Source organism: Haliotis rubra, unplaced genomic scaffold (assembly GCF_003918875.1).
Source record: "Haliotis rubra isolate DU_JTF1 unplaced genomic scaffold, ASM391887v1 Scf35, whole genome shotgun sequence".
NCBI classification, from domain to species: Eukaryota; Metazoa; Mollusca; class Gastropoda; order Lepetellida; family Haliotidae; genus Haliotis; species Haliotis rubra.
The window spans coordinates 1,323,050-1,395,138 of NW_025767024.1; the positions used below are offsets into that span (position 1 = coordinate 1,323,050).

Sequence of the window (72,089 nt, forward strand, 5' to 3'; positions counted from 1 at the left end):
GTCTGGTGGACACAACTGTGAGGGTAAACAAGGTTTTACGGTAAACAATAATAATATACTGAATCAGATTAAACGGGTAAAAATTTGAATTTCTTCTAGCAACTCCCGATTGTTTACCTGTATTTGGTAAGATTTAAACACCCGATTTTTCTTGTTCAAAGTTTATCCGTTGTTCGTTCTAATTCATAGATTAGAATTAGGAACTGCTCTCGGATGAAGTTTTATTTTTAAGACATCTGAACCAAAAGGTTGAAAACCCAACTTAAAAGTGTTCGTCGCCGTGTTACCCTCCTCAATGCAGACCAGATGGAACTCACTCCAGGATGCGAACATGCAGGTTTATTCAGGAGGTGAGCTATCGAAGTCAATTAGATCGTTCCGGCGTTATTGACTGAAACCAATCCGTCTTTAAGAGCGAGGATAAACATGTAGCAATAAACACAATAAACACGAAAATGCCATGTCGCTGTAATCTCAGTTACCTGTCATTCAGACTAGCAGTAAGCCCCAACGTAAGTGACTGTGTGTGTTGAACCTTTGCTCTTTATCAACCTGAATGTAGAGTCTGACCTTGATCGCAAGATTGCATTGTGAACACACATGTTCATGTCAACAATGTTTTACTGTGAAACAGTGAAACGGGTAAAAATTTAGTTACTACAAACAACTTAATATAGTTTATCTGTATTTTGTAAGATTTCAAAAAAAAATTTTTCTTATTCAAAATTTGTCCGCTGTTCGTTCTAATTCATAGATTAGCATTAGGAACTGCTCTCGGATAAAGAGGAAATTTTAATATCTGAACACGTAAGTTAAAAACCCATTTTAAAGATATTCGTCTCAGTGTTACCCTCCTCAATTAAGACCAGATGGAACACACTCAACGATGTGAGTGCGGGCAGGCATATTAAGGGGGTGAGCTATCGAAGTCAATTAGATCGTTCCGGCGTTATTGACTGAAACCAATCCGTCCTTAAGAGCGAGGATAAACATGTAGCAATAAATTATTCAAAATTTGTCCGCTGTTCGTTCTAATTCATAGATTAGCATTAGGAACTGCTCTCGGATAAAGAGGAAATTTTAATATCTGAACACGTAAGTTAAAAACCGATTTTAAAGATATTCGTCTCAGTGTTACCCTCCTCAATTAAGACCAGATGGAACACACTCAACGATGTGAGTGCGGGCAGGCATATTAAGGGGGTGAGCTATCGAAGTCAATTAGATCGTTCCGGCGTTATTGACTGAAACCAATCCGTCCTTAAGAGAGAGGATAAACATGTAGCAATAAACCCAGTAAACACGTTAAACCCAATAAACACGAAACTGCTGTGTAAATGTAATCTCAGATACCTGTCATCCAGGTGAAATTAAAACCCCAACATCAGGTGACTGCGTGTGTTGAGCGTTTATTCTTTATCAATACATATAGACCTTGATCACGTTTTGAAATGTCTAAAGCGAAATACAACGGCACGGTTCATACGATTGTGTGCACTTAAGACCTGTTCGGTGAACGTATTAAGACATCAACCCTGATGTCACGTGTTCCTTGCAATCCAGGGTCGTCATGTTTGGGAGCACCTTCCTATCAGATTCAATGCTATAGGAGTAACTTACAAACACGCTTTAATGCGTACGTCACAAATAATGCCCCGGTAATGTAAGGGTCACCAAACGTGTCACATAAAGTCTGTGCTTGTAAAAAGACATCCCCTTGCAGGATTCTGTCTGAAGAGACTTGACATCCAACGTCATGGCCTCAGACTTCACCGACAGCGGGTGGAACAGTCACGTGACATTCGCGACCATGTCGTCCCTAGCACGACGTCAGTAAAGTTTAGTTACGTGTGGACAATTGCCCTTAACTAACACCGAAAACGTGGCATGCGCTCACAATGTTGAGGAGATACTCCAAACACGGGCTGAATTCTCGTCCATAGTGTTGACGATACTGTACGAAGTACTTCAGTTCTAATAGCAAAATAACGCACCCTTTGAAGGAGTTGACAAATCGCCATATGGCCACTGAAGTGCGTGTTTAAAGGCGGTTCGATTCCTATTACGGCGTGTGTGTGCTCTCTAAACCTGAAACCCACCCTGCTGATACTGCCGTTCAACATTCAACTTGGCTGTACTTTCGCTGCCTTGCTGGCGGGTTTTCCTTCTCTCAAATTCCTTTCTCTTTTTATCGATCCGTGGCGTACAAATATCAGTACAGTATTCAGGCGTTAATCAGACTTTTTGTGTAATTGGTTTAATATTAACGCTGTTTGTCATCAACATTCTATTTTTTTTATCAGCATTGACTGTAATCTGTAGTTAATGCATTCTGTCGTCGACCACCCCGGTGAAGTCGTTGATGATGTGATCAGGCTTCTGTCTGTGGATGATGCTATGCATGTGTGTTCAGATAGTACTCAAGAATCTTCTAACCATTTCAACACCCCGAAACGCCTAAAAACGTTCCACAATATTATATAAATATGAATGTATATCCTGTGATCTAGTCTTCTTATGCGCGGGGCGGCCAAGTGGTTAAAGCGTTGGCTCGTCTCGCATAAGACCCGGGTTCGTTTCCACATAGGTACAATGTGTGAAGCCCATGCCTGGTGTCCCCAGCCGTGATTTTGCTGGAACATTGCTAAAAGCGGCGTAAAACAATACTCACTCACTCTTATGCGTGTAGTCAGCACGAAGTCTGGTCTTACTCAAGAATCTTCTTAGAATGTTCTTGTTTTTGCATCTCTTGGGCAACCCAAATCTGAAGAATGTGGGATGGCGGTTCCAGTTGACTCTGGTTATGATCCTTCTGGTGCCAGCACCCTGCTTGATGATACACCTGGAATTTTAAACCCAGACGTGTTACAGTTTTAATAAAATGACGGGTAAAGAAAGGGTACGAAATCACCATTAGGCTGGAAATAGTCTCTCAAACAGCAAACTTGAGGTCAAAACGCAGCACCATTCCAAACGCAGCACCATCGAATAACCATTCGTTTCATTTTAGCCATTATAGTAGTTTATTTACTGGTTTACAGGTACACAACATGCATACATGCATACCATATGGAACCATTCGTGGTGGAACATGCATACGTGGTGGAGAGTGGTCTTGTGCATAGAGCCCAGGTCACAGCTGAATTTAAGCAGCTTTGGTCACGGATAGTCCTTGGATGGGTGACCATTTCTTGTAGCTTAATTGACCTCTGAGAGTTTTAGGATACACGTGATACAGGCAAGTGCGTTTGTTCAAAACTGCCTCCGTTCACCCTGCAGAAAATGGGTACCAGGTAGAATAAGAATTATGACTATTAATCTTCTAGCGCCCCACAGGCAGCTTGGTTCATCCGGGGTAATAATGTCCATTAGGCTGTATGCGTTCAGTGCTGTATAAATAATTTGATAATGTCTGTTTTTTTATTTCATATCTGCTATTGATATTTTAAGGAATTGCGTGTCTCATAGGCCAACCGACCGGACGTTGTAATGTACCTGTATTTATCTTGTTTTTAACTGTTCACTTGTAAATTTTCACATAAATAAAATAATTTTCTTCTTCTCCTTCTTCGTCTTCTCCGTCTATATAACTGGCCTTGTTAAGGAACTTTAGGGTCACCGGTATTGGTTTCAGAACACCGTATGCTATGTAAGAAATATATCTATTTATGTGTTCATTGTGTGTGGTCTTCTTCACATTCCATATAACTCGCCTTGTTAAGGAACTTTAGGGTCACTGGTATTGGTTTCAGAACACCGTATGCTATGTAAGAAATATATATATCAGTTCATTGTGTGTAGGTTATTGATGATGAGGATGATGATAATGATGATGATGATGATGATGATGATTGTGAGATTTAATGTTTAATGCGTATTCCGCACACGATGTACGAGCCTGAACTAAACCCGGTTTTATAGTACCAGCCCACTGAGACACATGCATCATCCACCAGTTTAACACAGATACCCCGCTCAGACACTCTACTGACACAAGCCGACCAGACCGTGTTTTATCCTCTTAATTCCCAGCGCTGTGTAGAGTAACAGTAAATACCGCCTATTTAATGTCTCTTGGAGTGACACCGCCGGGTGTGACACCACCCTCGGCTCCCCGGGTGGACGCTCGTTTCACATCATGGAGGAGTTAGGAAGGTGAATGGATGCAATATGCAATCAGATCGATTTCGTGTTATATCAAACTCCGACGTGATTGATCGGATTTGATATGTTCGATCATCCAGACTTGATCGATACCTGTTCCCGTAATATAGGTTCGGTTCGTAAATTATATTACGGTTACAATCTCTAACATCGCATTTGCTCTCTCTCTCTCTCTCTCTCTCTCTCTCTCTCTCTCTCTCTCTCTCTCTCTCTCTCTCTCTCTCTCTCTCTCTCTCTCTCTCTCTGCTCTCTCTCTGTCTCTCACTGTCTCTCATGGCATATATAAAACTATTTAACATGCTAAAGTGTGTATTTAAGTGATCGGTATTCTTATATTACTGTATGTATTGGCACACCTCATCACCAACATATATTGTTGTTTCACGTGAAATGCGATATTGATGATGCAGTCAGTATTTACTCAAATCTGTTACATAGGCTTTCTACAGTAGGTGTAACACTTTCAATGACACTTTCTCAGAGTTATGTTTTCCCTTACTTATGTTGCGATCTATGATGGTTCGAACGATGTTTTTCACATTCCCTGTAGCCAGTTATACAATTAAAATTATCAAAACAACATAAAAAAGGTAAATCATTTAAACATTTAGATAAACAGGGAAACTTGTTCTCATCAAAGAGAAAACAAAACCTAAGAAAAGGAATTTGTTATACACTGACGATGTATAAACGATCAATATCATCACTTTAATCATTTCATACCTTCACTGTTTTAAGACACAATATAGACATAGCTGGCTTCAAACATATTTCCGAGAATTTTAATTTGCCATATTTGCACTTATTCATAAAATCCCATGACTCATTCGCATTAAAGTCAGCACAACCAAAGCTGGTACATCAGAGTGTCCATCCCTCATTTTAGACAAATGGTCAGTGTGACTGGTCACTCGACACGATGATTCAACCGAAAACGCCAAACAAAAGAGTTTAGCACCGTCTGTCAGAGAAGCTTCACCTTTACCCGCGTTCCATATTAGGTCAAATTACCATGGATCGATATGAATTTATACGCCGACCGACTTATCTGTATTCAGTGAGGAAGAAAATCGTTCAGGTTGTCAAGGACAATATGGAAATCTAGACTGTATTTAATGTGAAATTATCCGCCATTTTCTTGTAACCTCAGACCCCGATTCGATGGCCAGATTCGGGCGCCATCTTTGAAACGGATATCACGTGACCTATAACCTCCAATCAGCAATTCACGTATTGACCCCTTCAGACTTCATTGTGAACGTTCGGGATTCGTTAATACGTTTATGATTGATTTTCAAGGTAATTATTGTACTGAATGCCAATTTTTCTCGTCATTCTCTATTTCAAATATCATTTTTCCAGGATGTGATTATCAGAATATCGAAAGTGATTAAAGATTTATGAAATTAACCAGACTATGAAATTCAATATTTATTATACAAAAGCGCGTCTGCGTTCGATACACGCGTCCTGGTTATTCTGTAGTTAGCACAACTTGGCCAAACGAGCACTTACATCAACAATGATGGAAGACTTGGCTAATTCAGGTTGACAAATTTTAAAGTGGAAACGAAAGAAATGTCATTTTTAATCTTTAATCTCATCCAATACCCGGTTTAGCCAAATGTGAGTCACAAGGAAAACACTCCTCTCTCCGTATCCATCCTCGTTCGAAATGAAAATCATCACAATTTCGTTAACCGTTGTGAGAATATACACATGGGACCTTGCTAATCAATGGCTTTCCTTAGTAATACTGATAGGGAACATGTAATTAAAATTGAAATAAACATTCCTGAAATAATATGCTCACATTCATATTCATATAACGGATTACATTTCATAGGCGTCTTTAATTTTTTAATGATATAGGATTATTTTAACTATTGGTATGAACCCTCCGAAAATGTTCACCCCTCTGCATGCTGCTTCATTACATGAATGATTTTAAAACTAAAGCTTTTAAATCGGGGAGTAATAACTTTGTAAACTGGCGTGGAAAACAAAGTATGATATATACCAAATCAAAAATTATCATTCGATGGTTATATTTTACACGTGGTTGTTATGTTTGGACCTCAATTTTGAAGGGTTCGATAATAATTTACAGCCAAATTGGTTTATAACGATAGTATAATTTTTGGTCAAAGATATTTTTAAGTGTATTCGTTCCTTTTATTCGTTCCTTCTTTCATTCACATTACGATTAATCCCAGAAAGGTCAAAATAATATGTTACAAACTAATTTTGTTGATACTGCGATAAAACTATTTTGATCATTGTTTATCAATCTAACGAAATATTATTGAATGAGGTTAATGACAAAGGTTTATCGAAATGGCAGAAATTCTGTGTTTGAACCATTTTTGTCCGGGTATAGCAATAGGTGTTATATACTGCTCAAAAGAGATTAAGGTCCACCGATTCATGATGTGACAGGTTAACAATAGTTATAATAAAGAATCGGATGATCCTTAACATATTTTGAGTAGTATGGTCTTCAGTCTAGGATTACACGTCTAGGTACATAAATACTTCAATTCTGTATATAACAATAAGCTCTCTCTACATGATGGAGTGTTGGGTAACAATGTGGTTAAAGCGTTCATTTATTACGTCACAAATAAATATTGGTAAAATACATCTATTCCATTTCAGTGTCTAAACGCGAAGCAACACTTCCACACTCAACAGAGGGGATATTTATATTCATTTTATTTTTACGTCGAAAGGGGGCTCGAAAGCCGACTAATTCACAGCAATACCATGTGCAGAGTTGCCTGCCTTATATGTCCCAGAATCCTATTAGTGTTGGTTCGAAATACGGTTTGATAATGATTTCGGGTCTGTTAGTACCATAGGTACAATGGGTTTCCTTTCAGTGCATCACACCCTGGACTTGTACCTCGCTTCCATCTCCAACACAAACATGACACGCACTGTAACTGAAATACTGTTCGTTGGTGTTGAACCCAACTCACTCACTCACTCTCAGAAGCGGCAGACATGAATATGAAACATTCCTTCTCATTTGCATGTATTCTAAGAATACATGTTGATTCTTCTAACTCCTGGACGTAAAGAGTTCCAGTGTTTTATTTTTCAAGAGAAATGGAATCTCTGCTGATGGACCGCCCAGCAGTTAAAACAGTTAAACAATTTCCGTTCCGCTTTGAGAAGCATACAGTATAAAAAACACAGACACATATATTTTTAACATTGGTTTATTATATTGCAAATTTTAATGTTTGACCAGACATATCATATAAATTATTTTGACAGATATGACAGTATAAATAAATAATATCTCAAATAGTTTGAGCATACAATACTCTTCATAAAATGTTTCAAAGGCTGACCAGTTCGCCTATCACAAAGTAAACAAACACTAACATGCACAGAACTAAAACAGAATCATTGCGCGGTTATATCGGTGAAAATCTATATCCTGACATAGCTTTACGGCTTCGACTCCGGGAGATCCATTTCGCCTTGACGGGCGTTTCCCATGTTGGTTTGTCATAGCAACGAAAATATCTATGTGACTTATGAATATTTGAAGCAAAAGCGAAAAAATTGAAAATATTTTTATTTTTCACATTTATGATTTTTTTGGTTTATTTGTCGTTTTATCAATAAAAGAGAAATAGTTCTACTCCAATTTTGTTAAGAACAGTTAGGATTACATTGCTAATTCGATCTGGTGTATCTTTATCGATTACAATATGATCATTTAAAAAAAGAAAAAGAGTAACATATGATAAGTGAAATCTATGTTGTAATTTACACCAGAACATACCATTGGTACTGGAAATAGCTCGACAGGTATCTTCTAAAACGTCTATTCATTTTCATATTATTAAAAATTAGGAATTGCACAATTATTGTAACTCATTTGAATGTGTCATTTTCCAGTATGAGAATCACAGTTATGTGATCAGTCGGTTTCACACTCTGGTTTCATACTATTTGAGTTCAGAACCCTGTAGAAAGTGAAACCAAATACTGAAATCAGTAAACAATTTTTGAGCTTATTCGACATTAACGCAAATAAAACAAAATAAATAACAACTATCCACTAAATCAATTTTGTTTTCTATTTCAAATTGATCCCTAAATGTGAAATGCATTGATGTAGATTTCACGACTCCATATTATAGATCTATTACAAAATCTCATAACCCCAGGTGCAAATTTCACAAGAAAAAGCACAGGCCTGGCTCCTCTGTGTCTCCACTAGCACCTGCACGCTATGGAAACAGCCAATCAAATTCGCGGATCCTTTCGTCCTCTTTGTTTTTGCGAAATCAAGATCGAACATGTCTGTTAATTCATACCGGGTTCCGACAGCTATTTAATGACTTTTGGCCACTGTGCTCGGAGCAGGTTTAGTATAAACTCGGAAATGTACACTCAAACATGAAAATTAGAAAGGTTTTTGTTTTTTAAAGATAATATGATAACATAAAAATTTCAATTAACATTATTTTTTGATGCAGTGGGGAACATTATATCCTTTACTCTATTAGCGTTATTTTGATAGCAATCATTTTCTGTCAGGTCTTATATACCCACCCTGAGGACCTCGTTCGAGCACTAATTTTTTAATGACACTGGCTAGTGCGTGGTTTAATTATGCAACGAATGGAACGCTAAAATAGAAACTGTGATGTTCTGGACCCCGATACCTTCCTGGTGGTATTAATTTCAAAACAGTCTTCTAACTTCTTAAGAAATAAATATTAATTCTCAATAAGAGTTAACCGATCCATTAAGGAGACGATATACATTGATGACGAAGTATGTTTTCACATAACTCTGATATAGGTATGTTACTATCAGCCTAACCGAAAATACACAAACCAAAACATTTGTTAGCGATGAATTAAGATTGAAATATTGCAATTATTTAATTATAACTATATCTAAGGGAACAAAGGGTCGAGAGGATATTAGATTTAAGACTGTTTTGAAATCAACATGAACCTACATGATATATACACGATGATGAAGACATTGAACAGTGCACTATACACAAACCTACAGCACCATAATCGAAATTGACATGATCACCATTGAAATAAACACATGCAGCTTTATACACAGGCGTGGAATGTAATATGCAGTGGACATTGTAACAAGAATTACATCTGTACAAAAATCAAGAAATTCATTCAGTCTGGAAGCAACGTTGCCATGCACAACCAGACACTACATTGTTAGCCGGTGTTCAATCAGGCTTAGGATTTCCAGTCTGAAAAAACGACACCCCTTCGGTTCTCTCTATTTCATTCTCGGATTCAGACATTAAATAATTCTATGAACTAAACTGAAGGCGAGACCACATATGCATACTAGGAATCTACATTTAAAAATCTGTATTTAAAAAAGTATATATTTTAAGAGCTTAGGCAGAACAATCAAGACTTGTGGTGGAGTAGGTAACTCTTAGGTTTTTTTTGGTCATAGCCACACTGCTCAGCTAATGCTAGAATATATAAGTCGGGTTTTGAAGACCTTAGGGTCTTTTCTGCTAGCTCTTTTAGGAGTTGTTATTACACCGTAACATAGTTCTAAATTATTGATTTCGTTATCGTTTACCGATCCCCACCTTCCAATTCAGTAACAATAAAATATATAGCTGAAAACAGCAGGGTGATGAGGAATTCACACTAGGTTACATCTGAAGGAAAACCTCGCAACAGTTAACTTTAAAAGACATCTTTAAACTAAAAATGTACGACTGAGAAAACACAAACAACCTCCGTGTCTCTATTTCAACTTGATGGCTACATTTTGTTATTTGAGAACGTCCACTATCATTGTCCAGTTCGATTGTGTGCAGATGTGCATGGCAACATTGTTTGACATATTTTCACTAACTCTTTCAAAATCAACAATTAATCATCTAATGGTCTACATACGTCTTTGAAACAAGTACAGAAAGTTGTCATGAAGTTGTTCTCTCTATAAACAGGAGCATAAACACATCGGTGGTCATTTTGTTTATGTCACGTGACAGATATTTGTGGCCTTTTGTCACTCGGGTTGACTGACCGTTCATGAAACTCGAACTCAAAATGATAAGGCAATTCGTTCGCTCACATACACCACACTTGACTTTTAATGAGTGAGAGAGTGAGGGTCTGATGCCGCTTTCAACAGTACTCCAGTTATATCACGGCCTGCCAGCTTAGTGTGAGTGAGTTTAGTTTTATGCCGCTTTTAGCAATTCTCCAGCAATATCACGGCGGGGGACACCAGAAATGAGTTTCACACATTGTACCCATGTGAGGAATCAAACCCGGGTCTTCATCGTGACGAGCAAACATTTTAACCACTAGGCTACCACACCGCCCCTAGCTTGGAGTGAAAGTCAAGCTAGAAGTCTCAGACGCTTGCGACTTTGGAACAGGGATTCGAACCCAAGACAGGTTTCTGACGTACCCAAGGGAAGCAACTCTGCGGTGCCTTAGAGGATTGGGTCATCAGTGTCCCCTGACTATACATGATTTTGAAAAAAAAGAGATGTCAAAATATAACTTAACTTCTCAGTGGATGTTTTTTAATCCTCAGGTCTTGTGAAATTAAAGATGAGCTAGAATTCTAATCAATGTGCCCCTATCGACAATTACAAGAGTGGATAAGGATATCTAGAAGGTAATGTCATGACCTCATATTTCATTTGTTATTGAATTGTCATGGTTACGCCTTTTTTTGTCCATTTCGTGTACTGTATTGCCCATACGGGCATATTTCTGGCAAGGAAGCTGCAAGTTCTAGTAAAAGGAAATTGAAGCGAAAGAAAAAGTCCTTTGAAAACAATGTTGTAGACTTCAAAGGATGGTGTCGACACAGTTGAAGAGTTATGCCCCTTGACACCACATCCGGTTATCTCGACGCCATATTGTGTCCATGTCGTCACTTCCGGTTTCACTGACGTATTTCAGCATTTGCATTTCTCCACTCATCACGGGCATTCCATTTCGACACAAACGAAATGAAATCAAAAGATGAAAGATATAACAGCTAGACACACAATATTTAACGCGCCTCATGGCACAAACTTAACGTTGGGACTGAAAGCCCTTCAAGTCCAAGTTGGCACGAATTTTCATTGCCTTTCTCGAATTGTATCTCCCTCATTCGTTTCTTTTGCTTCATTCGCCGGTTTTGAAACCAGATTTTCACTTGTGTTTCATTGAGCCCTAAAGCTGCTGCTATCTCAATTCTTCTTGCGCGGGTGAGGTATTTATTAAAATGAAACTCTTTCTCCAGCTCCGTTAACTGTTTATTTGTAAAATTGGTACGGCCCGATGCTCCTCCTTGCTGTTGCTGCTGTTGAGATGGTGCCGTGTATCCATACTCTCCAGGTTTGCCAGCTGAAAAACGAAAAGAACGAGAAAAAAATCAATTCTTTTGATGAATGATACGTCAGTCTGTCTGACTGAGAGATACATCACTGGTGACGGGGGAAAGCGATCTGAAAGCGACAACACTCCATGCAAACTGTGACACTTCTATGATGAGTTATTAATTGAATAATGGCACACTAAATGAGCGCTAATTTCCTAATTACTCATTCATCAATTTGGACTTCCTACAGAAGAGAGCTAAGGCGATATTTATATCACTTTAACGCCTGGTCTTGTGAAACCGACACCACGTCTATGACCAAGGTGCTATGATATATTTCAAAATGTACATCTTATTGTCATTATCGCCTTGTAAATTTCCGCCTCGTCACAGACAGCGGTGGTGGATCCAAAGGAAACAGGTTGTTAATTACGAAATTGAAATGAGAGAATTTGCAATAGACAAGATTCCTTCACGGCTGTCAATTACTTCTTAGTTTTCTGTTAATGAAGGCACACATAACCCGCCGAGAAACTGTTACGAATGTGACATCTCTTTGTTATACTGTAATGGATGGGTTCGCAAGTCAGTTTCAATGATGCCTTGTCAATATCTGTCACGCGTAGATTTCTCCTTACTAAGCTCTAACGCATGCGCCTTTGTCGATGTCAGATATAAACATGTTCATGTCAACGTCGACCCAACATAATATGTCCACACCCATTTATTCCCGAGGTATTTCCAATAAACAAAACAAATCCAATACACAATTACTTCCGGGACGATATGAATCTGTTAAGACCAAACATCCGTACTGCTCGGTGAAAACGTATCAATAATCACAATGTGTAAATGAAAACAGCTTCTACAAGTTTCAAACCACACAATGAGTATTATATGGGTTTCATATTCACTAAACCGGAAATGAAAACTGATTGATTTAGAAATATTTTTCCTGAAGTTAGATCAACATAACTGTTGATTGAATTACACAGGCTATCGTAAAAATCATATTGAGATGAACAAAATAGTTATATTATGACATCTTTTGTCCGTATACACTGCAAAGACTAGCCTCAAAGTGTATTAACTCAATTCAATGATGTTAACATAGCAATGTAAATCCCAGAACGGAATGTAGGCCTCAGCAAAACATTCTAGCCTTCTCCCGTGCTATATCAGGATATCGTTGGTAATGCAAATATTACCCAGTTCTCTAGTTCTTTGAACGTAAGTGTTTGACAACACCACGCCATTACATGGACCATACTGTAAGCACTAAATTGAACTAAAGTGTGAACTAAGAGCTAATACGACATGCAAACACAGCTGTACCTATATTGTCCTACAGCGTCTCCTAATGACGATGCCCGCGTATAACATTTCAAGCTTGATACACAAATATCGTTCAATACACATGTACGCATTCACTAAGCGTACATATGAATATTAAGTCAAAAACATCTTCATATGCACAAAATAGCATTTTTATGAGAATTAAACTAGGAGTCCTCTTTACATTAAGATTTCAGGGTTTTATTATATTAAAAATATATTTGTATTGTACATGCTTCCAGTACTGAATTACACCTCAGTATTAAATTTTCTTTTTAAATAAAATTTAGTAATTTATGTTGGCGTGGAACTGGAATGGTTTTCTTTGTACTAAAAATTTATCCTGCGAAGGCGCTTATTTGTCATTCTTAACGTCTAGATCAGGCAATTTTATTTCATTGACGCTGCCCTGTTTGTAAACATTATGCTTCGCGTGGCTATTACGATGTCACGATAAAACACCCGTTTTGCATTTTTATACGGTTTGATTGAAACGCGTGCCAAATTGTACGCGTTAATTTGAGAGTAAATCTGATAGTAAAATCTGTTTAAAGCGGCATGCCTAATCTATTGCAATATCTGATATGGTATAAAAGAGAAAAACGATGGCTTGCATAACAATATTCAAATATATAATATGAATTCAAAAATAAAAAAACATACAGAAACGTCTGGAAAACCGGACCCAATTGATATATGTTTAATATGAAATAATGCGAACATATATAATAATATTTAGGTTATATTTGATATTGCTAATATGAGATCAATAAAACCTTGTCACTGATTTCCAGATGTAAGATAATATTAAACACTATTGTCGTGTGTGGATTCCTAAAATAACAATTAATGTAATATACAATCCCAAATAGTAATAGATCGGTAATATGTCATAGAATTACATAGCTTCTGCTCTTACTGAGTTTAACAAAATGCAGGGGTGGCATTCAAAATGAAATTAATCATCTATATAGATTAATGTTACACGATATTTCCAAATAAACAGGCAAGCTAACTGTTAATTTAATAACAATGCAGCCGTAGCATGATGGATTGGCCAGCTTAATAAACAAACCCAGGTTCAGAGGAAATTGTATCCTTAAAAGCACGGTATTTCGTTGACAATAGCCTAATATTCCTACATATTAATGTTATTTGAGTTTCACTTAAGGCAATATCCATAAAAATATCTAACACTGCAATATCTGTTCTCAGGTTGTTTTCCGTTGGTATGAATATAAATACAATCTGAATGTAAGTATTTTCTAACAAGGAATGATGATAAGTGATGTTTTTAAATATAATACAAAGTTAAAATCAGAATTGAGGAAATGTATGAAGATTATCTAAGGTAAAAATAACGCAAGCGTTTCGTCCGTATATAATTCATACACGATTGATTTAATAGCTTTTGGATTTACCATGTGTAATATATTCCGCAGTACGTAATATATTTATTAATATTCACTATATTCAATTCACAATGGACTAAACACAGACCTTTTCAGTGTCCTCAAACCACGACTATCAGTGAATTCTTTCACAAATAGAATTCGAGGCACATTTCTGAAATCAATCGCTTGAATTAAAAAAACCTTTTCGCCATGAGATCAAATGTTTTTAACCTTATAAACCCCGCAGATTTTCATTTCCAAAAATGAAACATTTATCCCGACTTTCTAATGCAGTTTCCCGTGCTTCATTCGGATGACATTAGAATTCTAACGAGTGCAAATGAACATTTTGTACACCGAGTTAAGCTGTCAAGCTACGAAAGGGAAGGGCTATCATTTAATTGATCAATTCACTTTAAACCAGTATCATTCATCATGTGCGCGAGTTAAATCGCGAGTTGTAGATGTTAATTCACCACAAGCACGGTAAACACATGCAGTTAGCCAACGTGGAACATTTGTCTTCCGACGCCGATTGCAACTGTTCCAAGACCAACCGTTGTTACTATCAAAACATATCAATTACACGATCGGCGTAAAAGCGATGGCCGATCTATAATTGTATCTTTGCAATGGACAATTAGGTTTTGGCGGGGACAATGCCAAAAGCCATTGAGACCCATGCCGCGTAATAGAAATGTACAAGGTTTGATTTCAATCGCGCGCGAACAGGTGCCGCTCGTGCTGAAACTGACATGACTTTGTCATGCACGTGCAGAATGACCAAATGGGATAAAACTGCATTTACCTCCAAGAAAATAATGAAATGAAATGACAAGGCGACGAAAAAACCTTAAAGGCTAACGAAGCAAGGAATTTTGCTCTTCTGCCTCTCACAGTACGATACCCTCGTCAGAATGTAATTATAGAAAAGGATTAATCTACTGGCAATGTTATCAGCGGAAAACACTCGTGCTTTTCACATGCCATCAATCCAATGCTATTGAGTCAAAGTGAATTTTTAAACTCCGTTACGTTTTGGTCAGGCCAGACGTAAAATTAACCACATGGGTTTTATAAGGACTACTAGAACTGCCACAGAATACCCCAACCATGCTACCAGCGTCACCAACGACATGACTACAAAGCCATTAGAATATGAATATAATTTCACTTTCAAATTAATCAAAATTTAAATTCACACGATCGATCGTATTAAAATATGATTAAAGATAAATATTCAAGAGCGAGTGTAACGTTCGTACAACCGTTATGTTAATCGTCAACACCTGGTGACAAGTTTAAATCTAAAGATTTAACAGTTATCTTAATTTCCATCGTATTAATAATTATATGTCCAGGCGGGTTTAACAAATTAAAACATCGTGTAAACAAAAGTATGCAGAAGATTTGGATCACTATTTAAACTGCCATTAATGTATCCAGAAAAAAAGAAAACTTTATGTGTTTTTTTCATATTTGAAATCACAAGTATTGGTGAAATAGTTACGATCGATAGAAACATCAAGCGTGCTTTGGAATATGTATAATCTATCATCGATCGGGTGATCAATCAATAATGATCATAAGCTTAATTAGCGATGTTGCATGAAATTATTTTTTGATGAATTGATGCAATTAACTCAAATATTTGGGCTACAAATTAATTCATCATCGTTGATAGATGTAGTGGTCAGTTGCATTTGGCAGATGGCATGTCAGTGTGAAATTGTCGACATAACTAGCATGTCATAAATTGTAGGGTAGAAATATTTGACATATCTATCTCATACCGATTTCATTAATGTTGGGTGAAATGATAGTGTTCGACTGATTACAGTGAATAATTCGTGAAGAGCACGAAATAATTTAGATATTTGACGTTTTAAAGTTTCTGACAGATACGTAACATCCTTCCTCTAAATAGTCACAATCGATGAGTATATTCTAGTTCACATTCACATATGCAATAATAACCCTCTATGAACTGTATCAGAATCTCAATCTCAAATTGTGTACTTTTAAAACTATTTCTACTTGTTAGCATACAAAGCATATACAATGCACTTCATGTTATAAACAGGTTACTTTATAACTGATTTTAATCACGAACTATTCATACATTTTATATTCCTTGCAGTTGACGTATATTTTCATAAATGGAACTTGCGTAATGTACCAAACCCTAAATTAAACTCAATATCTTATGTCTTTTATAGTAATACATACTTCAAATACGTCGTGCCTTAAACATTAGCCTTACTCAAAGGCTGCACTGAATGCTAGGCCCATGGATGCATGGTAAGATTATCCTTTAAAGAGCCAAGTCTAGAAAAGTACTGCAGTCTGAGGACGCCAGTTTGTTATAGGGACAACTTAGTTCATATTAATATGTTGGCGAAATTATCATTTAAACTAATGATTATTGCCTTAGAGACGTATCCAGGCCTACTAAACATATACAGGATATACTATTCTCATAATACCATAATACAAAAAGTCAACGAATAAAATTCTGCTTTATCTAGATGTAGTCAATGTTCTACATGCATTGATAGTGTGAACTCCTTTAGCAGTGCAACGCATACCTTCTAAAAATATAAATTATAAAACATGATTTGTATGTATTTGAATTTCTGATTGAGGGTATTAATTTCATATTAAATCTCTGGGGAAGTTTTACGTCCTTAAGAGATGTCTACGGTTTCTCTCGTATATTCTTAGGTATCATTAAAAGACGCTTAACTTAGATGCATACACAGTGCTGGAGGATCAGCCCCTAGTATAGTATAGCCATAACTATTATTCTGAACTTGAGTACAATGGTACCAACAATGTTTTTTGACATAAATTCTCGGGCAAAAGACAGTATGCTTTTCGAACTTTGATTTGATGGACACATTGCAGATGTGGTTAAAACGTTATTAGGAAGAACACAGTCACCAACACACATGAAACCGCGTGTCTAAAATACAAGTAACTCCCATATTAAATACAACATATCTAATACATCACCGTCGAATAACTTTCGAATAACCATCCAATAATCTTATCTAATACATCACCGTTGAATAACCATCGAATAACCATCGAATAAGCATATCAAATACATCACCGTCGATTAACCATCGAATAAGCCTATCAAATACATCACCGAATAAGCATATAAGCATGTCAATACATCACCGTTCTAAGGATAGTCAACCTTGTTTGATCGAATAAGTCGCACTCATTGCAATAAAGTTGCAATCACCTTGAATACAATTTCAAGTTCTATGGATAGAATCAAATGCTTTGAAACTATGTTTGATAACGGTCAAATATGGGTTTAGTATCTTTGTTCCGACATTTTATAAGAGGAATTCGTCACGTTAAATTGGCAGTAGTCGTTACGGCAGCATGGTGGCACAATTTGTTTTGTTTATTGGGTTAAAAAATATTCGTATGAGCATTAAGACGTGTTTCGTCGGCGACAGATGTTAAGCAGATGCTTTCGTTTAAAATTGTTTAAAAGCTAAGGTAGAATGTTGTTACAAGAAAGAAATCCACAGTTGGACATTTGACCTTCCTTTGCATGTGTTTGATACATAGTCCACCGATGGGAAGTTTACACTCATATTTTCTCGAACACCTAGTGTCAACACTGTTTGATAGTGGTTCATAAGCACGTGTTTATGGTGGAGTCGGATTGGTACAATGGATTCTGCTTTTAGCAGAGAAGGGTATATGGGAAGGGTATTCGCGCTTTGATTGCATTAAAATCGTTTCTTTTTTTATGGAATTTAAAAGTATTTGCACAATGGAAAATGCTTTTGGATACCAGATCAACCACGTTTAAGGTAAAAAAATAGCAAAGAAAGGAAACACCACAATATACGAACACATTTGCCAAAGGCTATGAATTCGACAGTATTAAATGCTTAGCATTCACTTGGTTTGCATGCAGTACGTACACTGAATACAGTGAAAGTATAAATAAAAACCAGACCGAAAAATGCCCTCATTCTGTAAAATAATATGATCTACAGTATAAATCCTCATGTCAGAAGCTAAATCTTTTCCCGTCACATTTGACAGTAGTCGTCATGAATGTAACATGTTGAGTCATCGTGTTCAGGTCACGTGACGATCGATGTCGTAAAATATGTTCGATTAACGACATGGGCGTCGTAAGACTCACTTCCGGTCGTACAGTTCCGGAGGGTGTGAAGTGGCACTTGTTGACACTGGCGCGTCTTACGGTTTTATGTACCCTTTATTATACATGCCACGGGGTTCTAAATGTGCGATCATGCGAATTTGGAAATTATTTATGACCTTGCATTGAAAAGAAGAAGATTTAAGGATTATTTGATCTCTTAGCGCAAAAACAGAAGATCAAAGACACGACCTGACTACAGCTCGTCACGAATTCCTGTGTTTTATCGGTGCTCTGTCGCTAATATTTTATGCAAATAGTCATGTTCGACATTTTACGACGAGAGTTCGGAAGATGTTAGTCATCGAGGTATCGGTGTGGTCTGATGACTTTATATACTTCACTTACGCCGTAGTATATACTCTCATAGAGAGCGGTCTGCTATGGCTTCTACAGATATTTACGTGTTTTAAATAAGGTCTCAATTTAAATTCACAGCAGCAATCAATTCATTATTTTATAATAATAATAATGATAAGTCATCTTCTATAGCGCACAGTCTCCAAACACCAAGTGATTGCTCGCGGCGCTTAATCAGAATCGGATTCTTATTACCCCGGATAACCCAAGCTGTCTGTTAGGCGCTAGAAGGTTATAGTCACATGACTTTACCCAACCGGGTACCCATTTTCTGCTGGGTGAAACATTTTATGCGTTATTTTAAGTGACGAAATAGCATACTTACATTATACTTTGATGTTCGTAAAAGAATATGTTTTCCTATATCAAAACTGTTCTTAAATTTCGTGCATGTTTACAAACTTTAGAAATACGTTTATTGGAACTGATTATACCCGTATGTTCATATTCATATTCATCCTCAGGTCAAATGCAAATGTGTTCGTGTATTTTATATCATATGTTAATTGACATGAACCAACGTGAAATTGACCATCTTTCCACCAGCAATGATGTCGGCCGGGATCAAAGACTTTGTGAAACCGACACCTGCGCTGTACTAGCAACACATGATCAATATATATTAGACACGTAGAGTAAATCTCCAGGGCAACATAAGATCCCCCATTTAAAAGATTACATGCAAATGAAGCAGCGGAGAAAAATGTTCCCTCCCTAGACGGCTGTCATTTCTCAATGTTATTAGTCAATTGATGAGGTTCGTATTTTGGACCATGTGTCCAGATCTGCGTGCCGGGCGTGCACATATGTTGGTACAGAAGCCGACGTGGGACACAATGACGTCTCTACTGACCGGCTTAACAAACGAAATAGGTTAATTAGTGAGTGAGTATGGTTTTACGCCGCTTTTAGCAATATTAATGGCGGGGGCAGTAGTTAATTGATCATCATCACTGTCATCATTATCATGATCATCATCACCATCAGAAGTAGTAGTAGTTTTGGTGGTTGGGTTTTGGTGCTGAAAGTGGTGGTAGTAGTAGTAGTAGTAGTAGTAGTAGTAGTAGTAGTAGTAGTAGTAGTAGTAGTAGTGGCAGTGGTAGTAGTAGTAGTGAGCAGCAGTAGTAGTTAGTAATTGTAACGTCACATCGGCAAAGTTGCAGCCATAGTAGTGACGAGGTAGTAGTAGTAGTAGTAGTAGTAGTAGTAGTAGTAGTTTGCCTTTGTAAAGATATGAATCTAGATTTCTTGTATTACTACACCATCTTCTAAATGCCTTTCTTCTCTTTCATTTCACCTCATTGTTTGTACATAGTTAATTATATCAGGGACGGGGCGTGCGGGCGGGATTTGGGGTGGGCTGCCATGATGCGGTGTCATAGAGTTAGAACAAAAACTATACTTCAGTGCTGCATATGCATACATGTGTTTTTACTGTTATGTACGATTTTATCTGTCATAGTGTCTCGTAGGCCATATGGCCGGATGGTATACTTTTTAACTGTTTTATCTGTGTGACACTTTTTTAGCAATATATACCATGTGACACTTAAATAAAATATTATCTTATCTTATATCTCCTTCTTCCCTTGCGCTTGTATATATATGTACTTTATTTACATATCTGGCTTCCTATACATCTATATATATACTGTACGGTTCACTTTGATCATTATCCACCTGAAGAAGGGGCAAGAACTAGCCCAGAAACGTGAAAAATAAATCAAGAAGTTGTTATCCATAACATTTGTCTTGTATTAGATTTCTTTAGGTAAATGTTATCATGTTATCATGAACATTATCATTGACTATTGTTATCATTGTCACTAACATTGTATGTCATTGGTATGTTAAGATGTTGACAGACCTGATTCCATTATTGGTATGTTAAGATGTTGACAGACCTGATTCCATTATTGGTATGTTAAGATGTTGACAGACCTGATTCCATTAGTGGTATGTTAAGATGTTGAAGATGCTGACAGACCTGATTCCATTATTGGTATGTTAAGATGTTGACAGACCTGATTCCATTATTGGTATGTTAAGATGTTGACAGACCTGATTCCATTAGTGATATGTAATCAGGTGTTGACAGACTTGATTCCATTATTGGTATGTTAAGATGTTGACAGACTTGATTCCATTATTGGTATGTTAAGATGTTGACTGACCTGATTCCATTATTGATTTCATTATTGGTATGTTAAGATGTTGACAGACCTGATTCCATTATTGGTATGTTAAGATGTTGACAGACCTGATTCCATTATTGGTATGTTAAGATGTTGACAGCCCTGATTCCATTATTGGTATGTTAAGATGTTGACAGACCTGATTCCATTATTGGTATGTTAAGATGTTGACAGACCTGAAGGTATGTTAAGATGATGATTCCATTATTGATGTTAAGATGTTGACAGACCTGATTCCATTATTGGTATGTTAAGATGTTGACAGACCTGATTCCATTATTGGTATGTTAAGATGTTGACAGACCTGATTCCATTATTGGTATGTTAAGATGTTGACAGACCTGATTCCATTATTGGTATGTTAAGATGTTGACAGTCGATGTCGACTTCACATTACGAAGAACACGACGTTTCGTAGTATATGCTTCCTCCATCATCACTTGAAGTTCCTCCTTCATCACTTGAAGTTCCTCCCAATAAAGAAGTTGGCATCCATACATTCTCACCTTTCATGCTAATCACTTCTTCATGCCGTTCTAAGACGTTATTGGTATTGTTTAACTTATCGCTTGAGGAATGTCAGTGTTGATTTCAAAATTATGATTACAGTTATCATCATTAACAATAATTACAGTACAACTATATCATCATCATCATCATCATTGTCGTCGTCGTCGTCGTCGTCTCTTGTTCCACTGACGAAGGACATCTGTAATTTCTTTCTCACGATCACCTGAAAGAGTGGTGCCGACGCGTGCATCGATTACAAGGAAACAACGCATGCGTACTCAATACAATGAACGCCATCTGACGTCAAAATTGAACAACTCGTAAATGAATATCGTTAGTGACTGACTCGGGCTATCATGGCACCCGCCATAACCCGGAACAAGAAAAGGGGGACACGTCCCTGTCAGCGGGTTATTTGAAATCGAAATACTCCACCCATAGACAACCTGGCAATATGGAAGCCAGCTTCGGGACACGGCGTCACAATATGGTGTACGTAACCTTCACGCTTTCCCCGCTCTCAGTCACCCGCTTGCAAACACGTGGCCCAATATTGAGCACATGTTAGCGCTCCGAGTGTGAAAAACAAACGCTATAAATGTTCAGAATGATCGATGTTTGGTCCCCATGCATTCGCAAACTCACCATTGTGAATGTGACGGGGTTTGACGAGGTAAGAAAGGCTATTGTGCTCGGTGTTTTCACGGCGTTTTATATATCCCCCGATGGGGGGGGAGGAATCCAGTCAACTTGCAATTGCCTCTCACTGATTGCCTGTCAACGGCCTGGCAGAATGTTTAATTACACTGTGTTATGCAATGAATATCATTATACAACAATTTCACACGTATCTCTGCTCGGCAGGGTAAGCCCAATGTCCATTTTACCTTAAATGATATGAACATGTCTATGAGTACGTTTTGGGTTGTTAACTCCAGTAGCCCGTAACTGTGTTTGGTGATATCTACACTCATACATTTCAACTTGAAATCGACAATGCACGTCTTCAACGCAGTCTCTACGACCTGAAAACAATCCAGTCTAATAATTCATGAACAAAACTCAAAATACAGTCTTCAATAGAACGATTTGACAGCAAAGAAATTTCCTATTTCTTACAACAGTTTATCGAAAACCAGACCGCTCAATTTCGAATTTGTTATGTTTTAAATGCACTAAACATTTGTGTTTAGTTTTTAGTTGTTATTGTACGATCATAGTTTTTAATCAGTTTAATTCATATTCCTACCTGAGACACGAATAAATAATAATTCTAAATACAGTTATGGTCAAGATCTACCAACTTCAGGACCCTCGAAGCTACATCATTTAAACATCTCACTGTTTCTTTGTCTGTCGAGAAAACAAGCAAGACTCCGTTTTATTTTCTCACTGACACTTCAATAATTATTTCCAGTGTTCGTCGATGATGAATGTGCTTCAGTTACAGACTTGGCTTGTGCTAATCTGTTATACGGGGTTTGTGTGTGACCAGCGCGCACGTGTGGGGAGAATGATAAATGATGGAGTATCGCACTTAACGGGTAGCCGACAGCTCATTCAGGAAAGCTCGGGCGTGCTCGCTACGGTCGGATGAGAGTCTTGGAAAGTGGAGCTATCATTGCAGCGAAATAAGGGACTGGATTTGGTTGATTTCCATGGAGAATAAACATCAATATTTTGAGAAAAGATAGCAGGAAATGGTATAAAAAGCGGAGCTTCCTCTTCATTTGTACGGAAGTTCGTTTTATGAGAGGTGTAGAAGTACTTTCGTGGCAATTACCATTGTAATCTTTGGGGACTTCGGAGACATATGCTCTCTGGTCATAGTGAAAAGGAAACATGATGTATATTTGAAATTAGCTGGTTTTAGAATCAGCGTGGACTCATAAACAGCAAATCATTGTAGCCAAAATTCAAGATGAAAGATATCTACCGACTCTGGTATGAACTGAATTAAAAAATTCAACGAGTGAGTGAGGTGGTTTTGAACCTGTTGCAAACATACACCCTGGAACCTAAGTTTTCATATTTGTGAAACGGTAATAACATTCCTAACTCCGGGATTCCCCCCCACATCTGACAGACCTCACTTGATGTGACCAAACCATAACAAACATTATCAAATCGTAAGTAGGCCGACAACGGTCACGTAACACTACGCACTGAGACCAAATGACAACTCTGATATGTGTCACCATGGAATAACCATTTCCTGTTTGTTATATTCTAATCACCACTAAACAATGACTTGTACTTTCTTGTTCTGTCTTCATGAACACGGCTATAGGTGTAAATCTTCATCGACCAAATGAGGCATCTTGATGTGAACAGATTTGAGATGAAATGCTTACTTTCCTTAGCTCGTACATATCCACATTTATATAGAAAGTTATACTATGGTATTCCAGGCACATATCGCCTGATATGTACATCTCCATGTACTTAGCACTGACTAGCTACACGTGTCTATCACACGGTTTGAGCGGAATACTAATAACCCTATGACACGAGCGTGGTGACGTGTACATTGCATGTACATTTCAACCAAGGATACACTGCCACGAAGTCAGTTGTTCTGATCTTTCAACGTTATGTATACCGATTAGCAAAAAGTGTGAAAGATTATCTTTGCCGCTTACAAACTATTTGCCAAAAATAACACATGTTATACTTGAGAATACACTTTCATCAGTAAAGTTGAAATTCTATTATGGTTACATTTGGCCCTTTCCAAAAGGCATATTGTCTTCATATTTGCCCAATCATATTGGGTACGAAAACCAGACAACCATTGTTCCTTACTCGTACTATTACTCCTTACTTATTGCTATTATTTACAAACTGCCTTACATCCAGGTCTAAAGTTTCAAATCAAAATATCTCATACCTGTAAATAAGCTTCCTGATTAGCAATGGTTTAGCTATAATACGTGAAATCCTCTCTCAAATCTGTGATCAATATTTACAGAAAGGTGAATCCTTTCCCCATATCTAAAATAGTTTACGGCCATGAACAGATCTGTTTTAGAAAAAACCAAGAAATTGTCAAATGTGTGAAGTTTGATTACTTTTCTCATATTTCAACTAAACGTCATGATCAGTAAATTACGTAATAGTTATAACATATATCAGATAATATTATCATCATATCATCATCAACATTATGATCCGTAAGCTGCTATGTCCAATATACGCTGTACATTAATTATATTCCTGAATGAGCCGTGTACAGAGTGAAACCCTATGTTATCGATTCAATAAAAGACAGATATTGAACGTAAGGGCACAGATTTCAAAGTGGCACAACGTCTTGAAATCGTCAGGATCTATTCTTCTCCAATAACACAACCTAAAGCACCTGTCATTGGTGGGTGTTGAGTCGTTTTAACAAGTAAATACTCCAAGTGAAGCCACGAGTATATTATTCTACTATCTATATCAATAATAATCTATCTCACCTGACGGTTTTGTGGGTAATTGTAACGAAATCTGTTTGCAAAGTGTATCCAGAATGTCAGCAATGATCGATCTATATAACAATAGTAGCGAGGCCTTCGCCATGGCACGAGGACGGATTACCAAGAGGGTTCCATTCAGTTTTGTAGCAGAGCACAAACATATTAAATGGCTTTCTGACAGCAGGGTTAATCACCAAACTGCCTTTATGTCTATAACAACCACTTCGATTCCATTTACCGACGGGCCGGCAACACCGCTCATGGCCCTCGAAAGTCGATCAGATTATGCCCCTGTTACAGAAAGGCATATCGTCTCCCAGAGATGGAAGATCTTGCATAGCTTTCGTTATTTGTCATAACAGAAATGGATGCTTGTAGTTATATATATGATGTGGGTCACAGGGCAGATTTTTCATCGTTGGTGTTATTTCGTTCTGGAAATGGATTGGCATTTGTGTACATGATCTGTGTAGTGTTGTAATCTTTGTACTGATTTTGTGGAACTGAGAAGACACGCCATTTTAACAAATGTAAAGATGTATTGAGAAGAATGGTGGTATAAATCTGCTACTTAACTCCCCACTCGGGATTCGAACTGATGTACGAATGTTCTACGGTTGGTTGGTATTCCAACATCGGTGGGTTAGTGATACAACCCAGGAACCCGAATCCACAAACACAGACAATCCTACCAACGGACATGAGATGTAATGAAACGGCTTCACATTTCGCTTACAGTGCACACAAACATACATTAACATCGACTGACCTATTTACATTTTCATGTACATTTCAGGGTGAAATAGGATTCATACAGCTGACAAGATGACAGGTAACATGTCATTACAGAAATGTGCTGCTCCGTGCACCTGCAGATAGACACGGCAGTTCAAAGCCAGCAATGTCTAATCAAGATCGAGCGGATGTGAAAATACATCTGAAGATTCTCTCTTAAGTTGTTAACATGACTTTGAAGATCGTACTGCTTCTAAACGAACAGCCACATAACAAGTCTTTCTACCCTTTCCGCCAATCGCTTTCCTTCCCAACCAGGCTTGTTTCGGGAAGACGGATTAGGCAGTTTTGCTATGACGCTTACATGAGGAGAAGGACGTAGCTACACGACCGAGCAATCTGTGAGAGAGAACGGGCAAGGGATGACCTTTCCTTAAGAGTTAGGACAACCAGCAGTCATGTCTCACGATAAAACAGCCAAATACGTCCAGGTCCAACTACATGAATTCCGGTTGGATATTCTGATCCCGTTTTAATTCGGAATAAAAATATATAAATAAACTTTTATTGTGTCGAATTTTGATGTGTCTGAAGTACGATTGTTTGAAGTAAATCTTGATCTCTGCTAATTCCTTCTTAATTCATTATGTGTCGAACATCGGATAACTCGAAGTATTTTCAACTTCGACACATCAATGTTTAACTATATTATGGTTCAATCAAAATCAGTGATGACACCGGGTGTCCGCGAAAAGGGTATTTATGTCACATATGAAAAGGGATATCAATGCGATCTACAATGTGTAAGCTGCATTTGTACCTTCAAGCTTCAGGGTTTGTATTGCTAGAGAATTAAGCGCTGTGTGGAGGTGCCGGGGCCAAGGTGCCTGGGGTGTATAAGGTGGTATCAGGCAGTCATTGAGCTCTCATCCAAGCTCTGCCTAATCCCTAAAAGAGATTTATATGATCCTGTTATTCTGCTGGTGTTTTCTTTACACATAAATCTAATAGGTAGATATTGCACCGGTGTCGCGTGCGGAAAGAGCATTCGATTGTGACGAATTCAATATAGGTCTTCAAACTTTTGGGTACGGCTCAATGGTCTTCCTTTAAGCAAGCTGTCGACGTCTTGTACAAATAGCACATATTACATAGGCAGCAACGATAGCATGTTGTTATTGTAAACTATAGTTATAACGAATTCAAAGGGATTGTAGTTCGATATAACTGTAGTTCGATATCCGCATATTCGACTGTGATTGTCCTGTTTTTGACCATGAACGTGATCTGTACTCAGAATTCGAGTATCCGACACCCTCGATAATCCGACACTATGCTGTGCAACGGACGATATCGGATTAACGAGACTTGACTGTATACAACAAGTGTCTGAGATCAAAACAGTTCGTCATATCCGCCAGTTCGTTATAAGCGTGTTCGTTTTAAACGTAGTTTACGACATATTACAAAAGAAAGGGTAGTTTAGCAGAAGTGTTGACAGTTTTTCATCCATCTGATACATTTCCATCTCTAGAATCTCCAGAACAGAAAATATTCCTTCATTCCTTCAAATAATTCGAAGGGGCGGTCGGGTAGCCTAGTGGTTAAAGCGTTCGCTCGTCACGCCGGAGGCCCGGGTTCAATTCCCCACATGGGTACAATGTGTGAAGCTCATTTCTGGTGTCCCGTACAGTGATATTGCTGGAATTTTGCTAAACGCTGCGTAAAACCCAACTCACTCACCCAAATAATTGATAATCGGCTGGCTATCCATACACAGCCTTTGGCCGAATAAACACAACTGATACCATTCTTTAACATCATCCCCTCTCCAACAGGACCAATTTTCCACCCTTTACATCTTTACATGCATTGGAACATGGCAACAACAGCGCTGATATTAACCATTCGGTCCCTGGTGGGGGCTAGTTTGGAAATCTGGACACACAGTAATGTTGTTAAGTCTCGTTAAATTTCGCGACACCTCATTTTAACCAACCCCCACGACACAGGAGGGTAATCTTTTCTCCTCATAAAGTGTACAACGTGCTATCCCGCGACAGCCCAAGGCTCTTGAAGAGCCCTAGGCGGGGCTCTTGGGAAGGAGCATAGTTAAAGAGACAAGTATTAAACGATATTTTTATTACCGATGCGCTTTGATCTTTGACATGAGATATGTGTTTCTGTCTCTCAAAGCATCAAACTAACGTCAGGAAGATGGCGCCTGTCAATTGTTGCCATTTTTTCAAGAAAGATGTATTTCTGTGTGAGTTTGTGTGTGAAGGAACCCGATAACATGACCAAATAATGAGCTTGTATTCTTAGTTTGTTTGTGACGAGAAATGACGAACGCAACGCTCTTTCGAAATCAACAGAAGTGAAGGGTTTGGTCTGGTTTTGTGAAACTAGTTTTATGGTTTAATATAATGATCATGAATCATGTATGCATGTATAACTTTAGTAAACAGACATATTTAGAATCAATGGTCAGAAGTGTGACAGAAGAAAAAACACAAAACTACATGAACATCTAAACTACCATAAGATTCATTTACATAAATTATGATTTTAAGTACGGACGTCTTTGTGCAAACTGTGCGAGCGGTGGTTGCTAGCGGTGGATCAAGACATGCCAAACCCTTTACGCCAACACCTGGTGTCAATACAGATTTTTAGACAACCATTGATGTAATTTTCATTACCATTGTCTATTACGCCCAATAAAATCCGTTTCAACAGCTTATTATTCTGTGGTGTTTTGAATTATACCCACAACTGTACCTTTCAGTGCAATACACATTTCTCATAAAAGGAACCCAACGGTTTTAGTGGTATGGTTGCTTTTGTGTAAAAATATAAGAAACGCATTGCATATTTCAGAAATACTACCAGTGAGAGTATGTTCCTGGTAGGACATGAACCGCCTCGTTACAATCACATTCAAGAATTCGAAATCAAGACACGGGTCATAATCAACGTATGTAAATATCACGACGGGGGATACCAGACAAGCAAAGACATGAAATGTACACGCCTTTTTCTTCCTTTTAATGATCCCAGACAATGCAGCAATTGGTATCAGTGTGAAATGAACATCTCGGTACAAGACTAAGCTGTTCCTGATGAGCGGTATCTTGGTCTAACGGCACCAATGGAAGGGAGAAGCTATTCTAAAGCCTGCGTGTTTCTAATTTTACAGCGTCGTTCATCTTCTTCCCCGTCATCAGTCAGACTCGGTCTTTCCGAGCCCTTGAAATAGGATACTATTCGTCGATGTGGATCCCGCGATCATCCATCAGAGACATGTCCTGTTTTAAGGGGTCTTTGCGAGTTAAAACATCATTAGAGAATGCTGCATTTTAGACGAAATTGAACAAAATAAAAATAACGAATCACAACAACTCAACACTGGATATTTAGAGCACAAATAGAACACATGTTTTGTACGGTCATAGAACATAATTGAGATTTTTGTGAAATACGTTCTTTTCCCTTTGAACGATAACGTAGTATATATGTTCTCTTTGCTATTTCATTTAGAAGGAAGAACTGCAACCTTTACAATTTAACAAAGCAAAGAAACTCTTGACAGTTTCTAATCATTCCGAAGTTTTTCGTAGTGAGAGATAAGAGTTTCATTCAATTAAAGGCTACGAACATAATTAGTATCGAATGAATAAATTACTTCAAATAGCACAAAATATTTTTCTACTGCCCTTCGATGTGCATTTATAACAAGTTTAAACACATTTTACAGTTTTAGATATGTACACTCACTGTGAATGTGTAACTTGTTATATAAATATTTTACGAAAAAACAAAACGATAATTCCGTGGGTTCTGAAAGGACATTCTTGAATGAATCACGATTATCGGTTTTACGCTTGTGCAAGCAATGATCGATGAGAGTTTAAGGTCGGGCATTTCAGTAAACTCCCTCATGTCTATTTGTTTCACGATTTAAACAAACACACAGAACGTGGTAATACCATCTAACGTACAATTTCGTGGAAAGGGCGAATTTTTCGGGTCATGGATAAACGCATTTCGTCCGAGCATCATGCACGGAGGATCAGACGGAAATTGGAAATGAAAAACATCAAATAAATCAGTTTCAAAAACTGACACTTTCTTTTGCAATTAACATTTTTTGCATCTGGGTAGATTTTTTCCATCACTTTTGAATTCTTTCCTGAGAGGTCGGTATTTTGGCTTCTATCGTAGGCTTTCAACTGCAACCAATATGTCGAGGAATATTTTTCACATTAGCTCCGATGTTAATTGAAACTGAGGACCATTGCGTCGAGATCAGTCGTGCTGGGCATATTTCTTACACTCTACAAACAAAACTTGGATTTACTGTCAAATAGCTATGTTCGGTATCGTTCCCCATAGCCAAACGGTCCCCTAAAAAATTCTGGCCCCAAACCCTCCCCGATCTCAACTATTTCCGGTTGTGCGAAAGTGTCACTTTTCAAAGCAGAAAGAGAAGTCTTTTTCGAATGACTTTTTAGATGACATGCAATAATGTAGATAGCTACACCGCGATCTGTACGTTTTCTTTCCTAAATAGGTCTGAATTATGCCCGCGATGCGAATTAGTGAAATACTTCACAAGACCGGCGAAAGCAACGAGAACTTTTATAAATAATTCAACGAAAAAACATACAGATATATGCTACTTCGTAACATATGAATCATTCATAATGATTTTTATATGTTTATCTACATATATAACATGCGTCTTATCGTGCTTATTGTATTACGTATACTAGTATTCATATTTTTATAAATAAATAAACGTGAAATGAAACTGAGCTCGAATGCTGTTCCATCCAGTGTCAAGTTACACATTCATCTTAGTCCAGTGGTATAATTACACATAAGAAGTACACATTAACTTTAAACTATTCCATTCCTTGTGATAGAGGCACTGGATGACACATTAAGACGTGATCTAAACGACATCACAGGTAATTTGTCCAAAACTTACTTCTTCTGGTCACATACTTTCATCTCGATAGAAGATTACATTAACTGACCAATCACCTTAATGAAAAATTTAAAAACACACCGTTTGCCTTTATTTAAAACGGTAATAAAGACACGCATTCGTACCCCCCAGAAACAATAAGCAAACTAACCATCACAGTTTGATTTGTGAATCGGATACGTGTTCTGTAGTCTAGACTCGAAACTTCAAATGATTAAACAATGGCTCTACTAACGTTTTTTTGTGCTTAAAAAGTTCATTTTTTCAGTGGTAAAAAACTGTAATAACTCCATTATGTAGCTGGCTTAGGTTGGTGAAGAATTATTTGTCTGCAAATTGAAAAGCATTATCAATCACAGAGACAAAAAATGGAGTTGGGGAATGCCAATGACAACGAATCGGAGTCATGTACCTTCAACTGACTTGACTGTTTCGCTATCCTTTTCACCATCATACACTTACAGTCAATACTGTTACCTACACGAAGACGAACAAGGGTGGTGTAAATCCAGTTTCGCGTTTCGTTAAAAAGAAATGAAAAGAAACACAACATTTTCATTACGTCACTTCGCTAAGAGTAACGTGTCCTTGATTCTACGTGTGACCTTTCACATCTGGGATAAATAAAGTTTAAGATGAATCTTTGAAGTGGGAAGTGTGCGTTTTCAAAATGCAGGAGACTGTGTAAATATGAAAAATAAGTAAACCACTTAGAAATGATGCGGTCATCGAGAACCTATGTTACACAAAATATAACTTCTTGTAGGTGAAATATTTGCGTCGAGTTCTTAATGCAATCAAACTGAAGCTCAGATTATGCGAAATTCATTTCTCAGAATGGTCGACAAATAATACCATCAAACCTGAAAAGATATACGTCTCATATCCGTAGTGTTCAGGTCTAAATCACAGTGTAAAAACAACTTCGAAATATTTTTTAAACTTGGTAAATCGATCAATTTCGTTGATAAAAAAATATTGCGTAAAAAGTGGAATCTCTGCACATATTAAAAGACGTGCTGTGAACCCAGTGGCACTGGCAAAAGTATCAGCTTAACCTATTTTGCTTCAGTTTCAACACAATGGCGAAAGTTTCCACCGAAGAGCGCTCTACCCGACCACCTCAGTTAGTAAATTGATAAATTGTCAAGTTTAATAGCGACCATCAATTTTATTCCTAATAGAAGCACAGTTGCCTGAATGAAAGTTCCATAAGCCTATTTATCATAGTCAGAACGCTGACATCAACTGTCCCAGCATGCTTAATGTAATATTTCAGTTGTGATTGCAACTTGCGAGGAAATTATTTGTTCAGAGAAAGTTTGAGTTGGTGAAATTGCTGAGGTGTCTTGCGACTGTCAATGGATAATAATACTGTTTGTTTTTCTCAAGATATGTTAATTTCTTACCCGGACTATGATATATTAGCTTACTTAGGGATGGGAAAGGACATAATTTCATGTTGCACAACTGATTAGAATGTTAACGAATTTGAAAAAGACAAATCTGTTATTATGATCAAATGCTGTTATTGATTTCTATTAGAAACAGTTCAATTAGAATTTCAAGACAACCCGAATTTTTATCGCTCAATGATAATATGTACGCCAGTCAACCTGATTCATTAAAAGAATGGATTTATGAAATGAATAAATCAGCCCAAAGCTAACCTTATCTGATACTAATCAAAAAGCTGGTTGAATGGGTTCAAGTATACTGACAACCTATTAACGTATGAAACCTTTCCAAATGATGCTCCAGTGATCAAATAACATTATCATCAAAAGAGTCTTACACCCGTATCACAATTAGAGCCAAGCAACACGAGACTAAATTGACCGACAAGCAATCAGAAGATAAATCCGTTTTAATTCCGATCCCAGTTATGCGCCAACCGGAAGCAAGATAGTGTCGGATGCGCAGCGGGAGATGTCATGTTGTCTCTGATTTCATCCAGGCCGTCAGTAAATGACATGTTTTAATTCTCGTTAAAGAATATTCAAAAAGCAATCCCCACCATCAGTGTTCATTAATACAAAAAAGCCAGGACTAGTAGTCGAGATGCCGGTTTTAATTGGTCCGTCGGGGCCACGTCTCGAACGCGTGGACAGACCAGGCCACTGATTAAGGTCATTGCTGCGAAGGCAAGGTAACGGTGGGGCTGCGATCGGATGGAGTCACGCTGTATCAAAAGAATACGATTATTGCTGTAATTATAACAGGCTTATATGAATACAGAAGCTGCGATTGGGACCTTTATGTTCACACATAAAATTATTTACCGACAAATGTCAGCAGATATTGGTTGAGAAAATGCCAATTGGTTTTCAAAATCATGTTCAACACAGTTCCAGATCTACGAAGGTCGAGTTGCCGTTATTTAGACCAAACCACAAGATCCTAGTGTTTGGCACAGACCGTTTGAAATCATACACTTCCATCCAAGAGATGTTCTGGTTGGAACAAAAGGCACCGCTATGAGTAATTGTACAATATCATCCCCCGAGACACCGAGATGGTACATATTGTACCCTTTCCTGATAAAGGGTGCCAAGTTTGATCCACTATGCATATCATACGTGACTGTAACGCTTGACCCTGTTAACACTCAACTGGTGAGATCGGTTCATATAACACTCAAATTGCAATTCAACATGTAGGTCGTTTCAGATAATACAATAATCCCGACCAAACCCCTACCATAAGCCTACAAATATCTGATAAAAGTACAATGCAATGTGCGAATATAAAAATATCACAAGTATTTGTTTATAAATCACTATCAATATGGTGATGAGGTGTTCAGAAGAAACAATCCAGTTAAAAGATGAGGATTTGGACTCAACGGACCACACGTTACCAGCAGAATATGAATCTTGCTTTATCCATGTTTTCTTTGAAAGGCGAGACCGGTGAATAAACCCTTTAGCAGAGATGGAATAAAACTTAAGCGTTCGAGCTGAACGATCAATTAAATATTTATAAAAAGGACCAACATATGTGCATCTTGGCGGTTTCTGAACAAACGAATTCTAAATTATCAATGTACTAGATTATATAGGTTCCAGTCTTATAGCTATGTAAAAGAGCCCGTACTTTGGTTCAGTACCGTGGCAAATGATACTGACTCACAGGAAATTTCTTATTCTTACATGCTAACGGATATACCGAGTTAGAAATAGTCGATGCCATGACCGTTTTTTGGTCAGTCGAAGAGACTGAAATATTCTAATCTAGCAAAGTGGGAATACTTTGGCGTTTTCGCTATGAAGTGAAGAAAAGAACGTGAAGGTTTTGCTGAAATATGGTTCACTTTCTGATAGTATATGAAATAAAAGAATCGATAGCTCGACCTAAATATTTTCTTCAGCCAGTCTTAATTGAACGACAAGTAGCACCGAAGCCTCTCTAGTGGCATGTTCGCGACGTCATTAAAAAGCTACGTCAACACCCCCTCTCCCAGTCGACTCAGAAGAGATGGTTTGAACTTAAAGGTGACGTGTTCAGGCTCAAGGTCAAACCAAGGTCAGACTGGTCCGGAGGTTGCACAGCTGTAGGCGATGGTCCAGGAGCCCGGATCAAGCCCGCTTTGCATGGCGTACAGACGTGGTTGTAATATACACGGCCTGTATCGGACGGCAAGTTTCCGTCGAGTGTCCGGCAATGTTTGTCCAAGCGTCGGCGACGTTGAGAACGAGCGTCGATGGCGATCCCTAGCGTCTTGTCAGGTTACGCGCTCACCGTCGTTTCAGCGGGCGCAGGTGGGATATCATCCTTCTCGCTAGTTTTTGAGAGTTTGGCAGCCCCGTACCGTTACTGGTCACCGATTCAACTCGGTTGTGGTCAGTTACAATGGACTATTGTTTTCGGACAGGTGTAAGCTGACCGTGGTCAACATTTCGAGGTCAAGGTATCATTGCGTGACAGCGTCGTGACGAACATCACCACGAGTATGTATATAATACATATATGTACATAAACAAAGAGTGCATGGCGGATTTCACAGTGTGGTACATTGACATGCAACAAAATAGCACATAAGTAATAAATTTTGAAAACATGAAGAAAAAAGTCTAAAAATTATCAAACGAGATAATCTTCACCTGTACCAAAGCAAACTACAAACTTTAAATGTTGTTTTATGATAACAAGATTTTCGCAAAAAAAATCAAAAGAGTAGAAACGTATAGCTAAAGTGAAAGTTTTGCAGCACATGTCAAAATTAATTTCAGATTTCGTTTAAGTGACATGATACCGTTCCTGACATCCCGACATTCTTGCATATCATTGCGAATTTTAGCTTCACTTTTTCCGTCAGAATACATTTTAAATTACATTAAGCTGAAATGTCGGAAAGATCGGAACATACATTCCTTCATATTTGTTTCCTCGGGCTGGCTCCTACCGCTAGTAATGCATTCCTAATAAGGAAAGCATGTAGATTAAAGTTGACATTAGTTAGCATTGCTGTAATATTCCTCAACTGTGTGCCTCCTGGAATGCTCAAAGTTGAAATGCCGGCGTTTGAATTATTGATAAAGTATTTGAATATAAACGAAGTCATTTCCGTTGGAGGTTCCCTGTAGCAAGCATAAGATTACGAGGAAATTGGGGGATGTTACAATCAAACCGATTGTGAAAGATCAAGACGAATGCTTGAGGGGATTTTTAGAGCCTACTCAAAATATTCAATGTTATTATTGTGAGTTTGATGGAGTGTGTATTTACAATGTACGCCACGATCCATCCAAGAGCTTATTACGTTATAATTTGTCTGGTAAAATTTTATTTTCCCCTGTAATTGCAGTATTTTGGTTTTCAAAATGCTTTTCCATATTTGGCGTTTATGTGAGGATTCTGGAGATGTTTTTGGTACTTTCTAAAATTCGTTATGCGCAAAGATGTTATGACACAGCCGTTCCTTCTCCAGACGTTATAATCCGAACGCCAGTCATGAGTCAACGTCAAGATTTGGTAACGTGTTCACTCGACAGATATTGCACCGAAACATCCGTTTCTTACACCAACACAAACAGCGCTGTCTTTTAACCTTGCTTGCTTGTTAACTAAAATTGCTTGAAACAATTTTGCTAAACGAATATGCTATGCACAGTGTTTTAAACCGTTCAAATGACATTGCAACGTCACATTTCGTTTCTCATACTGCCGACGTCATTTCGAAATTCAAAACAACAAAAATGTACAAAAAACTTGTATAGCATGTAAAGAAGGATATATGACATCAATCTGTTTTAAGTGTTGGCGTAATTCATGCCGTCTTGGCAAGTCCAGATCCCTTTATCTCAATTTATATCGTATTTATATCGTCTGTACCTTAATATATGTCACTAATGCTATGTTTATCTCTGACATAATGATATTTATATCATGATACTTGTCTCTAAATGATAAAGAGTATCCCACCTTGGCAGTGCAAATCGCTCCATCACAATGCTGTCTTGTGTAGGTTGTATGTCCAGAACGAAGTATTGTCTCCTATAGGCTTATATTGTCATTATGGGGTCATACAGGGTTACTATCTGCGGCCCCTGTGATTGACAAATGGCTATATGATAGGTGTCTCTAACGTCCCTGTCTTGATTGCTTCAGAAGGCATTACATATGATATCGGTTACTGGGTTTAGAGGAGGCGTGTGTATTTCACGTACTATTGATACAAACACGTGAGATAGTATCACTGATACATTCCCTTGTGTGTACGTGACACTGTTTTGAGGTAAATGTTATATGGGTTAACTATAGTGCAAATCGAATGTATGAAGCACATGAAAACGTGTCCATGAACTTTACACAAAATGGGTCAATTCCAGTACTCTCATAAAATACTACATCGAATATACAAAAATATCAACTTGTTATAAATTTGTGTTAATATGAAGAAAACGTTTCATCTTTTTGTCACGGAATTTCATTCGGAATTTCTTTTATGTATAATTAGGATGTAAACTTTCTACTTACATTGACAAGCCTGGGTTTCTTGACACGAATAATCCTCTTGTTTTGTTCGAATTAACCAGTCGGAAAGTGTATCCGTTAAGGGCTTCGGTTCTACAATTTTTCAAAATATTTCTCCTAAAAACTCGATCACACGAGGAAGTGCAGTACGTAGGATAGTTCCTAAAGCCTTTGATAACGTCGAGGCTTGGGTGCCGGGCCTCTGCTGTCAGTAGCCTCTGGCGTACCTATATGGCTCGTAAAGTTAAAGTCTGTATGATTCATACAACGATTACCTGAGGGAGAGGTGACGTCTTGCTCTTTGAACACATATCGTGAAATATGGCCACAATCCCACCCTAAGGCTCAGACGCATCGAACATCTGAAGCCTTTTAATTCTAAAAATAATGTGCAAAGAGTCAAAAGTGTTTCGTTCTGTAAAAACAAAGAGAATAATGATTTATTTGATTTATACAACATCTGTTAGTTTGAAGTATTGCATTCTATGAAAAAAATACGTAAAATATGTTTCAGGTACATGAGCTTAATGTGATCGGAGGGTGAGGTGACGATATGAAGTATTTGAATATTAAATATTAACATGTCTAATAATCTCTTAATTATATACATAAAATATGCATTTGTAGTTTATGTGTTACCAACATAAGACATTGTAGTCCTTTTAACCTTACTTGAATATATGCATTAAGTTGGTGGTATTGGCTTCCTTGACAATGTACATACCTGCTTAAGTATCTTTACACGATTTTGAGATTCAGGAGTGGTTAGTAGGGGAGTATTTAAAAAAATCATAAAGACTTCAGCAGTTTCGTTGCATGTGTTAAATGATCCTATTATGGCACAAAGGAGCGAGTATACGCTTCGTTTGTCCATATCAATATCTTCAACCCATGTGTCGTCTCTGGGCCCTCTTGCAGAATACCGTATCACAAACTGACGCTTTTTAAGTTTGTTACATACCTCATAAATCTGAATTGTTCATTTTGTTGTGTCTTTTCTTCTTCTTAGCGGTTAAATGTGTGAAATGATGTATATATTTTGTCTAGATAACGTCTTGGAGACATTTGAAGACGTAAACAAAGGCGCGTTAATTTGCGAGAATTCGTTTCTGGAATAGTGTGCTAATTGCTGACCCTGGTGAAATGAAAAATGAATGTTACTGAGCGACGAATATATTTTTACAGATCTAGTAGAATCTTTTTTTTTTGAGTGTCCATTGTACGTGATCAGTTCTTGTAGAAGGTCAAACCGTAAGAGGGATTTTGCAACTGTCATTTGCGGCATTCAATTTAAACTTTTAATAGCTCAGCATAATATATGCATTGTGTATTTTGTTAAACAGCTTAAACGAAGTGTTCAACAAAACGCTGACTTAACACAATGAACTGTTACTTATGCGAGAACAGTAACACCCTTTTCAATTAATATTCGTGAATTTGTTAAATTATCAATGTGAGTATTTCAAGCGTGTATTTTAAACACATAACGTGTAAATTCGCAAAATTAAAAATTCAATTTCGAATTATGAGGCTTCGATGCTATGTTAATACCCATTTCCCTGGGATGATAAATGACCGCCATTTCTTTCAATCAAATTTCGAAACATCGCGCCAGAATTACAATTGTTCCTTTGAAACCTAAGGTTGGTCGTCTAATAGAAGAGTTAAGGGGTCTTTCGGCACAATATGAAGGCAGCTTTACATTTAACACCGCTGTGTTCACCGGGGACACAGAGGGCCCAACACAACTAATGAGCGCCTATGATGAATGACCGGTGGGTATTTCCCACCTCGAAACACTGGCGAACGGTCACCGAGGCCGTGGCTTGGGATTCGACCTTTAATCCTAAGCTTCACAGCGGTATCTCAGTGTTGATTTATGACTTTAATGGAAAGAGTGAGAAAAATAAAAGATAAATTCCTCGACACAATTTTCTGGTGTTATTCGCCATATTTCGTTGTAGTGTTTCTCGTCCTTTATTGCAAATTGTGGCAAGCGAATATAAAAATATTCTTTTTTTCCTTGATAAACATATATATTGTTTTTTTTTTCCTACATTAGCATAGTTATTGTTTATTCCAAAATAATCACGATTCCTGTATATCTAAACCATTTTGCCTGTTTACTTCTAAAACTAGCAAGACTTACTGCAAATTATTATTTATGTGTTATTATTATGAATGTTATTTTGCTTGTAACTAATAACGTAAGTATTATTCCCTTGTTCTTTTTTATCATGTACAGCACCTCACGGGCCTCAGCAAAAAATGGCACTGAGATTATAACAGTAATTAGACATGTTAGATCACATGTGACTGAAACTTATCACTGGTCTATATACCTAAGAAAACACGACAAAAATAACAATGCTATTTGAGGGTTACATAAAACTTCACACAATGTTTACTTCCCTGAACATATTCACATATGAATTTACCAGTGAGGGCTCATATGTAGATGGAACTAAATCAGGTGAAAAGGTATTTATTGAAGAGGTCAGTGGTTAAATGACAGGTCGGGGATAATACAGGAACTACGAAAGGGGCATAGACAAGCTGTAAGACACATACTAAAATATCGCGAGTGGCCATCTGGCTTAGAGGTCTCAAACAAGTCCCCGCTTAGAACCGGGGTCCTCCTCCTGTTTCAGTAGTGCGATTTCCCAAAAGGGACGATGTCTGCCCTGGTTATAAACGCCATCTTTCACAATTGGGAAAACAGAAAATCGCTCATTTATCTTACGGGGTGACAGGCCACTTTCGCCAAGACATCCACGCAATTTGCAAATCCATATTCCACCATATCCCAAATTTTTGGCGAGGAAACGATAAGAGTACTGATCGAAGGCGAGCACTCTTTAAACCACCGCCCTCACGGTGTTAAAGGGGGAACCTTAGGCTATTTGTCATTACTATCAGCTGAGTATGTGGAAGATGCCGCATCCTTCTTGCTATTAACAAGTTGAAGAATTCTGATTTGTTTCTTCCAAATGCACTGCACTGTCCGGGAAGATACTTTCGGTTAATATCATGAGTCTGACTCTCTATGACAGATAATATGCTGAAAATCAGTACAATGTGTTAAGGTTAACGAGCGAATGGATGACAAGTCGCGTCCATGCATTTGTCATTTACAAGTGTTCATATGAAATAGACGCGTGTCGGTATACACAAACGACAGTCGTGTTAAGTGTACATCCTCACGATTTGGGGTAATTTGAAATGAAACGTTGTCAATTTCAATAACCTAGAAATGTACATGCGTATACCAAATTCTGACCCTTAACACGTGTAAAATGCATGTGGGTAGAACGTAGGGAATCTATAATTATATTATATATATCTATATGTTATCTATTTTGTTTACAATTAAAATAAACAATTATTTTAAGAAACATAGTCATGACTATGACATTTGTGTCATGAAAATAAAGGTCATCCATTGTTAGTTCAAAGAAAATGTATAATTTTATTTCGAAAAAGCAATGCAGTGATCGATCGAAAGTTTGACAGTTCATAAACTTGATCTTCATGGTGTATACCAAATCCGGTCCTTGACAAGGGATAGTGTTGATATGTCAAACACTTGTAACTAGATACGATCGACGTTGAGAAAATACCGTAGGCGACGAGCCAGATATAAGTACGACACCCTACATTGCCACAATAGTCACCCACTATCGCCGCATACAAAAAATACAGAGAAGGCAGGTTTAAGAGATTGTCTTAAGGAAGACTGTGTACTTCACATTTCAATCGAAATTGAACTCACTAGAGATTTTTTTCCTTTCAAGTTAACGGACAATATACTGTGTATATTCACAAACCTGAATATATATTGAAAGTTATAAAGATTCAATTAACATAATCATTAAACGTATCAGATATCCAGTAAGTAAAGTTACAGGGGTAATATGATTAATTTGTATAGCGCGTCAGTTGTCACTGTAACGTCATTTCCATATCGATAGATGTATTAAAATGTGCATGTATGGTGTGGGTGTGAATCATAAACCATAACATGAATTTACAGCGAATTAATTTCCAAATTAAAAAAGGATACATTATGTATGAGGTAAACAATTTGTTCGTATACGCAGGACTAATTTGAAATGAACCAGACTGATAGCAGTACCTCCACTGCATTATAAACTCAGGTGAATAATTGCACAGCGTCTGTGATTTGAAATAGATCATACCAATAAGTGTACTTGGTGTATCGATTTCACGTAATCGATATTCAGAGGAGGTATCGGGTAATCGTTAAAATTGAAACAGTCTGTTATTTAAAGATCGGATTATTTTCCTACCGTACAATACCTGTAAAATCGATGTTGATTTCAAACCTGTCATGTCAGTTTCACACTCACCATAAAAACAAAACTTACATACGCCGTAATATGACACTAAGGTTTCTCGAAAAGCCGAATGTGTGTTTTGAATAACTGTGGTGCTATATTGCATTTTGACTTCATGACTTTTAATTTAAAAGAAATTCATATACTACAGATTGTTCATTGCCATGTGTTTTATTTTCATCCGTTTTAAGGATGATCCAGTTGCTAGGAGACGCTATGAATGTCATCCATGCCTCTAACTAATAAACAGTGATGAAACATTTTGACGATACGATAAATCATCCTGTCGACTAAAGGTGACATATATTTTCATTTTTCCTAATTGTACATGTTGACTGGAGTGACATATGGTTTGTAGATATGATAGATATCTTCCGTGAATATATGTTTGTTTAACAGCTACATGCTGTTTTAACACATATATACTATTTATGAAAGATAATATTTATACTACAATGTACAACAGATACTATTATTGGTCACCTGCATTTGATTTTATTCATCAACAATATTATTATTTTTTTTTTTGGTCTATTGATATTAGTAGTAGTAGTAGTAGTAGTAGTAGTAGTAGTAGTAGTAGTAGTAGTAGAATTTCGTTATCGATATTGTCATATCTATAAGAAGGGTCATTCTCAGTACAACTAATAAATGCCATTCACATCACAGATATATGAGAGAGAGAGAGAGAGAGAGAGAGAGAGAGAGAGAGAGAGAGAGAGAGAGAGAGAGAGAGAGAGAGAGAGAGAGAGAGAGAGAGAGAGAGAGAGAGAGAGAGAGAGAGAGATTATTGGCATTTGTGTGGCTTTCCACCTAAAGATCTGGTTAATTTCAACGTCGGATCTATCACAAACATTGCGATATCACACCGTGGTGCCTTAAATACAACCATTTTGTATTATTTTAATGAGGATGGATTTAACTGTGAAATAATTTCTTTTTCTATATTCACAATACAGACTCAACCGATTAGAATCCATGGCTGCTTTATCAAATGGAGATTACTAACATCATTTTTATTTTATTTTATCCTTACTTCATTTCACAACAAATATATTTGTCAGACTTTCTTTCTTAACAAGATTACAGGGACATCTGTAAAACGTGTAACTCAATGTATATGAAAGAGATGTCTCATGTAGCTATGGCCTCTTTGAGAAATGTATCTTTGTAACAAGATAAACATTGTACTATGTAAATTCATTGGATAGAATTCACTGTATACCTTAAATCGTATGTTAATACTATTCAAAATACCTAGGTATGATAAATGTCCATTAAAGCAAGACATTTTTGTGTTATTTTGATTACTGTAGACAATGAAATATCATTTATAATCTCAGTCCATAATTACACTTGATTAAATATTACAAAATCATGTTCAGAAGACATAGATGCTATCTTCAGCTTGTTTGAACCGATCACCACTAAACACTACCCACAAGGCAAAACGTTATTGCTTATGTACCGTATATTGAAATAAACCCCAATGGTAATCAGCTGCTAGTGAGTGACAAGAAATAGGCACGTGTCAATTTCACCGCCAAATTACCATAATCCTCGTCAAACACGATAAGAACCGACGAGACTAATATTCAGTAAATGGGACTTTTCTATTTAAATGACTTCTCGTGTTGAACGGAAGAGGAAAACTCAGGGAGAAGAGGGTGGAAAAAGAACCCAGTTAGGCGTGGAAAAATAAACAATCAGGCTGTTATCAGGCTGTTAAGAATAATGTACCCGTTCCCAGAAGTAGGGGAAAACTAGGGTAGGAAGATTAGTCTTAGTAGAAGCGCAAACATCTATTAAGCATAGTCTGTTTTTTGATTGTCTGGTTTAAGCCAAAGGTCACTTGCATAGGGGCTTAAACACAGATGAAGGGCTTAACTCCATATTGAATCGTTGAGAAGGGCTGGGTAGCCAAGCAAAATGTAGACAAGATCACTATTCGCACTTGATGAGTTCAGTGGCTGTAGAGGCCAGCTGTGAATATGTTTATGTATGAAATTGACAACGGTCCGTGTAAGTCAATGAACAGGTGTTGGATAGAGCTGTACAATTTTGTAGATTTTTCTATAATGCTTGTTTGACGAATATTGGTTAATGGATAAATATGTAAAATTAATATTAAATCTTCGTGAATAGGTGTACCCTTCGTATTAAACTCTTTATGTTAAAAATGGACATTTGAAAGCGACAGACATCAAGCTGAGGTTAAAACTGAAATGTACTTCAAATGAATCGTTGCGAAGAGCTGGGTAGCAACCATTCACCTGACGAAGGAGCAAGCATACACTCCGAAACGACGTATTATTCACAATAAAGAAGTTGACATCCATAAATCTTGTATTTCTTACTTCAATTGTGTATTTCATGTCTATTGCAAATTTATGAAATGTACATAAATGTGTGTTACTTGTCTATTGTAGATGTATGATACTCAGTCACATGTACATTTCATTTGATCATATATACATTTTGCCAGGCGTTCATCACCTATGTCAATAGGTACAGTCAGGAATGAAATATATACCAATAGTTGTTTTCATAAAATAATTCTGGATTATTAAGCTTTCGTTGGTGTTTTCAAAATACCATACGCTTTAACAATAAAGAAACACATTTCAGACAGAAGCGTTATGAACATATACACAGTGACATGTGCTATTTTCACTGGTTTCATTTTAATAAGCCTCCCTACCCCTAGTCTCGTGCCAGTGTAGACCTTCTACCAAATACTATTATCATGCCGTCTAGGAGATCCTATTGTCCGTGGTCATGCATTTGAGTGGCGGTGCCTTTCATCTTACAGGTGAGATTGTTGAAAAGAAAATTCGATACAGGTAGAATGAGACGGGTGAAAAGATCAGGCACGAGTCAAGCATGGTTTTTGACAAAAGTGTGGAAGCGTTTTCATCAATTAACTCAAGAATAGCGATGTGATTATGGCTTTCAACACATCGCTGGGCGAGAATAATAACACACTAAAACGGCCTCCTAAAGCCTGACGGAACGCATAATCCAGCCCCGTGTAGCAACCGAGCGAGACACTGTCTACTGCAGCCGTTACCCAGGCTATTTCCTGGTTTGACAACGAGAAGGAGTGAACGAGCGTTGATAGAGAGAAGTATTGAACGAACGTTGATAGAGAGAAAGAAAAACGTAATGTTAACTTACCTGGTTTTGTCGGATTTCTTTTAATTGTCATCCAACGAAAGGGCTTCGATTGCATGGCCTGACTTCCGCACTGTTCAGACTTCAAGGGGGAACCCCCAGGTGTGTGGGAAAGGTAAGCGCTGGTTCCCCCCGTGGGGAGGGTGTTCCGAGAAGGGTCAGAGGCACAAGAAAAAGGCGTCCGCACCCCCATGTCCATACATGCTGCCCCGTTACCATTTCCGTTTGGCACATAACATTCATTGACTGTGGGGACAGGCGGGATGTCCCCAACCCCCAATCCGTACCCTCCTGGGTGGCGTGTTGCTCGAGCGATAACGCTGGTAGATACCGGGTAGGAGAGCTGAGGGTTGGTTCCCAAAGCTAGCTCCCCACCCTGAAGACTTCCAAGGGAGGGGTCAGGACCGTAGTACCCCTGACCGGTATCGAGTGATCTGTTATTTATGTTTGCAAATCCGTAAATGCTCGCTGGTATTTCGGAGTTAGGGAAAGTGTTAGCATAGGAATGAGCGTCAAGATTGCACAGAGTGTAGTCGTTATCAGAATTCATAATTTTGTCCTGTTCCGAGCCGTGCCTGTCAATAGGGGTGCTCAAATTAGCTGTCGATGGAGAGATAAATCTGAAATAAATGAAGGTAAATTACGCCTGGAAAATGACAGGATTAGAGGCGCTCGCGAGCCCACGTGACACCCTTCAGCCAATCGGCTTACACCTTCACTGTATAGGATGAAACGGAGCAATGATAGATCGGTCTAGCGACGGGAACATTTTCCAATTTCTCTCTTGTTTTCTCGTCTTAAATGGGCGATTTCTGAGCTAGATTTACGACTTTTACTCCAAAAATACAGCTACAAGTCCGGACGAAAATGTCGACGCTGAACAGGGAGTGCTTTCGTCACTGTTTGTCGCCCTATCGAGACACGTGCGATCTCGAGACTTGATGGACAACGAACGAAGGTATTTGCATGTTAAAAGCTATATTATTCACTCTAGAGTAGCTAAAGTAGATCACTGGCGATAAATATTTTCGACGTTATTAACCACCTACCTCGGCCCAGCGAACAGGACACATCCGGCCGTGTCAATTTCCGAAGCCATGGTGTTGTTATGAAATGTACAAGCTTTGCTCTCGCGTGTGTTCCGTAACTTGTCTTAGCCCACACTGAAACTGGTAGCCAGGAGTTTTATTACTTTACATCTCAGGAGTTTATTTTGATAATTACCCTCCCTGATAACCCCTAAGACTTGATGACAGTTGTCTTTAGGGGATACCCCGAGGACGGGATTCTCCTCATTACGTCATAATCCCCGAATCGGTAAGCGTTGATGGTGTGATTTCGTTTTCCGTGCTGACGGTCCGTAGTGGCATGTGCCTATTGTCTTCTCCGCTGTTTTGTTAAACTTGTGAAAATCTGTTTCAAACTGACATTTAATTATGTAGATTACAAACATTTAAAAACATTTTGTTCTTTGAATTATTTGACCGGTTGCCATATTGCTCAGCTGTAAATTGGGACCCGTATTTGAGATATTTAGATGCTAATGTTAAGAGGTCGTTTATATTGTTACGGGGTGTTGTTGTTTTGGAAGTTGGATTAATAGGTTTAATTTTATTCGAAGGGCTGTATTTAATGTCTAATTTAGAGTGTTGAGTCTGGGATGCAGGGTGGATGTTTTATTGATAATTGACAGGTTTAATTATTGTGCTGTCATTCCTTTTAATCAGCTATTTTCGCCATTTGACGATACCCAGAGTTCTATTATGGCTTAATCCAAGTAACCGTTTCTTAATTATAAGCATTAATGAGGTTGTAATACATTTAAATTAAATAGCAAAATCGTATTTCGATATAATTTGAAATCTATTTACATACAGTGGTGAACATATATACACATAGACAAGATAAGTATTTTGACTTTTGTCATAGAAATTCCATTTTCTTGTCAGAAAGTCTTTAATAAATTTTGCATTTGTATACACTCGAAACTCCCACAGTGACCTACAATATTATACGTCTATATATTAATATGCATACATTCCTAATATCATGTTATTACATATATACATCATAGAAATATATATTTGTATAAAGTACACACTGACACATACATGTTACATTTATCACATATCAAACCATTTTCAAAATTTAGCAATGAGTAAAACCATATATATTTTCAATTAATTCAAATTATTCTATGAAGCTACACTACCCTTTAAAATAATCAGAGCTGATTTTAATCGTAATTATGAGGTATAACAGTACATGGGAAATAAACATCAACACACAGCGGAAGACCGTCGATCTGAAATGAACAACCAACATTCTGAAATAAACATTCAACACTATCCTTATCTTACATGATATCAATGAAAACATTTTGTTAACCCAGACCTCTCCTTCCCAACCCTCGTTAATAAAACGATCCTCATTAATTATACACGTGTGGGTATATAATAAACTATGCTATAAATGTATGATTCTGAAATGAACAAGGGCTCAAATGAACAGACATGTATGTCAGTAGGAGTTTGATTCACGTCTTCCGAATGATCAGGTCGTGTTGCGTGTTATATGCATTTGCGGCGTAGCTTCTATGCTGGGAATAATTACACATAATTACATCTCCTGGAATGGACGGGGACACATTTTTGGATAAAATACGATATTTACTGGGAAATTTCTTGAAAAATGCACGAAAAGGTTACCAGTGCAATGGATTTTCTTTGCATCTGGAGACAATTCACGTGATATGGTTAAATAACAGTCGCTAATGGGTTTTAAATCGTGGTCCATTTAATATGGTTTCACGAAAAAATCATTTATTTGCATAGAGAGAGTGTAAAACATGTAATTGTCCCGATCACCGTTTCACTTAATTACTTTCTCTTGGGTTGTGTGATTAAATTCAGGCAGATTCCTTAGTATTTTTCTGCTGTTTTAACACGGATTTTAAATTCAGTTTATTATTTGTAATTAAATCGAAATTTATATTATTATTTCAAATCGTGTTTTATAAGAAAGTGCAGGGCTCATTAATTATTTGTTTTTCTTATGTAACATATTGTAGAATTGTTTTCGATGTTTGGAAATTTTAACTGTCCATGGTTTTGTATTAAACGCATTATTCATGATTTTCCAATAAATCTTCAATTAATTTATAGCGTCGTTAGTGGTTGATGAGATTGATAACCCCAGACAAACGTATTGGTTGAAACCACATGCAACTGTGTTAATTACAGTAGAAAGATGTCTATTACAGAATCAAGTGAAATTAACAATTGGCGTCAAACGGTGACTTTCATGAGCAATTGTACATTGATTGACGTTTGCCGTAATAGATTTCAGATCGATTGACATAGTAATAATATTTGCCCTCAAAATTATCAGCAACAGACATGCGATTGCTTTGATAATGGTCTGATTATTCTAAGACACACTTAATAGCTTTGGCTTTTGGCGACCGCTTATTATTTGGACTCAAGCGTCGGACTTAACATTCGGACTAGTGGTGGGATAATTAGATTTCCACTCAGGGAAAGCGGGGCTACACTGCCTTACAGCGGAGCTCATATGAAGCTCCGAGTGGGGCTGGGGTGTTCAGAAAGAACAAATTTCCTGAAGGAATTTGAAGTTTTAGAACGTTTGACAGCATAGTCATTAGCAGACTTTATCAGAAGCGCCCACATTGTGAGCTTTTGTTACGCGATATGGCATTTTTTAAATGACTGACAATTTTCCACCATCGGTAGTGAAATTTTGTTTTATTAGAACGTTATTCCATAGCCATTGTATTGTTTGATTTTAGAGTCCCGTCCCTGCGAGACGGTAGCTATCGAATCAGCCATATGGTGATATAATTTAGTTTTCTGAATGTTTTCTCTGTCAATAAGAGGCTCTTCAAGAAGGATTGTGTTTCAAGTTTTTGTAGTTATTTAAGGTGATTAAAACTGCCTCTGTTACTAAAACCAGAAAGGATAGCACCATTTATCATTTTCGTATATTATGTATTGCGATCATTTAGATATAATTTTACTAAGTTTTATGAATTATATTTTTATATGATTTTTAAAATAACTTCATTTCATTATGTTATTGAGTCGCCATTTTGATATCATAATTGTTTAGTAAACAGCAGGTTATTGAAGAAATTGATGATTATATCAGCTGTCTCATTTATACATATGTATAGTGTTTATGATATCGGTAACATGTTGTTTCACTCTATGTCAGCTTTTTAAACCATAATAACAAGTATAATTCGAAATGGCTCAACTGTACAAATGCGCATAGTAGATAGCGTACGAATCAGTATATACATACTTACCCATGCCATTTCAATATTATACATTCAAACTGAAATATTTTCACAAAAACGTCAGTTGAAGTCAGTAAACTCAAATTCAAATTGAATTCAAATTTAATTCAATAAACAAATTAATACCCACAGGGACGTTTTACGACATGACTGCGAAATGAACACAGTTTCTATACTCAAACGCCATGGAGTTAGACCAAATGCACAGAATGTATAACTGAAATCAACAAAGCCTATTTTGAAATTGACATCACTGTGAATGAAGTTGACACCTAAGGTCAGTTGTTTATCCCCGCTACACAAACCAGCGTTTAGACGTCTACTAGGGACAAATTAAGCTCTCACTTGGAGGTATTTGTTGGTTGCGCCACAGGGTAGCTTACTCTCACACCATCCTGACACTAGACAGCGATCCCTAGCGTCCCGACGGTCCACAAACTACATAAGCTGCATTCTGAAGCTCACTATGGCTCATTTCAAAATTTCAAAAATTTCAAACTATGTTAACAGGTCATGTATTGTGGAGTTGAGCGTAGAGAGAATTACGGTAGCATATAACAACGTTGCATCTTCCTCAGGAAGGATTGGGTTTTAAGCATAGACTTAAAACAACCCTATCTATAATAAATCGAAAAAAGAACAAGCGATTGCATCGCTCTTTTATAATTTAAGTGTATTTAAAATTTAAAAAGAATATATGCTTATAAGTATGAAGAGAGAAACATCTTGGACTGTATTTTAAAGAAATATATAAATTATAAGGAAATATCAGGAATGGGTACATATCACATTTCTGTGTTATGATGAGTTCTAAATAACCGACCTCATAGCTTTGATGAGTTTTTCTGTATATGCATATTTGTAGAGAATAATATATGTTTATCGAAAATTGTACTATTCCAACTCTGCCATGATCATGAGTTGACCATTCACAGACAAACAGCCCTGATGCCAGTGATGGGGTGCTATCGAGAGAAGCCTGTCCTTTCACATCAATGGCCAGTTAAACACATGCAAATAACAGTTAATGGTTTACCTGACAAAAGTGTCCCCCGCCGTGATATTGCTGGAATATTGCTAAAAGCGGCTTAAAACCAAACTCACTCACTCACTTACCTGACAAAAACCACACGCTTCAAGAAATATGGAATATACCTGATATTGGAGAAGACATGGCACCAAACTGTTGTTCATGATTCGCGTTTGAGGGCCCCTTTAATAATATTCAAAATATCAATGACGCTGAATACGTCTATGGCGCACTGCAAAGTTTAAACTTTGAAAATTACACATTAACGTGAGCATGATATAAGCCTGATAACGTGAATAAGTGAACTGGTTTAACGCCCGTTAGAATAGTACATCACTTACATAACGATAAATCAGCTTGAGGAAGAAGTGAAGGCCAAAGTCACACACTATCAATATCAAGCAATCAACGGCTCCTGGCAAGGCGAAGGGAAGCAACTCTGTATAGTGAGACGCGGCACTGCAGACTATTGAATATTTTCAATACGTATTTCATAACGAAGACTGGAAAACAAATTTCATACTTCAGATGTATAATAATTCCTCATCCCTAACATGTTTCGTTCAGTATAGAAGAGTCGCCGTGTTTTCATGTGAAATCCATTACACAATATCCGATTCTGATAACTATAATAGATCATCAAATATCATAAGCTGCTTTCATCATCTACACATGTATCATACAATAATACAGTGATGTATTGACTACTGTAGAAATGCACATTTCATGAACATTGAAATGTATTAATATTTCAGTCGAAACGGATAAAGTCACATAGACTTACATAAATTGCAAAACTATTAAGATTTGCGTTATTGACACTATTTTGCTTCCATCTGGAGGGCAAGTACCTTTACTGTTGAACAGTGAATCGAAAAACCAGTGAAAGATTGCGACAGGCGCATTGACAACAGTGTACATATATAATGAGCATTGGTCTCATTGTAATCTTTGTATTGGTGAAGTTTGATTGAGTTAGGTTTCATTCGACAATTTACTTCCACCGCGCATGCTTTTTAAAAATAAATTAGCCCCCTCAACAGTGTACACAATATGCTACTGACGCAGAGTTATTCTTATCACAATTACCACTTTGCGGTAATGAGCACGCCTCATCAATTTCAGGATGCAATGATATTGATTACCCCTACAATATATCTCCTCAACGCGTCACGGAGCGGATTTTGAAATGGAGTATAAACAGACGTTGTCAATATCATATAAGCGTGTTGATTACCATGAAAATACTCTGAGTTGGGTTCGAGTCATATCGTGGCACACACCCGTCAGGTAGGCAAGTCCCTCGTGGAAGATGATTGACAGGTGAATAGGGATTTCTACAAAGGATGTAGTTTTCATTCCCTCGAAATTCCATTCAGGTTAAGAAGAGAGTTTGACGAACGTTGTTGGCCAGGTTGGAAAGAGTTATTTTTAAGATAGTGGAAAATGTGTGGGTTGAATACGATATGATGACTTTCATTACCGACAGAAATATACACATCGGTGGTATGGTGTGTGACTGAGATGTGATATATATGGGCTTTTAGGACTGACGTTTCATTGAAGCCTTGTTAATTTCAGTTTGTGAATTCTCAGCATTTTAAACTACTTTGCGAAAAAGGTAGCTTTCGAAATATACATTCATGTTATTTCAACATATCTCGCAGTAAATATCCCTTGACCTCACCTACCTCATGACCTGCCTAATTCCCCCTCCACATCATCATCATCATCATCATCATCATCACCAATAAAAGGCAGATATTCGCACAACATGAAGTTTTAAAACAAGATGGAAAATGAATTTCAGACAGGGTAACATGTGTTGAAAGATTCGTGTTATCAGACTTGTTATCAAGAAAAACACACAAGTGTGAAAAAATGTTTTGGCAGTGCATCGAACCTTTAATAATGGCAAGAAACCACCGCTATAGTACGGTTTCCCTGTATTTTTTCGCAACAGTCAAACTGTCTTTGTCACACAGGCGGCTGAATCTGTTTGAAGTACATGTTCTTTATCCCAAAAGCCGCACAACATTCAAGTCCCACAATATTGTTCCCCATTTTCAACAGGCGTCTCGCCATATCAAAACCGAGTATAAATGATACTTTAGAACCAGTAAATACAAAAAATGACGTGTCTATAAATTTCTGAAATACCCATTGAAGTCAACACTTGTATTTGTAGTCAACGTGACAGATTTCATATAGAAACGACATATTCAGCTGTAAAAACCTTAACCATACATATTCTAACTATGGCAGTACTCGATTTTCGCGGACGATTTTAACAAAGTAGCTGATGTTGAACCATTAACTGAGTCTGTGCATTTCCATAAATCAATATCATATGGTCAATTTCTACAGTTTGTTTAATTCTCGCAAATATTCTGTCATTCAAGCCGGTAGTGTTTTGACATATTTGTCATCTGTTATGAAATGTACACACGTCCAGTTATTAATGCATTTTGTGTTTATTTTTCCATATTTCTGAAACTGCAAGTTTTGCCTATTCAGTAAGTTGTACAATACTTGTGTGGATGCACTTGAAGTCACTCTGATTATATTGGATGTAAGGATCTAAAGATGAAATAAAACTAAAGAAACAGACAACGACATGTAATCGATATCAGTGGTTATAAATGCCTGGCAAAAGAAAATATACATCCGTTTTTATGATGGCGAAGAAATAATAAACAGCAAATGTTCATTCGATAGGGAATCATAGTTTTTGGACTTTAAGTTTGCAGTATCGGCGAGTTTTTTCAGCCTAGTTACGTTCTCTTAACGTTAGATTGTTTTGTTCAAATCCAGATTCTTTTCCTTTTTTTCTCGGCGCTGTATTCGAAGCAATAGAGTATAGATGTGTCTATTAAGGTGCAATGGCCCTTAGTGCTTTTAACGAAGAATCAGGCTATGTAGAGCATGTTCAAATGATAAAATACATAGTCTGTGTTAAATGCATGACACTTAATCCTGAATATATACTGTTCTGTAAAGAATATATCATTTAAATAAGGATGAACGTATATCACTAATTCTGTTACTTCTGAATCCTATATCTAGTTTCTAATTGTTGTATTCTGTTTTTGTCTACATCTACATGTATTAAAACGGGGAAAAAATCTACGAAACAGGAGCACCTAATTTCAATAGTCACAATAAATCAGAATAATTAAATAAGTGCCGTTATAGCAAAGTGCACTGACGTTTAATTGTTCATATTGATAATACGATTTTGTTATCAAATAACCAGATAACATCTCACTTCTCGGATCTGAAATTGACACCTTTGTGTATGTATATTGACAATAGAGTGGCCTAAGAGAATAGCGCAGCTGATAACATCTAAATCCTCGTTTGACATGCGTCACCTGTTATTCACATGCCATTAACACCTGACGAGTTCACTCTCTCAGGTTGGAGAGATCTCATGGTAGGTGAGACGTGGTTACCTCCCTTTGAATGTATTAATAGCATGGAATAATTTGAAAAGGTGAACAACCGATAGATGTATATAAACACTATACTTGTGAAATGGAAATATGGACAGTGTATAGTTGATGATGTTGCATTTCGTTAATACACTATTTAGCAAAACCGGGTTATAACTTTGATAATTTGGCTTTCGTGTTGGAAACAATTTAATATGGCTCTTTTAAGCGAGAAACAAGTTTCATATGGTCTTTTATATAATCATGTTTACCTAACAGAGTAAAGAAGTATCGAATAAAATAATTAACTCGCATCATATACGATGCAATCTGCGAAAACGATTCTATATCCGAATTCTAATTATTTCTTTATTCTTAAGCTCGAATATAAAATAATTTTTTTGTCAAGAGACAAATCGGTCTTTATAATGTATAGACAAGTCGATTTTTTAAAACAAATATTATTTTGTCTCTGGTTAACTGTACTACACATACACGTATGCAAAATACAGAGATCTGCCATGATAGCGTCATATAGGACATTTACTTCAAATGATTATGACCCCAACATATGTTAATTTTAATATTCATGTCTAAAAGTGCAGCTTGTACGCTGTCAAAATATGTCGAACATATTGCAATGGGTTATGTATATTAAGCACGCTTGTGCAATATATCTGTCATAGGTGTGCACAGAACAGCAAGGTGCTCTTGGAAGCAGCCCTTGTTACCATGACGTCCCCGATGCAGGTCGATATCTGTTCATTTCACCCAGTGTCATTCGTTGTTGATTCTCTTTCATGTACATTTCATCTCAGTTGTTGTCGATAGAACGGGTGATTGAACGTCGCGACCTCAATTGCTCTGACTGACAGCAATGTACGATTTTTCATAACTGTCAGTTTCTCTAAGCCTTCGTGTTCTACACGCGTTACCAGGTATGGAAAATTATAAGTTTCTCATTGAGAAGATTGTCGCCGATGAATGAAATATATTCCCCGTACTGTCGCGTCTGTTTCGAGCAGCTGTCCCGCCAGCCAATGTGTGTTCACGTGACAATGAAATTGACAGGTGATTGACAGTTGTATGGTGTATATCTACACGCAGAGGGCTGGCTTTGTTGGGCCTTACACACATCACAATCATTCTAATTCGGGCGGGAAAGTCATCGTTCACATTCAATATATGAAAACAAATTTGATCCAGTTCGTTTGCAAAGGCATTGGGACATCAATCGTTTCAAATCGATGTGCATTAGAATTTGTAACTGAAATAAATGTGGCTGCATGTGACGGGTTTCACGCAACAAAAGATGTAATATCAGCTGATTTGATACTGCAACAGGTGGACCATGTGAACCGTGCTAAACAGAAACTCTTATGTAAAGTGATGATTGAAATGTGAGTGATGTTTTCACAAAACGTACATTCAGGATCTGGTCCAATATAGTCATATGAGAGAGAGAGAGAGAGAGAGAGAGAGAGAGAGAGAGAGAGAGAGAGAGAGAGAGAGAGAGAGAGAGAGAGAGAGAGAGAGAGAGAGAGAGAGAGAGAGAGAGAGAGAGAGAGGCTTGATATCACACCGTCTGCCGCAACATAAATACAGCCGGAGTGTGTGTGGAATTAACAGGCTTGCACGCACGCACGCACACACACACTTTGGCTGCTTTATGAAAGTTTATTAAATGCCCATTGAAACTCTGCCGTAAAAGTGAAAAATAAAGTGTGCATCCCTCCTTTTATTAAATGCCCATTGAAACTCAATAGTGTATTGTGTGCACCCCGCCACCCCTTCTCAAAAAGCTGTATCCGCCCCTGCGCAGGTTACCACGTATATCCCACTCAGTGACATTACCGTCCCATTGCCGTCCCTGTTTTATCCTCTTAATACCGGACTCCAGGCAGGGTAATGACAAGTACCATCTTTTAACGTGTTTTTGTATGATCAGCAACGGTTGATCCAACCACCAAAGTTTTGCCCACCTCGGACCTGCTTTATGACCTGGATCACGTGGTCTGTTTCAGAAAAGACACAATATAAATCTGACACACCCATAACACTCACCCAGAAGGTGTCCCCTGACGTGAAACTCCTGGAATAAGCGGCATGGAACAATGCACGCTCACTCCTGTTGTTGAGTGTCGTTTTCCAACTTGAAACATTCGGTTCATCAAGAAAAAATACTCGCTTCAAAAGTTAGTTTCCAGACAACGAATAACAAAGAAATGGGATACAATTCACATTACATATTATAAAATTCACGAGATTTAAAAATCAAGATAAATTACCGCAAAAGAAATGACGATGGCAATACAATATAGAGTGGCATTGCAAAATTCAAAAACAGAACAATTCCATTGGCAGTATTAAATATAATACTCTGGCCCCGAAATGCTGTAAACTTGATACTTATGATAATACTTATGATGATGTTTTTTCAAAAAAGTGGTCCAATGAAATACACAGACGCACACACACATGTATATTCTTCCCCCCACCCAACCCTCACTCACTCTCTTTACGTCTCTCATATATACCTCTCGCTCTCCTCCAAGGTACAGTAAGGTGACCCCACTGCACACTGGGAATACCAATATGATTATCCCTGTCAACGGATCATTGTACATTCAATTGCATTCTCAACTCCCCGAGGAACATACGAAAGCTCACTACGCACTCGTAGCGGTTCAACATACAACAGTCCAGAAATGTTCAGCGGACATGTTGTTCCAGATGAGGGTTTGTTTATAACAAACATCCTAGTGGTGATGTTTCGTTCAAAGACAAGTGTTCATGACGTAATGTCAAACATATACGTCGTGTAATCGTATACAGTGAAGCCTCGTTAATCCGTACCTGTAATATTATGCTTTGAATTATTATAAATAGTTATTTGTAAATCCATTAATACGTTTGCGCTCTTTCATCGGGACTTCATTGAGTGTGAAGATTAATGATACGGCTCCTTTATCTGATTGACTATGGTATCTAAACATGGCATTTTAGCCCAATTTTGCTGTCGTGGATTACGATCAAAACCGGCCAGCTCTGTCTGTTGATATAACAGGATTTACTCCAAATTGAAAGAAAGAATACGGTAGCAAAATAATCGGAAATATCTAAGAGCGATCGAGCCGAATATCAACCTTCTCATATGTCTCACAAAAAGGTGTAATCAACTCCGGATTCGTTTCCTGTACACCCGATCCGCAAAAACGAATACGGAATGTTATAGGAAATCTCGGCGTAGTCAATTTGAGCAAAATCAATCATGAGAATCTCGACTTGGGGATTATCACCAATCTGTGCTCCCCTTTGATCCCCCTTCGTCAACTCTGGTCTCTCATCTCGTGATTAGGGGGCCCTCTGTCGCCAGGGTTGACCGATTCTCCACGGCCCGTGGGTCCCAGGAATGACACCCCCTGGCCCAAAGGGCAGGAGCATGTAAGTGGATAGTGACCACCGCGCCAGATAGCATCACTCTGAGTCAGCGGGGAGTCAACTCAATACACCCTCTGTTTCCAGGAATGACAGATATCATTTTGAAATGTTTAAATCATTATTGTCCCTTCATTTAATATTCTATTCTTTAATCTTGAAATCAAAACTAAAACCATTGTGTTTGGCATTGTAATTTTGAAATATGAAATTTCCTTCTGCATGCTCGCCTTGATGACATTTTGTATGTTTCGGCTGAGCTTCCACAGAGCATGCCAAAGCTGGCTAGGGGATTATCAGTTCCGTATCAGATGTTGTTCTCATGGTACAATCTTGATAAATGTTAACAATATGGTGAGAACAATAGAACTCTAAAAGAAGGAAATAGTATCTGTCAATAACTGCTATTTCAGATTTGAACATAAGTTGTATTCACGCTTAAAGCACATCTCCTAAGGTCTCTACCTCTACTATGTCTTTCTTAGATGAGAGAGATAGAAAGTTGGGTAGGGTCTTAGATGAGAGAGAGAGAGGGTAGGGTAGGGTAGGGGTAGGGGTAGGGTAGGGTAGGGTAGGGTTCAGGGGGTAGGGTAGGGTAGGGTAGGGTAGGGTAGGCGTTGGGTAGGGTAGGGTAGGGTAGGGTAGGGTATATCTACATCATTCATGTTCTTCACACCAAGTTCCTTTTGACAGCTATCTACATATATTGTATGTCGTTTTGCATATCAAACACGTGATTGTTGTGAAAATCTGTATGTTCTTTAAGAATGAATTTGAGTTGATTGTCAAAAGTAACTGTCATAAGTCACATATAACGACAACTTTCCTTGCGATTCTCACAACGACTGCCTTGTCGTCCGGGACACCGAATACGTCCGTAGCTCAGTCACCATACAAATTATATTCGGCAAATAGTAGCATTACATTTCTCATGAAGTGTATGATAACCCCATGTTGGTATTTGCCTTCATATGTCGAACCTTAATATATTGGCCCGGGAGGCCCAGTAGTCTATTTTCCGTGCATAGCGTGGAGTCTTCGTTTGTTCACATGAAAATTTTCCTTTCCTTTGCATGTGTTTGTAGCAATATCCACCTTTGTGTCATATACGCTCGCCTTGTAGCGAACACCTGGTGTCTTCACTATCTGATACTGATTCATGAACACTGGTGTTAGAGTCAGAATCGTACTCGGTGAAAATTGAATGATAAACAATTACAAGAGAAACCTCTTTAAATCAAACTCGTGTAACTCGAAATACCATTTAAGACAGTTTCTCTCCCACGCCCCGGGGAATACTTTAAACAAGGAGCCCAACTCCAAGAATGATTGGATCAGTCTAGATTGTCTCATCACTGAGCATTGTTTCGTGCTCCTTTCAGATACACAATGCCGTCCGGTACTTCCGCGCACCTAAGCACATCGATCGCAACACGGCAACTAACGTCTCTTATTTTTTGTGGTTTATGTGACTAAACATGCTGGTATGCATCATATTTCCCTAGAAATACAAGTTTTATAACTTTTACGACTATAACTTTCTAACGTTGCATTATGCCATACGGTTGACCTTACCGGCGTTCTGACGACATCGCTTGCTGTCCGGTAATTCTGCGCAGCAACTGATGCGCATAACATCCAGCTGGGGATCCGAAGTATGGACGCGTATTAGGGCCAGATTATTTTCAAAGATGACTTCATCAAAGTAAGGAAGAGTGTTTCATGTTAAATCCAATTATGAATAATGAAGAAAAAGGTTTAAAAGTCTGAAGAAAACGAATTTTCATAAAACAGTCAATTAATCTGTCAATTACTGTTATTTACTTATTTTTAGTGATTAAAAGCCAGTCCCTTGTAGAAATGTCCCGATTCAAGCGTAAATGTGGTAGCAGACAATTTTTACCTCGATACGGAAGTACGCTATTGCAGCTGCGCAGAGTTACCGGACTTGTTTGTATATTTTCTATTTTGTAGATACGAAGTTTAAGGTAAGGTAGCCATATTTCTTCGACAAAATGTGTGTCTATATATACAGTAAACTATGGTTATAGCGAACTCCAAGGGACAACTATTTTAGTTCGTTTTAACAGAAATTCGTTTTTCGTATTTCGACTGAAATATTTAGGAAGTGTCACGGACCCCAGAATCTGTTCGTTATGTCTGTCAGTTCGTTACAAGCGAGTTCGTTATAAACGTAGTTTTCTGTTAAGTGACAAAATACTTGTGGAACCTATGAATATGTATACTCCTCATGTCATCTACGAAGCCTTCGAAATATATTCGACTTTAAACTTCGAGTTAAACCCGGTTTTCTTGAATTTCTTGAAAAGCAATATGAAATCTAATTAAATTTTATTATTCGTTCGGTTGTTAATTCTACACTGACCAACACCATCGTAAATCTTCAACGACAGGTACACCGTCTGCCTAAATTAATACGTTGACAGTTTATGTACACATGCATAAGTGACACTGATCGCTATGGACACAGCGTGGCACCCAGCATCAATGTCAAGTTATATGCACCGTGTTCCGTCACATAACGTCCAGGTGAAGGCAATGTACATCGCACGGGGTGAAATGTACAAGAAAGCGCTCACCTCGCCTTGTGTGATCTATGTCAGGTCATGTGATGACAACTGACATGACAGCTTGACCTTCCTTCTGACGGGAGATGATATTGACCTGATATCTCGAGAGCCCCCTAATGCCCTGGACGTTACCGAGGCCATGTACTGTACACGGGGGGTTACCGAGGGCAAGGTACTGGCACTTGGACGGGGAGGGGTGGCCGTGTCAGCGAACTGCGGGTGCCTTCGAGTGATGAAATGGGTGTGGTGTTTTTGAGGGTGTTGTATTAGTGTCTCAAGTAGGTGAATCGTACGCTACTCATGTACATTTCAGAATGATATCCTGTCGCTATGTTTGACTAACACGTTTGGGGTTCGTTGCGGAAAGGCTGACCTATTGAACGTGGGGGTTCTGCCGATTAGATACCACCCCTTATTGATTTTTTATATCAATATTGATTAATTATTGACTTTGTTGATTTAATTGATCACGCATTTTCTACATTAGTGACACATCCGTATGTAGCGGGTATTAGGGAGGTGTATCACACTGTCTGTCGAAAACTGTTTGCTTGTTTGTTGTTTAACGCCACACTCAGCAATATTCCTGCTACATGGTGGCGGTCTGTAAATAATCGTGTCTGTACCAGATGATCCGGTGATCAATATCATGAGCAGCGATTCACGCAACTGGATTCGATGACATGTGTCAACCAAGTCAGCGAGTCTGACCACCCGATCCCGTTAGTCGCTTCTTACGACAAGCATGGGTTGCTGAAGACGTTCTAACCCGGATCTTCACGGGTCTCGAAAACTGTAGTCTACGGCGCCTTCGTTTAGCGGGGAGATCTCAGCTGCTGATAACTGATGTGAGAAGCGACGCTGTGGATTGGATGGTGGTGATAAATCTTAGGAATAGATATCACATGACATCGCAGCGTGTGAAGTTGTTCTTAATATCAACCGGGCGGTGGGGTAGCCTAGTGGTTAAAGCGTTCGCTCGTCACGCCGAGGACCCGGGTTCGAGTCCCCACATGGGCACAATGTGTGAAGCCCATTTCTGGTGTTCCCCGCCGTGATATTGCTGGAATATTGCTAAAAGCGGCGTAAAACCATACTCACTCACTCTTAATATCAACCAGTCGTCCGACTAGCCCAAAGATACTTACGGACAGACCGAAGTGATACGGCTTGAATGTTGTCTGGAACCCGAGCCGACAAATTCATGTTTTTAACGTAATTTCATTTGACTTATACCATGTGTTCCGTGAACAATTGCCTTGTCTTTGCATGTGTTTGTGGCATGTGCGTCCGGTGCAGAAGGATGCGCTCACTTTTCGCGAACACTTGGAATCATTACTTTCTGATATAGATAAATATATTATCGTTATATAATCAAGTGAACTCTGTCTTTAGTCGGCATTTCTTTATCATATACTCATGCCAATAATGGTTGTCACCCCTCCTGCGCCCCAACCCCCACCCCGAATTACTTTCCTGTATTGGAGGAAGGGGGGTAGGGGGTAGGTGTAGCCTAGTGGTTATAGCGTTCGCTCCTCACACCGAAGACCCGTGATATTGCTGGAATATTGCTAAAAGCGGCGTTAAACAAAACTCACTCATTCACACTCACTCAACACATGCAGCAATTTAAGCCGATTTTAAATCATATTAATAATGGACTCGGATATATTTCGAAATTTCGATATGGCTAATTCTGTTATTGCGGAACCTCCATTTTCCAGGTGAAGGCGTTACCTTCAAACCCACACACACAAGACTACATGGGAAATCTCAAACTCTACCTTCCATCTCTCCCCAGTCACCTGCTCATCTTTGTTACATCACGCGACCTCTGACCTAGTACTGACCCCGTGCTAATTTCTAATCTTCCCCCTGTCTGTCAGACGCTTGTTTACACGACATACCAAGTGTAACCACTACTCTTACTTCGTCTTTTCGTTTGACAGATAAGAAATTGGAATCTCTGGCCGAGAACGCGTGGAGATAGTGTCGGCATGCAATATTCGCTTCAGACGTTTTCTTTGTCTTGCATCAATCCCAAGAAACGTTAACTGCAGATCAGCTACTGGCAAGACCGCTAAGGGGATGCGTGTGAGTTGGATGAGGCTGGAACATGGGGGATGCTGGCGTGGAGATGGGTTTGTGAAGTCTGGCAGACCACTACAATCTGAGTGTTAGACTAACGTTTAGTCTCTGAATATATATAATTGTGATAATAACAGATAAATCCATTTACATTGAATAGGAGCCTCAGTTTGATGAGGAAATCTAGACTTGTTTCATTAAGGGTTTTAGCATTGCAGGGAGGGCTAGGCAGAAGGGGAAATAATGTGGTTCTGGGACTGTAAGATATAGACGACTTGAGTGTTGGGTTGGCGGGTCTGAATCGTCATAAATGAGTGAGTGAGTGAGTTTAATTTTACGTCGCACTTAGCAATATTCCAGCTATATGGCGGCGGTCTGTAAATAATCGAGTCTGGACCAGACAATCCAGTTAGTCGACTTTTACGACAAGCATGGGTTACTGAAGGTTCATTCTAACCCGGGCCTTCATGGATCCGTCATAAATGAACACATTCCATGTTAGCGTGTATAGTATCATGTATTTGTATAGAACATTCACACTGTTGAATACAAATAACTAACATTTCTAGTGTCCACCATCTAAATGCCAACTCACTCACTCATGTAAGGTGCTGTTAAGTTAATTTTTTCATCCAAGGCTCAGACAGGGACCCCCCTATTCATTCACCAGCTGATTCACACACACATCCATCAAACGCCTCACTCACACATCTCACTCATTTACCTCACTCATTCATTCATCCACCAACTCACTCACTCACACACGTCACTCACTTTCCTCATTTATCAACCATCTCATTCACAATCCTCACTCGCTTACATTACACACTCAGCCACTAACTCACTCACACACCTCACTCACTCACACACCTCACTCACTCACACACCTCACTCACTCACACACCTCACTCACTCACACACCTCACTCACTCATCCACCAAGTCACTCAAACACCTCACTCACACACCTCACTCACTCACATACCTCACTCACTCATCCACCAACTCACTCACACCTCATTCACCTACCTTACTCTCATATCTAACTCACACATACCTCACTCAGGCATCCATCAACTCACTCACACACCTCACTCGCCTACCTTACTCTCATATCTCACTCATACACCTCACTGACTCGCCTACCTTACTCTCATATCTCACTCACACACCTCACTCAGTCATCCACCAACTCACTCACACACCTCACTCACCTACCTTACTCTCATATCTCACTCACACACCTCACTCAGTCATCCACCAACTCACTCACACACCTCACTCGCCTACCTTACTCTCATACCTAACTCACTCAGTCATCCACCAACTCACTCAAACACCTCACTCACACACCTCACTCACTCACATACCTCACTCACTCATCCACCAACTCACTCACACCTCATTCACCTACCTTACTCTCATATCTAACTCACATACCTCACTCAGGCATCCATCAACTCACTCACCTCACTCGCCTACCTTACTCTCATATCTCATTCATACACCTCACTGACTCGCCTACCTTACTCTCATATCCCACTCACACACCTCACTCAGTCATCCACCAACTCACTCACACACCTCACTCACCTACCTTACTCTCATATCTCACTCACTCAGTCATCAACCAACTCACTCACCTCACTTAGGCATCAACCAACTCACTCACACCTCATTCACCTACCTTACTCTCATATCTCACTCACACACCTCACTCAGGAATCAACCAACTCACTCACACACCTCACTCGCCTACCTTACTCTCATATCTCACTCACTCAGTCATCAACCAACTCACTCACCTCACTCAGGCATCAACCAACTCACTCCCACCTCATTCACCTACCTTACTCTCATATCTCACTCACACACCTCACTCAGGCATCAACCAACTCACTCACACACCTCACTCGCCTACCTTACTCTCATATCTCACTCACACACCTCACTCAGTCATCCACCAACTCACTCACACACCTCACTCAGTCATCCACCAACTCACTCACACACCTCACTCACTCACCCACCTACTCACTCACTCACCTCACTCACTCACCCACCAACTCATTCATACACCCCACTCTCTTACCTCACTCACTTACCCACTTACACACCCCACTTCCTCATTCATTCACAACTCACTCACCACTTCACCCACACACGCATGTATTCACAACTCACTTGTACACCTCACTCACTCATTCACACGTCCACTGTCTCACTTACCTCAGTCACTCTTTACCCCACTCACTCACTCACCACCATTCCACTGAGAACGATCACGCCCGGAGTAACGGTACATTGTTCAAGTGGACCCTGCTCTCTGTTTCTAGGTTTTACTCGGCGTTGTACATAACGGTTGTCATAACGGTTGTCATAACATTTAGGATTATCATATAACTAAATCGAATGCATTCGTCCCCAGTTTCCAAACTCAACGTTTGATTTACCACGCCATGTAACAGCTGGAATATACAAAAACGTGTTAAAATAACATACTTAAAGGAATCTTTATAGCCCAAAAAATCATTTTCAATCTGAATACTTTTTTTACCATCTCGTTTATTCTACCGCACAGATGACGAAATAAGATAAATTTGCCGAAATGATTGTCAGTCTTGTTCAGGGCCTTCTTGCTTCCATGAGCTTGACAATGTAAGTGCTCGTGTAATCGATTTTATAGTTAGATGTGTCTTGTCGGTGCGCTTTTCCGGCCTCATTACACCCATCAATGTCTATCGCCCTTGTACAAAAGACATTTAGGATAAAAACTCTGTCTGAAGACTTTATTGTTATTTCTTCACGGAAAGGAATATATCCGCTTCAGCAGCGCGAACTAGCGTCACCAAAAGCGTTAACCAAACTGGAACGAATGAATTTTTATTTTCTATGCCTAATTTCAGACCTTGGCGAAGGGTCTGTAATGTACCCTTAAACCCAGTGGCATCACTCTCCTGGCTGTAGTTCTATCTCCATCGGAAAGGAATCTGACATTATGGTTTAACAAAAGCAAGAAGAGTAATTTTACGGTTTCCCTTTTTACCCTTGATGTGGATTTGTTTTCCAGATGGTTTTTGCTTTGATTGACAACTACTGGTATCTATTTCTCCTGTATTTCCAGATGGTGCCGTCAGACCTCGAAATACGTGTGTCGGTGATGAGGCCTCGAAACCAACTGACGTTTTTGCGCTTTTTTCTCGTCTTGTTTTTTACGTTGGCGGTTTGATGCTGCGATGACTTGTCAAACTGTCAAACATCGTGAGGGTCAAGGCTGGAAGTGAGAGAAAATGCGAGGAGGAAGACGGAGGAACAACCGCAAGAGTTTTAATTGAAAATGTAATTGTGGTAAGAGTGATATAATGAATCCGGGGACTATTGAACTTTGATGATGTCGGGTTACTTAATTGTTTGGTAAGTATGATGACAAACGACTGTTTGGAGTGTCTGTGGTTGAAGAGAGAGAGAGAGAGAGAGAGAGAGAGAGAGAGAGAGAGAGAGAGAGAGAGAGAGAGAGAGAGAGAGAGAGAGAGAGAGAGAGAGAGAGAGAGAGAGAGAGAGAGAGAGAGAGAGAGAGAGAGAGAGAGAGAGATTATTGGGATTTGTGTGGCTTTCTACCTAAAGATCTAGTTAATTTCAACGTCGGATCTATCACAACCATTGCGATATCACACTGTGGTGCCTTAAATACAACCATTTTGTATTATTTGAGAGAGAGAGAGAGAATGACTAAATTTATAGCGATATATTGTATATTGTGTGTGGTGTGTAACCGGACGAAGCATGATATCGACATATGCTGACGAAATAGAGAAACTTTAGACTACCTTACATGCAAGTCAAATGTCCTCCAAAAGGATGGAAGGCTCGTACCTTCCAGTGGGTGGATGGATGGATGGATGGATGGATGGATGGATGGATGGATGGATGGGATGGATGGATGGATGGATGGATGGATGGATGGGTGGGTGGATGGATGGATGGATGGATGGACGTGTTTATTGTTTCCGATTGTAGATGGGTAGAAGGTCGTGTGGATTTGTCCGAATGGCAGATGGGTAGATTAAGTTTTACCGAATGGTAGACAGATGGATTGGAAGGCTGTGGGAAAGTAGGCAGAGCGGTAAATGGTTGTATGGGCTATGTTACATAATGAAATATGTTTGTTTGGTTTGTTGTCGAATGACAGATGGATAAATGGTTGTGTATTGTATTACTAAATGGCATATGGTAAATGGGTGTGTTACTGAATGCCAGATGGGTAGATGGTTGTGTTGGTTGTTACTGAATAACAGATGGGTAGATGGTTGTGTTGGTTGTTACTGAATAACAGATGGGTAGATAGTCGTGGAAGTTGTTACCGCATGACAGATGTGTAGATGGTTGTATGAAATGTTACTGAAGGGGATTTGGGTAGATGGTTGTGTTGGTTGTTACTGAATGCCAGATGGGTAGATGGTTGTATGATGGTACTCATGTGTGATTATGGTTGTTATTGGTTGACAAATGGGTAGATGGTTGTGGGTGCTGTTACTGAAAGACAGATGAGTAGATGGTTGTGTTGGTTATTACTGGAGAACGGGTTGGTGGATGGTTGTGGGGGTTGTTACTGGTTGACAAATGGGTAGATGGATGTTACTGAATGGCAAATGGATAGATGGTTGTAAGGATTGTTACTGAATGGCAGCTGATAGATGGTTGCGTGGTGTTTAACTGCATGACAGATGGGCAGATGGTTGTATGGATTGCTACTGAAGAGCAGTTTGATAGATAGTTGTTGGGAAAGTAACTGAATAACAGATGGGTAGATAGTTTTGTGGCTTGCTGATGAGTAGAAGGTTGGGTACATTCACTGAATGACAGATGGGTAGATGGTTGTGTTGTGCGTTACAGAATGACACATTCACAGGTGGTTTGTGGGGTGGTTCATGAATGCCAGATCGGTAAATCGGTATATGGTGTTTTAGCAAATGACAGACAGGTACTACTACTAGATAGTTGCGTGGCTTGCCACTGAATGGCTGATGGGTAAAAGGTTGTGTACATTCACTGAATGACAGATGGGTTGAAGGTTGTTGGGGTTGTTACTGAGTATCAGATTGGCAAATGGATATGGTGTATTAGCGAATGAAAAATGGGTAGGTAGTCGTCGAGTTTGTTACAGAATAACTTTGGTAGATGGTTGTGGGTTTGTTAATGAATGTCAGATAGGCAAATGGGTATATGGTGTTTTAGCGAATGGCAGCTGGGGAAATAGGTAGATGGTTACAGTTGATTTTTACCCAGCTGTGGATGCTCCGACGGATGTAAGGACTTAATGGAAACGTGGATGGGGAGTTGAATGATAAACAAACAGGTACATAACCCTGACACATCGAGCGAGGACATTGCTACAAACACAGGGAGAATAATCCGACATGTATTAGTGCCACCTTAATAGGCAAAGAATTGCCTTTTCAAATTCAAACTCGAGAAGTAAAATGTTGAATATCTTTGCGTTTGTTGTTTATTGTATGAATTGTCTTTTTAATTTGTAGCCAATGACAGGCTATCAGCGTCTTCGAGAATAAATTGTCATCTCGGTGGAAATGATGTACATGATATCTTCCCACGACGTTGTAGAGCTTGTCGTAAGAGGCGACTAACGGATCGGGTGGTCAGGCTCGCTGACTTGGTTGACACATGTCATAGGTTCCCAATTGCGCAGATCGATGCTCATGCTGTTGATCACTGGATTGTCTGGTCCAGTCTCGATTATTTACAGACCGCCACCATATAGCTGGAATATTGCTGAGTGCGTCGTAAAACTAAACTCACTCACGTTGTAGAGCAAACCATATATTGGTAACCTGGAATAGTATAGTCACATCTCGTTTCCTTGTCCTGTATGGACTTATTTGTTGTTTTTGTCCTCCACTCCTTCCATTCACGGGCCGTCTTTGAAATCTTAAAACATAAACAGAGCTGGTAGTCTGTCGTTGACACATTTTGTAGTGATGTCTTGAAGGGTTTCTTTGGGTTTTCAAATATTCAAGAACTGATAAACCATTAATCTGTAGTCACATACTTCATACCAACTGCCTGCAGGAAGACTGGTGTTCCATCATTTCAGACGGTTGGGTAGGCCCGTGGTTAAAGCTGTCGTTTTGGGCACATTGGACACGAGTTCAGATCCGGCACGGTAAATTGAACAATGCGGCGTAAAATGAACCTCACATACTGTAGGATGTCTCATCATTTTCTATAAATGTATTTGAATATTTCTCCTTTTCTGTTGGTAAGTCCATGCCGTCGTCACCTATATCGCAATTCTCAGCGTCGCTGTACATGTGCCAGTAACCTGTTGCAGTGGGTTCCAAGCTGTGTATTATGATGATTATGGTAGATATACATGTATACCGACCTCCGGGCGGTTAAAAGCGTTGTACGCCGAAGACCAGTGTTCGATTCCCCAAGCGTTGCCCATTTCGGTTACGCCGAAGACCTAAAAGCGGGTTCGATTCCCAGTCAGTCAGTGTCAGCCACATGTGTGAGGCCCATTTCTGGTGTCCCCGCCGTGATGTTGCTAAAATATTGCTAAAAGCGGCGTAAATCCAAACTCAGTCAGTCAGTTAGTCAGCCACATGTGTGAAGCCCATTTCTGGTGTCCCCGCCGTGATGTTGCTAAAATATTGCTAAAAGCGGCGTAAATCCAAACTCAGTCAGTCAGTTAGTCAGCCACATATTGAAGCCCATTTCTGGTGTCCCCGCCGTGATATTGCTGGAATATTGCTAAAGCGGCTTACAACCGTACTCACGCACTCACTCTACCGAGCTCATCTGCTCAGATTTCGAGATATGTGATAATTCGCGTAAAAGCGTTGGCCACACGGAACATCTGGGTTCGATTCAGCCAAGAGATTCCAATGCGTGACGCCCAGTATTGTCCTGTTGTGGCTGATATGTTTCTGTAAGCGGCGTAAACACATTGGTTGACACATGTCATCGTATCCTAATTGCGTAGATCGATGTCCATGCTGTTAATCACTAGATTATCTAGTCCAGACTCGATTATTTACAGACCCCGCCATGTAGCTGGAAAATTGCTGAGAGCGGCGTTAACAGCAAACTAAACAAACCTCACACCCTTTTTATCCAACAGCTGAAAATTAAAACAGCCGAAAATAAAGAACGCTCCGTGATCATAAAGAACACTTCCATCATCACGAGGTTTCAGAACAAAGTGAGTGAGTGAGTTTAGTATTGCGCCGCACTCAGCAATATTCCAGCTGTATAGCGGCGGTCTGTAAATAATCGAGTCTGGACCAGACAATCCAGTCAACAGCATCAACATCGATTTGCTCAATTGGGAACCGATGACATGGTCAACCAGGTCAGCGAGCCTGACCACCCGATCCCGTTAGTCGCCTCTTACGACAAGCATGGGTTACTGAAGATCAATATTCTAACCCGGATCTTCACGGGTTCAGAACAAAGTGATGCATTCACGATAACCAGCTGTGCGTTACAAGATGACACATTGACAAGGAGTGGTTTGTTGAGGGTGGTTCATAAATGCCAGATCGGTAAATCGGTATATGGTGTTTTAGCAAATGACAGACAGGTACTACTACTAGATAGTTGCGTGGCTTGCCACTGAATGGCTGGTGGGTAGAAGGTTGTGTACATTCACTGAATGACAGATGGGTTAATGATTGTGGGCGTTGTAATGGGCGTCAGATGGGCCAAATGATATTGTGTATTAGCGAATGACAGATGGGTAGATGGTTGTGTATTGTTTTACAGAATGGCATATGGTAAATGGGTAGATAGTCGTAGAGGTTGTTACAGAATGACTTATTGGTAGATGGTTGTGGGTTTGTTAATGAATGTCAGATGGCAAATGGGTATATGGTGTTTTAGCGAATGACAGATGGGGAAATTTTCTTTGCCAATGCTACCGTCTAGTAGGTAGATGGTTACAGTTGATTTTTACCCAGCGATGGATGCTCCGACGGATGTAAGGACTTAATGGAAACGTGGAGGGGGAGTTGAATGATAAACAAACAGGTACATAACCCTGACACATCGAGCGAGGACATTACTACAAACACAGGGAGAATAATCCAACATGTATAGTGGCACCTTACTAGGCAAAGAATTGCCTTTTTAAATTCAAACTCGAGAAGTAAAATGTTGAATATATTTGCGTTTGTTGTTTATTGTATAAATTGTCTTTTTAATTTGTAGCCAATGACAGACTATCAGCGTCTTCGAGAATAAATTGTCATGTCGGTGGGAATGATGTACATGATATCTTCCCACGACGTTTGTAGAGCTTGTCGTAAGAGGCGACTAACGGGATCGGGTGGTCAGGCTCGTTGAAAACATGTATGGCGGTGGTCTGTAAATAATCGAGTCTGGACCAGACAATCCAGTGATCAACAGCATGAACATCGATCTGCGCAACTGGGAACCGACGACATGTGTCAACCAAGTCAGCGGGCCTGACCACCCGATCCCGTTAGTCGCCTCTTACGACAAGCATGGGTTACTGAAGATCAATATTCTAACCCGGATCTTCACGGGTTCAGAACAAAGTGATGCATTCACGATAACCAGATTTCCATTTAACAACAGTAAGCAACGTACCATAGAGCTGGTGGATCGCTGGCTTCACTTTAAGATGTACGAGTTAGTCTACAGTCTACCACACTTTCAAAATACAGTTCTAAAATCATTTATAGTCCTTACGCCATCCTATTTACTCACACAGGATACTATGTTGAAAACTGACTGACTGACTGACAGAGTTTGGTTTTACGCCGCTTTTAGCAATATTCCAGCAACATCACGGCGGGAGACACCAGAAATGGGCTTCACACATTGTACCCATGTGGGGATTCGAACCCGGGTCTTCGGCGTGACGAGCCAACGCTTTAACTACTAGGCTACCCCACCGCCCCTTATGTTTAAAGCGAGCACGCTTATAACGAACTAGCGGACATTGTTAGTTAGTCCCAAACATTATCTATATGTTGTAGTCGTATGTTCATACAGGGCGGTGGGGTAGCCTGATGGTTAAAGCGTCCGCTCGTCAGGCTGAAGACCCGGGTTCGATTCCCCATTTCTGGTGTCCCCTGTCGTGATATTGCTGGAATGTTGCTAAAAGCGGTGTAAAACCATACTCACTCACTCACGTATGTGTATAACGAACTAAATTTGGTTGTCTGTTTGAGATCGTAATGATCATTACTGCATTTCATTAAGTATGTCATTACACGAACTTCATTCCAGTCCAGTCCATTCAATCGAATTTCTACCTTCAGATAGTGAATGAAAGTAGTTTAAAGCCGCATTAAACAGTATTGCTATCGTATCTGGGTGGATTGGCAGGTAAAAGTCGTGTGGGGCGTTTGGCTAGCTCAGTGGTTAAAGTGTTCGCTCGTCATGCCGAAGACCCGGGTTCGATTCCCAACGTGGGTACAGTATGTGAAGCCCATTTCTGCTGTTCCTGTTGCTGGAATATTGCTGAAAACTCACTCACTTTAGGACATGTACCATTTTGGTGAAACCCATTACCACCAGTATGGTGCTTACACAAACAGAACGAATCATGGGAATCAACGATTGGAACCCATGAATATAGGATTCTGGTACCTGCAAGAGTGACAACTGTTTACACTAAATTATTTGCCACAACTGTGCACCCACACCCGTGGAGATCCGGGGAGATACGGGTTAGAATTGTTCTTCAACAACCCATGCGTGTCGTAAGAGGCGACTAACGGGATCGGGTGGTCAAGCTCGCTGACTTGCTTAAATGCGTGTCATCGTATCCCAATTACGTAGATCGATGTTCATGCTGTTGACCACTGGATTGTCTGGTCCAGACTCGAATATTTACTGACCGCTGCCGTACAGCTGGAGTGCGGTGTTAAATAATAAAAAAAAGAGAGAAAGAAAAAAAAGAGTCACCATGTCCCTCCCAGAGATTAGATATCTTTGGAATTAAGTTCTGAATGGTCACACCGAGTTCGAATTTTGCAGTTACTCTATGCTGCGTTTCCTTGATAGTACCGCCATATAGCTGGAAAATTGCTGACTGCGGCGTTTAACAACAACCAATTCTTGATAATATCAAGGTTTTGCCTTGGGGACACAGTCCTCTGGATGAGCATCCATTAATTCGATATTTCTCTTCAGACTACTCAACTTAATGGACCAGATGTTGTCGCCATTGTTTAATATTTGTTTCGAACTATGAAAAACTCGACAGTTTAAATAGTCCTGTGGAGATCTTACACTTAAAAAAACAGTCCTGAAATAGTGGTTTATAATCTCGCTCGGAGAGGAGAACTGGGGTAAAGGGGTAAAACGTTCGCTCGTCACGCCGAAGACCCGGGTTCGATTCCCCACATGGGTAAAATGTGTGAAGCCCATTTCTGGTGTCCCACGCCGTGATATTGCTGGAATATTGCTAAAAGCGGCGTAAAACTAAACTCACTCACTCAGTCGTGGAGAACTCCGTAATAAATGGGTCACCAGTAACATATGTTGATCGAAATGGATCTGGCGGTCACACTTGGCGACTTGGATGAATGTATGTTATTGTACCCCGAGGACATGGATCCTTATAAATATCAGTCATGGCCCTGTTTTTCAGAGTAAATAACTTGGCTGAGTGGACCTTAAACAATCACACACGTACGAACGCAGGCACGCAGGCACGCACGCACGCACGCACGCACACACTCTCGCATAGGCACATACACAAACACTAAGCCATACGTCAGTCGCACAAGTAATATTTACCGTTAGAGTCGATGCAATGTTGTTTGACGCCGCAGTCAGCAACACTGGAGCCATATCGCGGAGGGTTTCGCCAGACACACCAATGAGTGATATCATGAACACACAGAACCTGATCGCTGAACAATGATGCATACACAATTATATAATTGAATACCACACAGGCATTTGGGTCGATTCCTTCCATATGA

The 72,089-nt window shown here is 38.9% G+C and overlaps 1 protein-coding gene across 1 annotated transcript; it reads right to left on the bottom strand.

Moving 5' to 3' along the window:
- Positions 1-10,733: 10,733 nt before the first annotated feature.
- On the bottom strand, positions 10,734-44,809 carry LOC124285022 (homeobox protein Hox-B1-like). Its single transcript, XM_046721164.1, has 2 exons — positions 44,213-44,809; positions 10,734-11,546 (listed from the first exon to the last, which is right to left on the bottom strand). Exons 1-2 carry the CDS (start codon positions 44,757-44,759, stop codon positions 11,209-11,211), a joined length of 885 nt encoding a protein of 294 aa, XP_046577120.1. The 5' UTR covers positions 44,760-44,809; the 3' UTR covers positions 10,734-11,208.
- Positions 44,810-72,089: the final 27,280 nt, after the last annotated feature.

Excerpts from the sequence above, each read along its gene's own strand:
- LOC124285022 (XM_046721164.1), bottom strand. The coding sequence starts at position 44,759 with ATGAATTCTGATAACGACTACACTCTGTGCAATCTTGACGCTCATTCC. Across the intron at positions 11,547-44,212 it reads AAGAAATCCGACAAAACCAG|CTGGCAAACCTGGAGAGTAT; the intron begins GTAAGTTAACAT and ends TTCGTTTTTCAG.